Source organism: Trachurus trachurus (assembly GCF_905171665.1).
Source record: "Trachurus trachurus genome assembly, chromosome: 24".
Taxonomy (NCBI): domain Eukaryota; kingdom Metazoa; phylum Chordata; class Actinopteri; order Carangiformes; family Carangidae; genus Trachurus; species Trachurus trachurus.
In genome coordinates, this window is record NC_139910.1 from 24,321,682 (window position 1) to 24,393,770 (window position 72,089).

The window sequence follows — 72,089 nt, forward strand, 5'->3', positions numbered from 1 at the left end:
TATCTGTGCATGCAGGCCCAACACACACCGACTGCCCTCCTCTGTTGTAATTGACTTTGAAGTAAATGTCCTCAGGCTGCGTTATGACAAGGTTGAAACAGACATGAGCATGTATCTACGTCTGAACTTCCATTTCTGACCGTTTGGCTTAGACGGCACCATTCTCCACAAAATCGGATAATGTGTGTTGCCACAGTGCAAAGAGCAGAATTAAATCTTTACAAGTTGCTTCATCATCAATTTGAAAAGTACTTTGTTCGGCTTGTCCCTCTCCACCCTTAGTTCGAATAGTGTTGCAAAGCCAGACTTATCTCCACAGTGGTGTGTCACTGCTGGATTGGTCTGCCTGCATCTGTAATAATTCTGCTTTCTCTTGCATTTCTTTAAACCAATCACAATAAGCATCCCAGGAAGCTGCAAAACAACATGGCACTGTCTGTAAAAGAAACGACTAATTTGCTGCAAAGAACAGATGCACGTCAGATGTGTGATTGCATGATCAAAGTCTTGATTAGAACTTGACATTTTCAGTGCGTGGGTGTTCAGCACAGAGGTTGTTGTTGTTTCCTGTATCTGAGGTGTTTTTGAAAACACTATCAGTCACAGGAACTGGAATGAGAGGACAATGGCATTGGAAATACAGTAGGTGCCCACTGACAGGGTTACACCTACAGTACAGCCTATGCAATGAGTCAGACTAGGAGATGACAAGAGATTAAAGAGGAATCTCCATCCACTATTGACTCAACTTATCTTAACTTTAACTTTCAGTATTTTTGAGTAGCTGAAGCGAAACCTGCAGACTAGTACAGACAGCCCGACCCAACGCTGTGCTGCACGCATATGGCATGGACTGCACCACTCACCTGAAAACTATGCTGCTGTTTTTCCTCTAGCATTTCTGAAAGGGATAGTTCAACATTTTGGCAAATTCACCTATTGCCATAATCCCTATAGTCATAGGGATAGGTTCATTATCTTTAATTATCGGTGCATGTTGTTTTGAGATATGCGAGGCAGAGGTGCGAGCTGCTCAGTGAACACAATTGAGGAAACGGTGCAGGTCCCCTGTCCCTCATCAAACTCATCAAATACACAATCCAACAACTCCAAAACGCTGTCATGGAGAAGTTGTGACCTGAACATTCCCCACGCTATGAAACAATCATGTATAATTATGTAACATTACGACACATGAAGCAAATACTCTGAACTACTTACACTTTTGAAATCACTCCGCCCCGCAGCAATGTCTGTAATGTAGTTCCAGCTGCATTTGCCTCTAAAACAACTCTGTCTCGTAATGCTACATTATTATTTCATAGCGTGGTGAATGTGCAGGTCACAACTTGTCCACCAGAGCGTTGTGGAGTTGTTGGATTGTGTATTTGATGAGTTTTGAGGGACAGGGGACCTGTTACCGTTCATCTCCATTGTGTTCACTGAGCAGCTCGCGTCTCTGCCCCGCGGATCTGAAAACAACATGCACCGATTAAAGGTAACGAACCTACTCCTATGACTATAGGGATTATGGCAATAGGCGTTATTGCCAAAATGTAGAACTATCCCTTTAAATTGCAGCAGCAGCTTCCTCTCACTCTCCTTTCCTCTCCTGGCTCCGTGGGCCCCTGCAGCGTTACAGAGCGTGACGCCTATGGCAGTCAAGGGAGTCGTAGCTATGCTGCTCAATTAAATACAACTCTCAGAGTGGAGAACACTCATGGCCACACACACACACACACACACTCTGACGGGATGCTAACATTGATTCTACCATCACAAGATGTACACATACTGTATACAGGATACTCTGTAGGTGAACACACACTCATATGTGGATGGTGATGGATGGTCAAAGCCATAGACATAAACACGCTCCTTCACATGGACACACACACAAACAGTTTGTGCTTGTGCTGGTGAAAGCCCACTGGATTTATCTGTTGGCGCTCTGAGGCTCAGCGTGTGTGGGATCCAAACACAGTAGAATTATGAGAGATTAGGTCAAAGGTCAAGGCCAGAAACACAATACAGTGTGTATTGCATGCGAGTGTGTTGGCGTATCGGAGGAGTGATGAAACGGTCTCGTCAGGGAGGGCGCTCTGCACGCATCATCAGGCGTGTGATGGAAGGTGTTCACGAGGAATTTAGATTAGCACTGAGAGAAAACAAATGAGAGGAGGGAGGGGTGGGGGGAGGAGGAGGAGGGGGCTGTAAGGTGACCTGAGAAACATCAATTCTTTTTCAGTTTCTGGTCCTGAGCAGCGGGAAGTTTGTGTTTAGCTTCTGACTGGTGGTGAACACACTACATCGGTCTGTCTGTAGGTCTGTCTGTACTGTAAATGAAAGCCAGGTAACACCTGAACCGGAGTCTGGACGGCTCCAGAATCCAGATTATACTCAAGTTCACATTACCTTGGGCCTATCTGAAAAGCATGATGGGGTTAAATGTGTGTGTGACCTTTGAATTATTGCGAGACATTGCAAATGTTTGTTTATGAGTGGTGCATCTGGTTCTCTGTGTGTTTGGGTCTGGCTTTATAGTCTTGTGTTTATTTTCTTGATTTAATTCATGTTGAATGCCAGCATTGAGTAGGTTTTCCAGAGGTATTTCCAGATTGTTCTGAAGCCGCTGTTGATACTAAATTTAGTTGTAATAAAATTCTTGCAAGCTGTCTGTGCTCAATATTATTATTTTTTCTGCTTTTGTTCTCTTAGAAATTTCTGTTCTTCTGTTTGCTTTTGGGAGGGAAAAATGTCTTCAAATCTGTCCTGTCTCTCTTGAAAAACTTTGAAAAAGTTATCACCTAAAATCATAACAATGACATCACCTCTGTGCAGCAGCCAGTGATGAAAACCTTTCTATTATTTTGACCTCTGCAGTCCGCACACCATTGTCGCAGTGCACACACAAAAGCTACAAGTGAATAGGGGTGAATTTTAGGCTCCATAAGAAATCCAGCAACAATACAAACACAGAAAGAGACATATTTTCATTACATGTTAAATATACATCCAAGACAAGTCATATGTGAATTCATGTTTGAAAAGATGGTGGGAATGTGTGAGAGAGAGACGGAGTCAGAGAGACCGTGACTCTTTTGGGTGAGTAGCGTTAATAACGCGTCACCAGAACCACCAGGTCATGACCTCTACTCACTCCCTTTTATTTCAATTTACAGGATCTGTGTGTGTGTGTGCATGCGTGTGTGTGCGTGTGTGGACTGAGATGGAGTGTGAATGGTGTTTATTTGGTCATGGGTCTAAACCGGATGGAAAGGTGTGGTTAATAGCAGCAGAGGGAGATGATATCACGAACATACACACACATGCATGTGCGACCATCAGTAGTACGGTCTTACTGGGAGACGAGCTCATGCTACATTAGTGTCCGAATGCCGTGTCCTTCCTGTAGTGGCCTAGTCGTGGGAACGGATCAGGATCATACGAGGCGGCTGACAGGCCGGCGCTGACAGGAGACTTATTTCAATGATGCCTGTCGAGGCACTCTTGACTTTTTATTCTTTTTTGTCTTTTTGTACCCTCCTGGGTTGTTCACATCTTTGCCTGATGGAAGAGAAAACATTTGTTTATGTGATGGTGTTTTTGTCACCATCTAGCAGACAGGACACCTTCTAGCAGGACACCTGTCTGTTACAGGAGGCTCCTCCTTTAGACCATCAGCTAAGATGTGTCTTTCCACAGCGAAGAAACAAGTGTTGGCACCAGCCCCGCTAACAGCAAGACCTTGTCTGCCTGGCTGGATGCCTTGCTTTTATTGGCCACGTGGACGGTCACCACAGCACGCAAAGGTCAAAGTTCAGCTACATCTACAGATGGATGGATGGATGGATGGATGGATGGATGGTGTGCTGCAGCAAACTGTTGTGGTGCAACCGATTAGAAATAGCATCTAGTCTGAAAGCCCCATTAGTCTGTTGGTGTGATTCTGATGATAGTGTTTGATACTAAAGCTGTACTAAAGGTCACAATTAACTATAAATGAAGCACTGTGCTGCTGCAGGGATTCACTGTTCTACAAATCATATTCTCTAGACATAACAGGATGGAACCTAAAAAAACACATCATCGTTTCTGAACGCTCTCTCTCTGCAGGAGTGGTCTGTGGCTTGACAAAAGCTTTAGCCTCAACCTTACTTATTCCAATCTTAAAACAGATTAATCTAAGAAATTTAGAAAAGTCCTTTTGACAATTGCTAAGAAATGTATAGCAATAAAGTAGAAATCTGACACCCCTTAAAATGTGGCTTGGTGAAATCAATAGCTGTGTGCCGCTAGAGAAAATAACTTATTGGATGCAGAAAAGACGTAAGACCTTTTACAAAATATGGCAACCATTTTTTCATTTATATGGGAAATCTACCAGCACACCAGGTAGACTAATATTTTTGGAGCTTGACTTGGTATGAACTATGAATAGTGATGCTACCCCATGTCTCTCTCAGTATCTTCGATTATACTGTATAATGTACTGTTTTTTTGTTATTTATTTATTTATTTTTCATTTCATTTTTACTTTGCCACCTTGTGGACATTGAATTTTCCCCCTGATTTAATTATGTTGTGTCAGTTTGTAACTGTATCTTTTTTCTTGAAAAAAAATCAAAAATCAAATATTCAAAAACAAAACAAAACAGTTTCAGCCTCATTGTCGCTATCAGAAAATGAAAAGACAGGCTGACATGGGCCAGGGCCAGGAATATTTGATAGAAACAGGAATTAATACTGGCTATGCTTTCCATCACAGGAGACGGCTCATTGGGATTAAAGGAAGTTTGATGTTGAATTCAGGACGTTTGTTCTCGACCGGTGAGTAAACAGCTCTTACTGCTAATGTAGGAATAAGAAATCTTAAAAACAGTGTTAAATGTCTCACTGTTTTATCAACCAATGTGTGTGTGTATGTATAAGTATATGGGTGTAGGTTGAAAAGCCTAAACTTTTGGTCAATTTAAACTTCGTTCCCAGCTTTTCTTGTAAATTTTGGTTTCTGTTTTAACACAATAAATACAGCTTTCATGTAGTATAACTGAACAAAAGCTGTTCGTCTGACCTGACAGTTACCTCTGCTGCCCAGATGACACATACTGTACATCCCCTATTATAACAGAGAGGTACGTTTTCGTCAGCAGCAGTTTAATATGCCCTGATCGTAACACAACTGGCATCGCACAGACAGCCTCGACTATAAACAAACACACAAACACGGGCCGCATACGTGTCCAAACAGAGCACAAGCAGAAACCAACAGTGACCAGTGGTTACAGATGAAACAGATGAAGCTTCCTCTACCAGCCGCTCTCATCTATCCCCCCCCCCCCCCCCCCCCCCCCCGCCTCCGTGAAGATCCCGACTGGGATAGTCTCGCCTCACTGCAGGTGTAAGTGTAAGCTCGGGTGTGACCGAGGGGAAGCCGGGGAGAGGCTGAGAGAGAGACCTAGAGAGCCGAGCCGACCAAAGCGGAGAAAGAGAGAGAGATGTGTGAGCAGATTAGACCTGCCCTTGGCGCCTGTCTGTGGTTCCAGTGAACTGATGTGTCACCCGGATCCTGAGGGTGCTGACAGCAGCGCTGGGGAAAAGAGGTTGTTGATGCTACTTGCAGCTATTTTGCTCCTTTTATGATCCGGGAAGCTTTGTCTGTGTTTTGTCCTCACAGGAACAGATAGGGAAAGTGCAGCTGGGTCTTCACACTAAGAGTGGACATTTTCTTCACTCTGTATCATCATAAGACACAGTGTGGATCCATGCCTGGTGTTAGCATCAATACAGCATTCAGACTTCTGTACCATTCATTCATTCAACTTTTATTTTAAAGGAGACATATTATGTCCCTTTTCCACAAATTAAAATAGTTCCCAGGTGTCTTAAAGACATGTCTGTGACATGCTTCGGTCAAAATACCGATCAAACATCACAGCTCTTCTCATCCATTCAAAACAGCCCTGTTCAGAACAGCTGGTTTCAGTGCCTGTCCCTTTAAATGCAAATGAACCACTGCTTGCCCCACCCTGCCCCTTCTACCAGTACCAGGTAGGGGTGGTATTATGCAAATTTTAAAACTAGTTACATCATTGTCAGACAATTGAAGGAACAGTTCATAAAACCACATGGATTTCAACATAGGGAGCCTGAAAATTACAGATTTTTTGTGAATTCTCACATTTTAGGGGCTGAAAGGCAAACCAAAGACCCAAAGAGCCTTCAAAAAGTGATATTTCGATAATATGTCCCCTTTAACTGTGGAATACATTGAGATAGAACCCTCATGATTTCCAAAGATACCAAACGAAACCATCATGCTGCATATCAAATAGCACAAACAGAATTGTCATCTGTGAGCATCTCTGCTAAGACGCTAAAAAATCCTGATTACATAGGAAAACTATGAATGTATGTATTGCTGATATTCCAACTATATGGAAGAGTCTGATAGGATGCTGAGAAGCCCGAGGATGGAATCTCATTTTGTCAATAAATTAAGAATCACTGCAATTTCCTTGAGGTACATGGTTTTATACAGAGCAGTGCAGGAGGACAGCACAGACTCGTCTTCTGTCCAAATGACCCTTACTGTGATAAAGACATGGAGGGACGGTGGAGACGGAGGACACAGTGACTGTCTCTGGTCTCTGTGCTGATTGTTACACCATGTTAATGTCTTGATTCCTCTTCAGCTGACAGCTCTGAGATGGGATGCCGTGTTGGGACTTTGTCTGTGTGTGTAAATGGTTTGAGTGACAGATGTGACAGTATCTGGAGAACTCCTGTGTCAACATTCCCAAACTGCCCCTCTCTCCCTCCCCCATGTGTGTCAACCCCTTTCCTCTCATCAGGCATGGCAAATGTGCACGTGAATGTGCAAGTGTAAAGGTGTATGTGTGCATCTGTGTCAGAGTCTGTGTGCGTTCCTAAGTGACACACACATGGTTTTCCCATATCTGTTTTACAGCCTTTTGCTGTATAACCCTGACCAGTGTCTAACCATCTGTCCTGCTCTCTGGATGCTTGTAATAACTAGTTACCCCCCTCTCTGCCCTCCCCCACCCCAGACCCTTCCCCCTGTCCTCACAAGTGATCCCTAAAGAAACTTAGTTCAGCCACAGGACGACAAAATTCATCAGCAGAAATGTGTAAGAAAGGACTTTTTGATGGACAGGTTGTGTGACTGAGGTGAGATTTAAAGTGTGAGGCTGAATATCAGACACTCACACACTCACGTGTTTGGAGGCAGTTTATTTCACTTCATTCACGCCTTCACACACCTGCGTGGCAGACACAGATACACAAACACAAAGATACACACTACGTCCTGTATACTACACTATGTACTGTATGCTCTCCATACAGTAACACAGAGAGGCATTCACAACCACGCAGTTTTCAAAATGACACAGTTGGGAGAAACCGCAGCTGTTGGGAGGTACCTTAGTCTCTGAAGAGATAAAGAACGTACATACACACTAACACACATACACACACACACACACACGCATGAACTTGAAACATTTCAAAGTGGGCAAGCCTCCACAGCAGAACATAGGAAACATTGTCCTTTGAACAACAGCTTCAGTGTGAAGTGTAAACCGGTTATTAGCTTTGATTTAATGGTAATACATAATACTAATTTATATAACACTGATTTAACAGAATGCTGCAGCACCAGCTCTAAAGACACACACACACACACACACACACAGGAGCAGTAGAGGTGTGAACAGGATGGGAGTTAGCATATGTCACGTAAATCTATAGATAAACGCAGTAACTTAAGCTGACTGTGTAAAAAGTCTGAATATTGGTACTATTTACTACAGCCTATTAAAAATCATAGCATGGAGAGGTGTTGCGTGGTGACCTCCTAAATAGAGTATCTGGTTCCGTGCAACTGTTTGGTAGCTGGGTGTCATGTTGCATCGTCTGAACCCTGCCCAGGATACTTTACATACTGTACTGTATGTGTTTGCGTGTGGCTGTGATTCTAAACAGCTGTGTGTATCTTTACATATGAATGTGTGTTATTCTGAGGCGAAGCGTCACCGGGTGTGAGGAGCAATTTGAAACGGGGACATCTGAAACTTTGCTCAGGATGTTAAACAGGCTTAGTGGATCTTTGTGAAGCAAACCTGATGACAAAGTTTACGGCGTGTGCCAACAAGCTGTTGTGGCTTCAAAAGCCAGTTGTTTTAGCAATTCTGAGAAATTTCACAGGTGTAATCCAATTCTGTGGTTCATTAATCTGGATGCTGTGAACTGTTTGGTTAAGTCATCTGCAGGTGCACCAAGGCGCCATGGAATGTATGTTCTAAACTACTAATTAGGTGTTAGAGATGTAAAATGTCGAATTAAAGCAGAAGTAAGTGATATATTTGTGTTAATATAAGTCTTAAATAGTTATATCTTCCGACAGCAATCACTTACATAGAGTGTTTGGACTGAAACACGGGTCTGTCAGTCACTCTGCTCTGCTCTGAGCCGAGGAGAAAACATTTATCGTATCCTACAGTTTTTATCCAATGAGGAGAGAGAACGGCATGCAGGGCTGTGTGTGCAGCCAAGGGACGCCGTGAATGTGGTGACGTAGGGACGAGGACTGTTATGGTGCGTTCAAGGAAACTCGTAACTCGTGTTTTTCCGATCTGTCGTACCAGTTCGATCTGGTATGAGTTCACGGGTCGGAAGTTATGAGTGGCCGTTATAGTGACTTTCACCGGTAAAACAGGTCGGAAAAACACGAGTGGGTTGCCTGGAACGCTACAAAATCGTAAGTTGTGACTTGAAGCTGTAATTTACGGTTTCAAAAGCCTGCCTGGAACGCAGCATTAGCCAAAACGACCGGATCGCTTACTTCTGCTTTAATGTTGAGACAATTTAAAGGGATAGCAGTAGGTTTGTTACCTTTGTTTGATGGTGCAAGCTATTTTTAGAACGGTGGAGCAGAGCCGCAAGCTGCTCAGAGCTACGCTACGGAGGCTAATGGAATTTCTTGTTTCCCTCATCAAACTCATCAAATACACAATCCAACAACTCCAAAACGCTCTGGTGGACAAGTTGTGACCTGCACATTCACCACGCTATGAGATAATAATGGAACATTACGAGACAGAGTTGTTTTTGAGGCAAATGCAGGGACTGCTTGCCAAAAAAACTGCCCTCGATAGAAACTCGCATCAGTGGTTTTGCATGAATTTACCTTGAAAACAACTCTGTAGGTAACAAACCTACACCTAAAACTATAGGGATTATGGCAATGAGCCAATTGGCAAAATGTTGAACTATCCCTTTAAGAATGTTATAATGGATCTTTATCAGGTAGGTCTTAACCATTAGGACACCATTAGGGTGACTCACTAAATATTAAGTCACATTTTATTTGTTTACTTTTTTTACCCACGGGTATCCAGTGGAAGCTGACTGCTCATACTAGTCTGCATATATGCATGTGGCTCGTTTCCGCATTTCAGTGTTGATGTTTTTATCGGTTTCAAACTCCTGTGGAAATCCAACCTCTACTTCCTCTCTGAAAACCCCACAGTCAAAATACACTTGTTTAGGCTTCAAAGGGGATTACACAGGGGTTTGCCGGGTCCAGAGGAGTGTTAGCGGACGGGTCAAGGTGGAAGGTGTCTGCAAAACTTTGCAGAAGAGGAAGTTAAGAAGCAAGATTTAGAAGGTGGGATTGGTTTTGGATATGAAAATGGATTTTGCAGGTTTAGGAGTAAAAAAAAAAAAAAAAAAAGCTCTCAGAAAATTCTCAGTCTTTGCCATTTTGTATTTGAGAAGGAAAATGAAAACAGAACAGGGTTTCTACTGAACTCTAACCAAATGAAGGAAGGGTGGAAAGAAAGTATAAATATAGCAGTGAGCGGGTGTTGTAGTGTGGGTGAGTAGCTGCTGCTCCAGTGTGAGCGGTGTGCTGTGGGGTTAATTAGGCGTATCAGGGACTAATCCCTCTCCAGGGTCATCTGCTGGGGTCGCGCCTAAAAAGAGAAAGGTCACAGCAACATCCGGCTCAACGCATTAATGATGGGTTCATACTGTAGAGCTGTGTGTGTGTGTGTGGGTTAGAGCGAGGGGATCGTGTCTGTTACGTGTTAGCATTTTAAAGGTTCTGCTTCGTACTGTAGCTAGTTTCCTTACAACTTGAAATCAGACACCAATAGCTGCTAAGTGTCTGCTGTGTGTGTGTGTGTGTGTGTGTGTGTGTGTGTGTGTGTGTGTGTGTGTGTGTGTGTGTGTGTGTGTGTGTGTGTGTGTCAGTATGTCAGTGTGTGCTATTTGCTCAGGCCAAACGGCAGCAGATGGAGCGGTATTGATCACGGAACTCTGATCACTACTATTGATCAGTAATTACAGTGTGAAGGCTTTACTGTAGAGGGAACAAACACGCTGCAGGAGCTACTGTAGCCCACAGGGGACAGGCTGCTATGTGCGAGTACAGCAGTGTGTGTGACTGTTGAGCAAGGACAGGGATTAACAACACACACACACACGGAAACCAGACACATCCACAAGTTGCATTCATTTCACTGACTGAAACACAGACACATCAGTCATTAAATCTCTTGCATCAAGCGATGACGGTTCAGAGAGTGTGAATTTGTCAGCACTGTGATGTGTTCAGTCAGTGTATAGTGTAAATAGGCAAGACCTCCGCCCACAGAATAGAAGAAACTGAAGGAAAATCTCATCTGGTCAATTTGGTACTGTCTTTCTAACACAACAGAATTGATCATATATTTAATCCCATTTTCAGACAGCAGGCAGCACCACTCCTTCGATAGCTCAGTTGGTAGAGCGGAGGACTGTAGTGTGGCTATAAATAGAAATCCTTAGGTCGCTGGTTCGAATCCGGCTCGAAGGACGTGACATTTTCCACAGCAGAGAAGATAATGGCAGGGTTTCACACCGATCCTGTCCGCAGTACGACACAGACAATGATTTTCCTTAAAGCACATTCTCAGGTCTTAACTGTTCACACACAGAGCAACACAACACACACCTGTACTACATGAATCAAACAACAGCTAACACCCCTCCTGATACCTGTCAGGGCTTTTGTAGCGCTGACATTTATCTGAGAGTGTCGCTCTTCTTCCTTCTCTGAACGTCTTGTGTCTGCTGATCTATTTTTATGAACATGTGACAGTCCTGGTTGTGTGACACTGTGGTGCAAGACCCTGACTTCTATATTGTGTTACATCTACTTTTCATCACCTACATGAACGGCTCAACTCCTAAATAGAAAAGGCTCTATTTTTAGTTTTTATGACACCATTATTTGTGTCACCAGCAGGATTGCCTTTGTCAGAAGTCTGCCCTGTGTAAAGGGAACCAGCAGAAAAAAATTAAAGGCAAAATATGAAGCTGATGCTGCAAATCTGTCTCAAAGGCGAACTATTTAATTACATTATTATTTATTATTATTACTTATAACAGTATGTTTTTTTTTGTTTTTTGAAGATGCCATTCTTAAAAACATGATTAATTGGATCATCATTTTACAGGCCATATTCAGTTGTATATGTCATAGTTTTATGATTTCAGTGAATACCATTGTTGTGATGAAATGGGTCATTGGCCTTTGTCACTATGGCGACTGTGACATGGCAGAAAGAGTGCAACCATAACTAATCTGCCCACTGTAATAAAGGGTTGTGTTGTCATTGTGGCTTCCTATTAACAAGCTGTTCAGTCTCATAGAAACACAAGGCAGCAGTGTGCTGAGATGCATTTGTGGGAAACTGTAGAAGCAAACTTCGACGTTCGTCACTGTCACATAAAGTCGTGTTTGAAGAAGATCGATCCAGCTGAAAACTGACGCACTGCACAGTCTGTGTTAAATATAAATGCCGACAGCAGCGCCAACACCGTAAATTTATTTCACATTAGAATAAAGTGAGGTGAAGTCAGCCTTTGAAGATGGATTATGATTGTTTGGAAATACACCCTCTGGTGCTTTTATGTCATAAATAAAAGAGGCAGTAAGGAAGTGATGATGTGATTTGATATATGACGAAATGCAGAATGCAGAGCTGGATATGGCAAATTTTCTGTCGACCAAGGCCAGGTACTGATTAAACAATGACTGTTTTGGATTTAAGTACTGAAATATATCATCTTTCAAAAATGATCCTTTGTTCTTTTTCCCTTAAGTCCAGTTTCTAACCTGCCTTGTCTCCGGTGTAGAGCAGGAGCTGCGTAAATGTTTTCTTTACTTCCCCCTCATTTAACTCTGTCCCTTATTATTTAGACTATTCTCACTGGTTGTAATTTGTAATTGGTTAAACACAGGGCCTGTGTTGTGATTGGCTGCAGTGACGCCTGCGTGTGGTTGGCTGGGAGCCAGTGTGATTGACAGCTCTACCTGGGTGGTAGGAGGCAGTGACAGCTCTGTCGCTGTGGAAACAAACACAGCAAGCTGACTAGCCAATCGGAGTTGAGTGAGAGCCCCGGGGATTCATCGAACACATGCTGAAGATTTCCTCAAGACCAAAACACATATAAACACACACACACATATATATTCTTCTATGTGCCATACTGCTTTGTCGGATATACGAGTGTATATGTGTTCAAGTTTATTTGTGCGCATGTGCGTGCGCATGTGTGTGTTAACGTGTGTTGAGTTAATGTGTGTGTTCTCCCCCGTGCGGTGTGGTCTTCTTTCGACACCGACTCTGGGTCGTTGACGTGGTTGTCATGGGAGAGTGCTCAGTAGACCTCCACGCACACACACACATGAAACACACGCACATTCACACGTAGACACACACCAGGGGACAGGGGTCAGCTTGTATTAAAAAACCAAATAAACGGAGCTTTCCGCACCACCAACCCACCGCAGACAAGACAAGCAGACGGGGAAGGAGAGCGCGACAGGAGGAAATGTGTGGATGTGTGGAGGAGGGGGAGGGGGGGCTGGAGGAGGGGGATATATGTCTTTCACTGGTTGGAGCAGCAGGTTGGTTTAGGAGTTTGGGTGACTTTGTCTCGCTTGGAGGACACGGGGTCAACCCCACCTGTGCCAGTGACGGACTCTCAACTCAGTTCCTGGACAACTCCAGCAGCAGCATCTTGTAATTTAGCCGACCTTTGACCCTGTAGTCGGACAGTGGCGGCCCAAGCACATTGAGAGATCCTGATATATTAGAGGATCTAAGTCTGTCAGTAGGCCGCCTGCCATGTTGGCTGCAGCACGCCGCTGCTCATCCCTCAGCTGTCCCACTCGTCTCATCGCTCCGTAAAAGGCACGACCTTGGATCTGATGTGTGTTTTATAGTGTCGCTTTGTGTGTGTTTTACCCTTCATGTACAGCAGTGTGAGTGCTCTCTGCCTCAGTGTGTGTATTACACCAGAATGTGTATGTTTAATTCTTATATTTTGGTTTTTAAATCTCTGTAATTGTAGTCCTGTTTTCGAGCTCTTTCCACCTCTCTGCTTTCTTTCTCCACCCTGATCAGTCATCTTGTTCCCTTCCTGTCTCTTGTTCCATCACTTTCTCCTTTCTCCTTCTGTCTATTTATCTTTCTTTCCTGTTGTTTTCCTTGCTTTATCACATCTCCTTTCCACTTCTCTGCCTTTATTCCCCTCTCTGTTTATTTCATTCTTTCTCTCTCTGTTTATGTCTCCTTCTCCCCTGCCTGGCTTTTTTTTCTCTGCCTTTCTTTCTCTCCGTCTCTTTCTCTCCCTCTCCGGCCATCATAAATCGCTCTCTTGTTGGCTGTTGAAGTGTGAGGAATGGCAGATCTGATGGTTTCTCACAGCTGTTGCAGGCTTTCCCAGGTTCACCTCACCACGCTGCCCTCTGTGGTCCTGGCTTTCAGACCTGCAGGCAAAATATACAGAACATGAATAGGCTTTTAAATATTTGAACTGCTTTGATGTGTGCTTGATTTATCTTGCCGATTAGTCCAACAAGTGAGCACATCTCATGCAGAAATAAGCTAAATCAGGTGAGGCGTCTAGAAACATTTAAATTACAGCTAACCTAATCTCTTTTTATCACAGGATTATTGTATACACAAGCACAATCATGCAATAAACATCAGTGCAGACTAAAGTCAGAGTACCTCAGGTCAGTTTTATGATATGGCTCAAATGTGATGTCATCAATTAACATTTTATGGTTTTCTGGGATGTCCTTTCTCAAATGAAAGTTAGATAAAGGGATGGCGCCACATTTGCTTGGAGTCAGATGATCTTAGCTCCTGGCTGACAATGGGCTGAACCTGGCTCTGTCCTAAAGTAATGTTATTTACAAAAGATAACCTAAAGTTCAACTGTGTCAGTTAAGACATTATATTTCATTTATTTTATTTGTTTAAGATGAAAATATAAAAGTTAGAAGTTGTAGTGTTAGAGGAGGTTATCTGTGGCGATGTTTTCATGACTGTAGCCTGTGACTGTCTGAAGTCTCCACTTGCTGCCTGTCGACTTCATGGGAAAGACAAGACCTAAAGTTATTTTTAAGTTATATTTTATTTTATTACTTAAAACCTGCACATATGTGCCTTTTTATCCAGACTTATGTTTGTTTTATATCTCGTCTTTAGGCCTTTTCTGTTGAATTTTGTTACTGTTGAAAGGTGCTATATAAACTTGCCTTGCCAAAAGCGTCCGCCTGCCAATGTTACACTGTTTGACCCGACTCAACATGTGTGAAACAGGCTGCAGGTGTCATGTTTGGACTCTGTTAATGGAGATGATATTCACACATACACATAACGTAGCTTCGTCTTTGACTCGGAGGAAAATGTCACGGCTATAATCAGCCATGTTGTTGTATTTATGAGCTCTGCCTCACATGCATTGTTTCCCCTAATGTGCTACAACGTTAGCAGGTAAACATGGGCCGGTGTCGGTCTGTAAATGTTGACTCACTGAATCCCCCCTCGCACCTCGTGCCTGGGAGTGTGACAGCTCTGTTGTCGTATGAAGACGCAGTGTCCTGTGTCAGCACAGTCTCGCAGCACATTGCCAAATATCCCCTTGCCATTCCCCACCTCTCAGCAGACCTCCTACCCCCACTGACACACACACACACACAGCATGGCCACACCACGTACACACTACAGAACACACTATTATCTAACACCCGGCATGTGACCTGTCCATTGCCATTTTACAGTGTGAACAGGTCAAACACGCTGTCCTCCAAACTGTTCTAGACTTTTCGGACCTTTGTAAAGAGAGAATCAGAAACATTAAAGCAGCCTCGCAGTGTGATTGGCTCCTCGCTTTGGCCTGTTCAGCAGTTCTCCTGTGGCTCTGCCAGATGTCACTCAAGACACAGCAAGACAGCGACAGAGGAGAGAGGGGATCAGATCATTATTATCACCTACAGGGATAAACAACTTTCTACCTCCCTCTTTCTCACCCCATCCTTCTTCCCCGCTCCCTCCCTCCCCACTTTCACTCCCTCGGTGCTCCCTCGCCCTTCCTCCTCCATCTCTCATCTTTCCTTGCGACTCCCCTCCTCTCGCTCCTCCCTCTCAGCTCGCCCCCATCGAGTGAATAGTGATCATGTCTGGCGTTTCATCGGCTCTTTGCACTTCTCTCCTCTATTAAGATTGATGGACTGCTAGTCTATAAATGAGCATGCTAAGGCTTGGACAGGGCCACGGTCAGGCAAGGGCTACATCTACACAAACACATATGGACATGCACACGCACTTCTCCTATTAGCAGCAGAATGTGGGAGCTGGGGCCCGGGGAAGGGGCACTATTTTTGTTACATGGAAGCATACACACACAGAAGATATACACATACAAACACACTCACACATACATAGGCATGACCCTGTCAGTCACCTCCAGCAGTGTCTGCTGTGGATCAGGACCCAGCCCACCATTATATCATCTACTGAAATCAGATTGAATTTCAGCAATGAAAGCTAAGCTAAGCTAGTGTGCAGAAACACTCTGGTATTTTTAATTTCATAGCAGAGAGCATCTGCTGCGTTTAATGTGTGCAAGATGCATATTAAATGTTCTGTGCGCAAAACAGTGTACTCCCAAAAGTGTGTATAAAGTGTGCAGAGGGCCTGAAAAAAAAATCTCATTTAAAAAAAAAAAAAAAATCAAGACTTGAATTGATGACCATCATGTGACACCTCCACACACATGGAGATTGTTCACTAAATTGGTGACAGGCTCTGTGCGCTCAAATCAAGAGCCTATAACACAAAGTCACATGTCCCAAAATTCATGGTCTGAATGAAGGGTCCTGGGTGACACTTCCTGTCTAACCTGACCAAGGGAAGCTTATCATAATCTTAACAAAGTTTAAGTATTACCGCTAATATGCTAGCATTAAAAGAAATGGATGAGGCACAGCGGTCTGTGGCTAGCCCTGTCACTACACTAGATATAGACTTTGCCATCAGCTGTTTCTGCAAAACCAATGTTTGTCTTCATATCTAAAGTTCACTTTTTAAAATTTTTTTCTCAAAGTAAAAATGGAAAGATTGTGGTTACGGTAAATAAGATAAAAGATGAACATCTGCATGAGTCAGAGGCAATTAACAGCCAACCACCAACCAGACCAACACACATCATTCTTAATTAGAAAATATCCTTGTACAGACCACTGGATTGAACTGAATGACATGGTCCTGAACAAGCTTATCTTTCAGGTCTGGCCTTCAATTGTTAACACTGTTGTCACTTACACCTGGAACAGAACCAACTCGCTTTGACTTGAGCACTTTAAATAAAAATGAACTCTCTGCGGTGAAGCTGCTGTAATAAAGTTTTGTCGGAGCTGCTCAGTAGCAGAAGGAATTCTCTTCATGCCTCTATGTCCCTGTTGTTCAGTTTAAGGTCACAGTGGTTACATTTCACAAATTAAAGTTGAGCTTTACACCATTATAAAAGTACTATATATTGTTTGTGCGTTTCAGTTTGTTTTTTCTGTATTTTCTTTGGTTACACTGCGTAGCAGGTGCTTGGGTCAAGTGCTCATTTAAGTTTCTAAAAAGTCTCTCAGCCCTTAAAACTGTCTGCCTAAGGCAGCTGTGAATAACTGTCCTGCATTGGGTTGTGTGTTGGCCAGAGGGCTCATGAGGGCCAAAGCCTCAGATCACATGGTTAAAGACCTGATAGACATTTACAAGACACTGCAGAGCCTCTCCTTTCTTTTTGGCTCGACACTCAGTCTATCAGATCTTCTAAGTGTCTGACATAAGCACACAGTGTCACATATTCACCGTACTGTATACTGTATGCGTGTGTTCACATTAATGTGTATGTGCTTGTGTTTTGTGTAACACTGCAGTCATTGGAGGTGCTTGTCCACTTTGTTGACATGGAAAGATTACAGGAAAATATTGTGTCATAATTATTTCTCAACAACCTGCTCATAGATCAGAGTTCACGGTGTGTCTAATAGGAGGTACTGAGAAACATGCCCTGCGGAGCGGACCATAAATTACTCTCGTGTGGGCAGATTTGATGACAAAGATTTAAGGGCCGTAAAGGACACCCTGAGCCTCAGATTCTTGCAACTGTCATCAAATACCCACTGGGCCATTAACAGGTCACGCAGCCGTGGCTGAGCTGAGCCTGCAACATCATCAGCACACCCACCAGCTGAAGCCCCCTGCAGCACAGGTGCACTTCCTGGAACTGCAGCCAGCAAGGACAGGAGAGCTTCTTTGTCCCAGCATTAAGGATTAAGTCCTCTCCTGGATGTTCATTTTTATCATTTTTATTATGTGAAACAATCTCCATGTTTTAAAGGGACTACGAGGACTTTCGGAAAGCGAAGTGTTTTCACAGTACATTTCCCATGAGCCTCTGCGCACGGTGAAATTCTAGGACCGGCGCAAGACGGACGAAAGCAAAAGCATACCGTCGTAGTTATTCCCATGACCTGCCGGGCAGCGTCCGGGAAACCAGGAAACTAGGAAATGCTGGGCGAGTCGACCACTAAATAATTATATCAAAATAACTATAAAGACAAAATGATATACAGTATTTATCGAAAATGGAGCCATTAACAAGTGTGGGTAACGTAGATTCATCCACATTAATATGAGACTCTTTTATAACCAAAAGCAAACTTCTTGGGGTCTATTTAAGCTTATTATAGGGTTGTCCTCTTTGGAAAACCTTTGGAAGTTCCTGTTTGACTAAAAACTAAAGGCCTTTTCTTTATTTCACGATAAGTTTGTCTAAACCACCATTTGTAATTCTAATGGGCTGCTCATCAGAAACAAACAGTCCTCTCTTTTTTTTTGCCTCTGACAGTTGCAGGTTTCTTTGCCAAACCTTATTCAGTGCTCCAGGGAACTTTCTTGTCACTGCCCAACATGACCTCACCTGTGGACTCCCCAGTTTTTATGCTCGGTCACGTACAGCGGGCCATAACTGCCCTCTGAGCGCACTCAACCACGTGGTCTCGTCGTCGGCCCCTATGCTAATGCTCACTTCAATCACACAGGACGCTAAAACCGCATAACTGGCCTCTATGCAAATGTTAACTTTGTGATGAGTGCTCAGGGTTGCCAGTTCCCTAAGGGAAGGAAGGGGGCGGGTGCAGAGGAAAGATATGGTAAATAGGTTTATTCCACTTTCGCCAAGACTCACAGGATTCAGTTTGAGAATGCCACAGACCATCATACTGTACATGGGAAACATTTTAAAATAATGCAAATTAGCAGTTTTCCCAACTTACTAGTATTATTCCTTATGCTTCTCATATTTACTGCAAAACACACTTGTTAAAAGATGTCTGTGATGAATATACTACTTTAGTATACAGAATCTCCTCTGTCAAGTAGTTGATGATGTGTAGCTGATGTCATGAGCCGAACTGTAACTGTTTGTGTAAACAAACTGAGACTAGAAAGGGCAGAAATGCCTCTGCTTGTAATATTCAACACCAAGCAACAACTGGAAAATGTAATACTTCATGTTGTAACAATGCAATAGGGCAATGCCCTCCAGTGCATGTTCATGTGTTGTGGGAGTGTTGTCATGCAGCTCTGATCTAGAAGCTGAGAAGGTCCAGGAGACCCAGAATAGCCTCTCTTCCTTATTCTCTCTAATTCATCTTCCACTTTTATAGTGCATGACTGTTGGTGTGTATGAGCTGGCATGAACACACACGCATGCAGACACACTCCAGAGTGAGGACTGACACCTCTCAGCGTTGATTTGATGCCTCAGAGCTTTGGGAATATTCAGTGTCATGATGAGATTCTTTAGCAGCGATGCTGAGTGTGTATTTATGTGTGACTAATGTCAGCAGTAAATCTAAGTAGCCCACTTTAGGTAATCACAGATATAACATGTATCACTGAGACATTCAGTCAAAAAAATATAAAGTGAATATGGCATAAAATAGTTATAGAATGTGTCAAGCTAAGCAAAGCTTCTTAAAAACAAAAGAAGCTCATGCTGATCGCATTGGTAGTATTGTTCCATCGTATGTGGCTGCTTGTCTTTGACTTACACAAATTGTGTTTGCAGTGTGTTATTGGCCTTGTTGTAGTTGCCAGCAGCTGTTGCGTCATTTGTAGTATTTTTTTTGCAACTAATAAACGGCAGAATTACTCAGTCCGCACCGTGTGCGTGATTGTTCAGGTATGTATGTGGACTGGACACAGATATTTTTAGTTTTAATCCTCTTTTTTAAAATGAAAGTCAGTGTTGACTTTTTCAGTATCAATGGACAAACTTGTTTACACCAAGTCTTTGAGTCGCCAGATGTCTTGTGTTCCCCTTCACTTACAACTTTGGGATATTCATGTTTGCCAGAGGATGATTATTGATTTGCTTTAAACTCTGCTTCCTGTTTAGATTCCCTCTTGTGTCCCCCCTTGAGCAAGATTGACAACTTTATTCACAAGATATACTGTAGCAATGAAATATTCTCTCCCCAGAGGATGAACCCCACTGACCGAGGTGACCTCTGACCTTCTCTCTATCACCACCTAAGTTTCCATCTGGACATAAATTTCAAAACCAGTTGGGATGGGTTGCTCTGACCGTCACAGACATACCAGCTCCAGCACTGACAGTTATATGGTGATGCCAGTTTGGATTAGTCATTGATCTTAATAGTTTTGTCTCAATGCGCTTTTTATTTCTGTTTTAAGTTTGAATACCATCAGATTAGAATTTCCTGGAAACGTCCTGACTGACGAAGAGAACTAACCTCCCTCCTCCTTTCTCCCTTCTCCCTTCTCCCATCCTCCCCCACCGGGCGGATAGCGTGACAGTTCTGTCACGTCGGCACCTGGTCGTACACAAGTGTTAATGTCTCCACCGGACCACTGACACCATGCAGGAGTGTGTCTGTGTTAATATACGACGGTGTGTGTGTGAATGTGAGAGAGAGAGATGTTTTGTCTTTGCTCCCCAAGACTGAACTTCTTTAAAGGAAATAACAGTGTGAATGAGCCTGAGTTAGCACGCTGTGTAAACGCATATGCTTCTGTCTGCATTTGCCGTACGTGTGTGTTTCTGTGTGTGTGTGTGTGTGGTACAGATGCACCAGGCAGGGGTCCCGTCCCCTGTCACTCAGAAACAACAAGCCAATCATTCCTGGGTTCTAAAATAAGCCCCCCCACCCTCCCCTCATCCCCACCCCCACCCTCACATGTGTTCCTCTCCTTAGCACCTCTCACCTTCAGAGTGACAGGAGACAACTGAGGTGGTGTTGGTGGTGGTGGTGGTGGTGGTGGGGGGGGGGCACAGGAGCTGCTGAGGAAGTGGTTGAGAGCAGGAGAGGGTCAGCAAACTCTGACATGAATATATGGGGAAGGTGAAAAATCAGGTTGTGAGTAATTGCCCGGGAGCTGCAAAACTACATCAGCAGATCTGATTTCCAGTGGAAGGGAAATGTAAGAACAAGTGCAGCTCTACAATGTTGCACCACACATCAAAATTCATGTCATGCAACTGTGAGAATTTTAATTACAGATTGCACGCCGACAAAAAAAATAAGACTTGCATTTCAAAAAGGGAGAGGATTTAGTTTCATATTTTTAGGTTCCTTTATATGTTTGGACAGTGACAGCTAGATATCAGAGTTGAGTCTATTCCTGTTACCTTGGCATTAAACTAAGGAAACTAGCTACTGTGTGTGTCTGTTACTGTCATTTGTTCTGGGCTGGTTGTACAGTACATACCCTTCCTTTAGATAGAGCGCCCCATCCACAGTGTTCAGTGTATATTTAAAATGGCCTCAGTTCGAAGTGTTTTCCCCTTTGTACTTTGTTTACTGTGTTTGGTGTCTATTCTTAGACCCAACCGCCATTCCAGTTGTAATTTTGAAAAGCTTTTTATTGCATAGTTATAATATAAAGAAGGATCGAGCAGGTTCCAAGTTTTGTATTTTGGTGCAGCAGCTGCAGTTTTTGTGTTATATTTCATTCTTGTTTTTTTAGCTTTACCACTGACAAAGCCTCTTTAACTACCAGGTATTATAAAAGCTGTGGTGTGTCGGGCTTGTGTTATCATTTTCAAAATTCATTTTAGGCACAAGGTGCAGAAGGAATAGTTCTGACTAATCCGGAGGTTTTTCTCTGTTTTGTTTCTTGGAGACTTTGTGCTTGTTCAGGTGTTACAACAGGTTAAAAGGATAAATTGTGTGACAGCGAAGGGCTTTGTGAAAAATCTACGTTTAGCAGCCGAGTAGTGACTTAGGTCAAAGGAAGAGATCTGGATGAACTTTGAGACAGTGAGGTCACACACTTGCTGACAACTCAACCACTTGTTGCCACACACACACACACACACACATCTGCACCCTCACCCACACTTGTGTGAGTACTCACTTGTAGACCAAACTTAGAGGTGAGTTCACGTTCACACTGAAGATGATCAGACACCTTATTTGTTTCTGTGTGTGTGCATTTTGCAGAATTCTTACTCTCTATTTCCTGTGGCATGTTTCATTGCTTTAGCATCTAAAGCAGGGGTTCCCAAAGTGGGGGTTGGGACCCCCCTGGGGGTCGCGAGGCACCGACAGTGGGGTCGCAAGATGATTTCCAGAAATCAAATAAAATTTGAAAATTATAGAAATAACGAATTTTACCTGTAAAAAAAAGATTAAAAAAAATAGTAGTTCACATTAAATGTATAAATTATTGCACATGACAGCAGCAATGTTCACTCATAGTTACATGGATATTACTTGGACTTATAGTAAATAGCTATATGTAAAATCACATCCTTGTTGTAAGGCTGTTCTGTTCTTTTGTGTTGTCGTTATGCCCGTGTTCGGATACGCCTATTATTGCGTGTGCTCTGTACGCACGTCACCTCGGGGACAGTGGGGGCCGCCAGTCTATGGCACTGTTATTTTGGGGGTCGAGGGCTGAAAAGTTTGGGAACCCCTGATCTAAAGCCTCTAGGAAAGCAGTGCTTTGTTGTCTGGTGTGTGTATATGTATATGTTGCTTAGTGTCTGGTGGCTTTTTTATATGTTGCTCAGTGTTGGTTGTATTCATGTGGCTCAGTGTTGTATGTTGATCAGTGACAGAGTGGGAAGATGAATTTCCCTATGGGACAATAAAGGCATTCTATCTTCTATCTTTACACACACACACAAACACACCCACACCCACACTTACCCGCACACCACACTAACTAATTGTTGCTTCAGTAAAAATATGTAAAAGAAAAATCACACGCATACACTGGTAAGTGCATTACTACACCATTTGAACTCAGTTAAATTAGTAAGATATTTATTAGGCTACATATAAACATTGTGTCATGAATAGATATATTTCATTTGGCTCAAAGAGGTCGGAGAACACCTCGGTGTCCTCGGCCATGGGCGTGCTAATATAGCGCTTGTTTGCAAAGAAAAGCTTTCCGGTGGTTCTCAGGGTCGGCCTGACCAGAGTCTAAAGAGCAGAGACAGGTGCGTTGGGGTTTTTAAGTGTGAAGGGTCACGCGGGCCCTTTATATACACATCTCTCCTCATGACTGCTATATACAGAGCCATCATGTGCAGTTACATCTGTGTCACACAAGGAGACGTCCAAACAGCTGTATCGGGTCAACATCTGTCAAACCAGACGTGGAATATGTTGATCAGTCCATCACTTGTCACTCTCCAACAGCTTCGACCTCGTCGGGCCACAGCTGTCACAGGGATCTTCCTTTGTTTCTTGTGGTGATGATGTCACTGTGTTAATATGTTACAGGCTCCCGCTGCTGTGTGTAAAAAGTCTGTTTGTTTGTTTCAGTCTGACGTGACAAGGCCCTGCCTGTAGTGCATATTACTACGTGGATATTAGCTGCATATGTGTTAATTCCAAGTCTTAATGGAGAACACCACCAGGCATGTAATGAGAAAGAATTTAATTTTACAAAAGGAATCTAGTCAGTATATCCCTTTTTAGAAAAAGAAAGTGTAAGAGTAGTGTTCAGTAACTCCATTCAGAGTAGGCAAGATCATAGAGGCCATGCAGAATGCTGTGAGTATAATAGTTACTGCTTCATGGCCTCCTGCCAGGGGTTGAAGTGCTTGCTTTGAGTGCCTGGGCCAGCCCTGTGTCTGCCCAGGCCATATTCTGTTCACTGCGCTGCGTCGCTTCCACTCCTTAATCAAAGCCCCAGGACATTTCTTCCTGTTGTGACCTCTGCAGCTGCACATGCATAGAAAACATGTTTGAAAGACAAAAAAAAATATTCCCTTCAGGTAGAAGAGCTTTGAGTTCATGTGCTGATCTGTCACTCTTCTGTTTGTCCACAGTTCAGCTGATGATTAATTTGAAGAACTTTCTGAACCAAAGGCAACTTACACCCATTCCAGGGTGTCATTTAGTGTTCGTGACAACTCTAGACGTCCAGAGTCAAATTCAGCCCATGTGGGCAGTGACCTGCGAGCCCCCGCCTCCCACCTGGGTACCTGCCAGCCCTAAAGTCCGAGAGTCAAACAAGAAGCCCTGCTGTCCTCCGCTGAGCACACCCAGACTGTCCGTTAGAGTCCCACTGGGAGACGAGCCAAGGAAGGCACTCTGGTGATTGGCAGTGGCAGCGGCAGCCATTTTATCAGGGCTGGCGGCGAGGCGCGGTGACGGGGGGAATGTGTAACCGTACAGGCTGTAGGGCGGCGTGTGGAGGCGCAGACCCGCGTAGCCCTGCGGGGTGGGGTTGGATAGATAGCCCAGCTGAGAGGCAGGGAGAGGCAGGGAACAGAATCCTTCGCCGTCGTACGCAGACGGACCTCTGGGAGGGGGGAACGGCTCCGGGGGGTTGCCGTAACGATGGAGGGGGTGCGTAGGTCGACTGCAGGCGTAGTCAGGCGGGCTCAGAGGGCAGACCTGGAAAGGTGAGGAGCATGGGGAAGTGGAAAGCAGGTGAGATGACGCTCCGATCCCTCCATGAGCTCCCGGGACTCCTACAGGAAGAGCCAGAAAAACATCAGGCATTGGTTCAAATGCGTAAGACAAGTGCAGATGCACTAGGATCCAATAAACAAAATTAGTATCAGTTCTGATGCTGAACTCATTAAATGGCCGAGTTATAAGCAGTTTGTGTATTTATACATATTAACAATAGTTTGTGGTGCTACACAGAACAGTAAAGGTTTTTGACATGCAACAAACAGGACATAGGACAAAGATAATGGCACAGCGACAGAACAGCACTAATTCAGTTTTTACTTAGACATTAAACCGAGAAAAGGTTGCCAGATTTTTTTTTAAATCCTCTTCAGCAGACATTTCTCAAAGTGTAATACATTTCCCAGCTCTCTCAACCACATTTCAAATGTAGGAGACCTTTCAGATTTCCAAGACTGTAAAACTAGCTTTCTGGCTAACAATGTTGAAAGGGAAATAGCCTTAGCTTCACAACTACTTTTCACACTCTGGATTGGCCACCCTGAACAACACGGTGGGTTACATGGATGATTTAAGGCCTTAGTGAAAAACTCAAACAAGGAGCCCCAGAGTGATTGTAGCTTATGACATGACAGTGTTCCTTCTTCACTTTGACAAGTTGTAAGTTTGTTTTTGAAATCAGTAATTCGTATCGGCCAATGCTCTGAGACGACGTAATGGAATACTACAAAAGTTGGACTGGTGCATCACTAAAATAACATCTCATGAGAAGGGTGGAGGTGGACAAAGACTGAGTCCGACAAAGGAAACCACCTTTTGCATAACACCTCTCCCCTCAATCGTCCTTGGTTGGTAACCATGACCACGATCTTTTGGTTCCCTTCACCAAGCACCTTTGGTCCCTAACCCCTGACCGTACCTCAACCACAGCAGCTACAGATCAGGAAACAAACACCCATCTACTGTGAATGGACTGACTCTCAGTATCCAGAACACTGGTTTGAACTCTACCTTGCTTGGCCATGCCAGGGATGTCTTCAAACGTCAACGTCCGCAGAGATGGACGCCAGAACGCATAAGACTCCACCAGAGCCTCCAGACCCATCCTGTAGAACACACACAAACACACGTTAACACACATACATCAGCATTACAGGCCAATCACCACCCGGTCCCTCAGAACAGAACCTGCATTTTCTTTTTAGTCGGCGAGGCAGCTGCAGCCGCTCTCTCCCAGCATGCCTCACCGGGTCGTACATTACACTAACCACCTGGCGGCCATCTTAGTCGCCGGTTGGGGCCTCACTCGCCGTCTCCATGGAGACCACAGGTAATGAGGGGCATAAACGCCGCGTCGCGATTGGCTGCTGCCAGCCGGGTGCTCTGAGGTAATTGCTTTCACACGGCTTTTACGGGCGAATCAGGACGAAGGAGCAGGAAGCCGCAGCAAGGATTTATGAGGTGGGACTCCCCTTCCCCCCCGAAATCTGCCTCTCCCTCCTCCTCTAGGTGGGGCAGAGGGTTGCTGTGGCGGGGTAATGCAAGTGCTCTGTTACCCCTCGTTAGCGTGAGGATAAAAGTCCTCCCCCCCGCGGGGTTGTAGCCACGGTGATAATTTAGACAAGCTGCCCGGAGCGGCTCTGTGTGCACCAAAGCAGCCTATCAGAGCAGAAGTTTATTTAGCAAACTGCTTAACTCTTCCTGTAATATTTAAGGGGAGGCTTTTTTTTTCGGCCTTCCTGAGTTTAACTTTTATAGGGTCAGCTGTCAGGGTCCCTCGGTTATCCAGTTTGCCGTTCTCTACCTTCCTCCCTCTCAAATTCTCTGTCTCACACGTTCCCTCTCCTCCCCTTTCGCCGGCTCTCCCCCTTGCTCTCCCCTCCTCTCTAACGATTTCTATGAGGCCTCAGGGGAGTGGCTGTTTGGAGACTGTTGGAGTTTTACTGCTGTGTTGTTTTAATGCTGTGTTTATATATGTTTAGAAATGTGTTTATACAGATTTTCTTCAGGACACTCTTGACTTTTATTATTTTGCTGTTGATGTTTATGTTACGAGGCTGGCTGGAATCTGACGCTCCATTTAGGTTTGCAGCTGAGGTTAGATTTTTCCCTCTCAGAGCATGTGCCCGTAACTATGCAATTGTTGGAATTAATGTGCCTTTAAAGTTAGCACATTTAAATGAAAATGCATCACGGATTAATATGATGAAACCATAATAATATGTGCCACGTCTGTTCAGTTTAGTCAATTTCTCTTCTGCCATTTAGGACAGATTTAATGGGAGGCTGCTGCACATTTTCCATTAGAAAAAAATAAATAAATACATAGCTTTGCTCCCCATAAAATCAGCCTGAAATAGCCGTGACAAAAACCACAACCAAGCCAGAATATAATGCAGTCATGCATCCCACATTACCCCTAATGCACTAGATAATGTGAAAATCTCTGTGGTTGAAATGAACTCACCGGTTTCTGCCAGAATCTCTGAAGCCTTTGGCAAATGGGTTTCTGTCAATTTTCAGCCTTGTAATCTGAAAGGCAAAATAAGACTCTAATTATTTCCAAAAATTTAGTAAGTACAAAGTCCATGATAACATACTGTATGTATAATGGAAGATTTTTCCCGGCCAAAATAATTTTCCTTTTCTGTAATCTTTCAATCAGATCTATAAATAAATACATCGTTAGCCGTCGACTTTGCCAGTTGTTTTGATGTGTGCTTGTGCATTTCCTTGCACATACTGTATATGTGAATTAACGTATGTGTGTATGCATGTTGGTTAACGTCCCTGGGGCTGCCATGGGGCTGCCCAGGCTGTGGGTGGTGTTTAAGACCCAGCTCTGTGACCCACATCCAAAGGGACTTTTATAGGCATCGCCACTGTGTTTCTGACTTCAGCCATCGTGCACTGTGGGCCAGCCAATCCCAGCTAACATCCTACTTCAAAGCTCACACTGACTGGTCCAGTGCAAAAGTCCATAAAAACCGTCAGCCTCCCCCAGCTGAAGACATTGACGCTGGAAAAATCCAGAAAATATGAAACACTGAAGCGATGTAGCTTAAATGAGCAGCACCGTCATAAAAATCTGTCCGATAAACGTGGTAGAAATGGTTTAACACTCTCTAGGAAAACTGCAGGACATTTCTCTCTCTGTGATTTGCAACACACACACAGACAGACACATGGACCCACAATCAAAGAGAAATATTTCCTTAAAATAGAAAGAAGGCCAAAATTCTGGTAATGCCAAAATTAAAATCCTTCATTTGACTTTTTTTCACATCTTAAATTCCTCTTGTCTGAAATTCATAGCAGGAAACACACCAATGTGACCTGCAAAAGTGTGTTTTAAACATTTATCAGTCATCACTAACTGGCAACCACAAATGGCACAAAGCTACAAACAGCAGTATCTGTCAGCAGCGGGGTTGTCACCGTAACACCACACACTTCAGCAGATTCCGTTCATCCAGCGGCGTTGGTTTACAGTGGAAATGCAGCTGCATGGAGATGAGCTGTGTTACCTGTTGGTTCTGATACGCTGTGACGGTGGTGAACACGGTCTCTGGGAAGGCGAAGGTGCGTGTGCCTTCCCCAGCAGGGATGGCTCTCACTGGGGACAACTCCTCTCCACACTCTTTACGGATCACATGGACCCGGGGCTGGTACTTGTGCATGGAGTGAAGGATGATCTGAGCACGGAGGGAACAATTACTCTTTAGTTTTAAATCACACTAGCAACAGTCTCATGTCATTCAGTGCAGTGGCTCATTATGAACAAACACATGTGGGCAATATGCACCTGCACACAAAGAAACACAATCGTGTAGGGCCTACAATATGTTAAATTGGAGACTTAAAAAAAAAAATATTGTTCTTGTGATTTTCAAGAACATAGCACAACACTGCAGTTTTAGGTTTTTACTGTCCTGTAAAAAAAAGAAATTATGAAAATGGGCCTCAGTGATTTTAACAAAATGTTCACACCTAAATATCCAGAATCTAAAAATGTGATAATCATAACGGAGATAAAATGACATCAGAGAGGCGACAATAAGATAAGTATCCACGGTGTGGGCCTATGGCAAACATATGATAATAGAGAAATATATTTATAAAGTCTTGGTCGTGCTACTTACGTGTCCCTGGTCGTCCAGCTCGTTGTTGGTGAGTTTGAGCTTGTCGAAGCTGACCACCTGACGCATCCACGTCTCTCCTGAAGCCGGCGAGTCCGGGTGGATGTAGACTCTGGGCGGAACAGGGGAGTCCGCATTCCCCGCTACCATCCACTTGGAGCTGTGGTACACGTACCTTCACAATTCACACAGACACACGGCGGGAAGTAAATCAACACAACATCCCACACTTGTACTTCAAACATGCAGAGAGTCTGAAGTTCTGATTATATTACGCTCTGATTTGTGATGTAGCTAACTCTAAAGTTGTGATTAAAGGAGAGCCTCAGCCTATAGTTTTGTTTTTCACCAGCACCACAGATGAAAAACATTTTACCTGCCAACTCCTTTGACTTTTAATTACTCCAATTATTTACCTACAGCTATTTTTCTTTTTAACATGGAGGGTTACACAATTAAAACGTCACGACCTAAAACGGCGTACATATGTATATATCTAAGTTTTATGGCCTTCAGCTACAAACACAACTTCTAATTAGTTCCCCATCTGGCTGAAGGTGTGTTCATCACCTGCTGCTCAGCCTTTGGTTGGAATAAAAACCTGCACACTTCCTCCAAGCCGCGCGGTCGCCCGCGGCTTCAGCTGCCTGCACAAACGCATTGTATCTTTATATGTTGTATACGAGTAAGCTATTGTCACAGTGATTGAATAAAATGAAAAATATATCCTTCATATCACTGATCACTGAGCCGCGCCGCTGAAAACGTGTTTTGGACGTTTGAGATGACAGGACCACCGTGTGAAACATGCAGAGGCTGGGCTGCACTGATTATAACGCGCTGTTTTCTTCTGTGTTATAACGACATTTGTTGGTTTGACCTTCCAGGCCGGAGAGGTTAGGCATCCAAACGGCCTTTTCCAAAAGGGACGGCAAAACCGCCGTGACAAAACCCCGGTGCCAGGAGCCATTTGTGGAGAGAAAGCTGAGGTTTGCACAATTGAAAAATCTCGGGTCGTCCCAGGAGGCGCGGTGAATATGGAGCTAAATTAAGAGCAAAATGACTGTAACGTTCCTGTTTCTATAGGACGTGCGTGCGGCGGTACAGACTAACCATGCACCATGATGTTTACACACTTTGATATTCACGCCACCAATTTTCCTCTATTATAATTCATATTTATCCTACATCATGACCTGTTTTTATTTTATTTTAGCAAGGCCTATAGGGCTGCATTGCGCACGTGCATGTGCGCGTGTTTTGCGCGTCTTACCTGTATCGTTTGTTGTCCACGGGGATTATATCCATGGCAATGTAATACTGCTGGTGTGGGTCCAAACCCGAGATCTTCACTCGCATAGCGGGGAACATCCGCCTGAGAGGCAAACCAAGGAACACATGAGATCTCAGCACTGACCTGCAGTCTGCTTGGGTTTACAACACACTCATTTTTCTTACGCTGTTATAATAATAATCATAATGTAGTCGTATCAATAATGACCCAATAACAGCTCAAGAAAAATGTTAAGAGAAAATGATTTAGTGTCTAAATAAGGGAATGTTTGTGTTTGAGTTTTTTTTTTAATTATAATTTCTGCTTGCACAGCTGATTTACTTCTCCCATAATTAAAATTGCCTATTTTATTTTTCATATTTTTACGCCTATAGTTAGATTATTTTAATTTCCATCAGTAGTATGAATTACAGTACAGTTGACTTCTGTCTCCAGCAGAGTTTATGTTTGGGCATTTTTAACTCGAACATTTCCCATCTGTATGTGAACTCGGTCTTACCGTCCAGCCTTGGTGATAATCATTTCCGTGCCAATCTCGTGGAAGCGTTTCCACAGGTCTGATCCCTGCAGGTCCACGCGGGCCTCCTCTCCGGTGCCGGTGCCGGTGCCGGTTACCGGCGCCGGGCACAGAGCTGCGGGCTGCGGGCTCTCCAGCAGCGCGTCCTCGCTCTCTGCTGCACCGGAAAGAGACAATATTAACACGTTTTTAAAAAGAGACAAACTACTGTTTCTATTCAAGGCATGTTGTCCTGTGACTCAGAAAAGTTCAACACATCAGAACATTTGAAACACACACACACACACACACACACATTAGATCAGCACTAATGTCCAATAATACACTGTATAAAATAATATTTAAACGCCATTATTTCATATATAGCCTTTGAATATGACTTATTACGTGCAATTATTGCAACCGTCCGATTTCAATGACTATTTTCAGCAGCCTACGAAAATGTCACTAATTTTACTGCAGAGGTTATTTTACAGATGTTATTTCAAGCAGGTAAAAAAAAAAAAAAGCCTTTTATGTTTTAAGCATCCTGTGTTTATGTCCATGTTGAATACTGGTGCATTAAAAGCTCTGAATCTGTAGGAATATTACAGTAATATATGTCTCTATAAAGTAAGGTCACTCTGCACTTATTACTGAACATATCCACCCTCGTATATTATGATCCAGTTGAAAAATTGTCAGTTTACTATACGCTCATTACTGAGCACCAATTTATTACAAGCCGCAGTATGAACTGTATAATGATTTCCATTAGGAGTACTTGAGTTTAAATGTGTTTTAATACAGAGAGGACACTCCAGTAGTATTTATGTGTCTCATCGCTGTTGTTATTTGCCCAGTTCAGCACAGGCTTCGCCAAGTGGTGGAAATTTATGAACATTAGACACGGGCCTAACAAGCCAAACTAGCACAAAGACAAATCCTCGGCCAAGGGCATTTTAAACTTGCAGCAGAATTAAATCCTAATTTGTCAGGGCCAGTCGGTTTATGCTTTCTGCAGACCTCATAGCATCCTTACCGTGGCACTTTCCCTGCCTTTATACGCTGCTAATTGGCGTGTTTATGATTGCAACACAACTCATAAAGCGTCTCACATTAGTCACACTCACACCACTCATATTTACAAGGCCAGGGCCGTGATATGATATCACATTTCCACTGTCTGGCTCTGACCCTGCTATCATTGTTTTACTTTATAGCCCACATCTTTTGCATCTGATTACTGAAGTTTCCTGGGCAGGAAGCAGAGCATGAATAAACCTGATGCAAAGAGCAGTGCTGCCTCTTATTAACAAAGAAATATCAGCGAACAGCCAGGAGCAAGTTTACTTGTTTAACATTAAAATATATGAGGATAACACATGCTTGTGCAGGACCTGTGGCTCAAACATGAAGTCATTTACAAAAGATACTTTTAAAAGGCTTTGAAAACAGAGTTAAATGTATAACGTGACATGAGCATTATTTAAAAATTATTTCAACCTTTTGTGGATACTATAGTAATTTGATAATGCTTCCATTTCAAGGGCCTGTTTTAGACAGTCATTATTATTATTATCATCATCATCATTATTATTAGGCTATTATTACTTTTATTATCATCACTGTTGTTGTTGTGAGGTTATTGTGTTTATTTGTCATTATTTACTTACGGGATCCGTCACTTGCACATTCAGCCTCGCTTCCCCGGTCGCTGGTGCACGCTCTGTCGGCCCGCGGCCCCGGGCTGCCGGGCAAATCAGACACATCAGTTCCGTCCTCGTACCCGGGGGACACAGCATCTCCTCCGGACGTTTTGCGTCTCTTCTCCGCTCCGATCAACGCCTCCACCGAGAAGGCGTGAGCCTTGACGCTCATGGCGCACGGGGACCGCCGCTTCTCTGCCATTTGTCTCGGGCTCGGCACAGAGGAGCGAGAGGAAGGAGACGGCGTCACGAGCTTTGCAAGGAGCAGCAAGAAAAGTTCAAAACACAAGACAGTCTGAAAATAAGAGAATCCACACGGTGACAGCGCGGTGCTCTCGGTGGGACGGGTTGTCCGCCCTCCAGCCGGACAGCACAGGAAGCAGTGGGAGCCGCGAGGAGCCGGAATTCTGTCTCCGTTATCCGTGAGAGCCGTGCGGACTTTTGGAGAGTGTCAACAACCGGAGCTTAGAGGAGAGCCGGAGAAGGGGACCTGTCAATCACAGCGCACAGCAGCCAATCACGAGCAGTCACAACCCCCCGGAACTTTTCCCTGGTCCCGCCTGCTGAGGGGGCCGCTCGTGCCGCCTTATGTGGTAAAAGTGGAGCTGGAGAATGAATCATGTCCTCAGGCGAAGGAGCGCGAGGAGCATCTCCCTGTGGCATTGCGCGCATTTTCACACACCGGCCCGACATGTTTTGCATACCTGGCCATTAGTAGCTTGTTCACGGTGGACACTTGTGATCCTCATCCAGACAATAAGCATTTCTCTTATGCATGTCCTTCAGGAGAATTAGACTAAACCCCCAAATTAGTCGGTGCATGCGATCATCATCAAGCCTGTACAATGCTGACAAAATAAATGTGGGAGGCTGCTGGTGCCATATGTTCACTGACCCACTTAAAATAAAACAGTGTCACTATTTTGTGTATAGGCTAAGTTTTTTTTGTGTGTGTGTGCACTCGACAGAGATAATGAAATTTCTACATTTCTATAATCTATATTTAGACCATTATTACTTCTCCAAACCTTGTCATCAGACAATTCTCATTCCCATGTTGAGCAACTGACTGTTGCAAAAAGCAGAAACGTTCGCACACAGCAAAAGCTCTGTTTCATGACATTAGAGCAAGCTGTGCTTAATAAACAAGATACCAATAATGATAATAAAAAAAAATGATGCAGTTTGACATCAGGGCAACATCCTCGACTTCTTATTCCTCGTTTTAATGCAACAACATAAATGTTCTGTTGAAAACATAAAGTAACAAAATCACTGAAGTTGCAAATTCACTCAAATAAATTTGCACGTTAATGTAGCTTAATTTACAGTTATTAAAAAGAACAACTTTTAGGCGAGTGCAATGTTGTAACAGCCTAAACAGTATGGACATAATATGTAAATATATTAGACGTCAATTCAATAAATTAGGGTGTTGTTATTGAAATAATAAGTTATTATCATAGTCCTACAGCACTTGTGTGTTATTTTGGTGTGAACATATAGCTATAGTAGTAAATAAAGTAATATGAAATTAAAGTTTATCAAGCTGAACCCAGTTTACTTGAGTCAATTAATTAATAAACTAAATGGACAATGTGCTGTAGTCATTATTAAAACCTGATGGTGAGAAGGTCGTGAAAGTGATTTAAAATGCAGCAGATGAAGGGAACAGAGAGATGAGATGGATCCTCTCTCCACGCGCGTTAGGAAATAATCCTCCGCACTTCCAAGGCCGAGCACGCGGAGAATGTGTCGGTGTGTATGTGCGCGTGGAGGCATGAACATATGGAGGAGAGCGCGACTATAAATAAACAAGGCACTGCGCTAGTGCGTGTGTGTGCGTGCTGGTTTCAGTTGAAAGTTCTACCTGCAGCATGACAGTGCACCACCAGTAGTTTGATTAACCTGTTAATTAGTCAGTTAACTTATATTAATATTAATCCACATTAGTGCCCAATTATTTCTTGGAATCTCCTCGTGGCTTCAGTGACGTCTCCTCCGTTAATCCCTGTGTGCAGCTCGAGGCCTCTGGTGGTTTGCAGTTTAAATACACAACCCGTCGCCATCGGTTATTGCCAGAAACGCAGTGTGTATGATTGGACGTCAAGCGGAAGGCCCGCGTCCATATCCGCGTGGGTTATCAGATCAGAAGCCTCGCGTTTCCCCTCTCGTGGGAATTTAAAAATGTCACACATTTCTCTAACTCTGTGAGAATAAAAAATGTTACGCTCTCTTTAATAATGGAATTTAGTTTTGATTATATAATCACATTGTCACACCAGACTCAATCCTATGGACATATTATAAAGGACAGGTTGAGTCACAGCAGGTTGTCAACGATTTAGGTTTCTTTACACATCTGTGTATATGTGTTATACTTTTAATAAACAGCTTGTATTTTCACATAAAGTCTAATGAAATGTGACACAAGTTAAAGCATAAGCAGAATTTTTGACTTGTGTTCCGTTCAATTTTACATTGGCCATGTTTCACAAAATAAAAATTAATTACGAACAGCCTCCATGCTCCATCAGGGGAAATCAATAAAAAATAAATAAAAAAGGCATAATATTACATAGCATTTCACCATCACCATCATCATAGTCTAATATAGTAATAATTATAGTAATAATAACTAACAACAACAATGATTATAATTACTTATTTTACAGCGATACTACCATCATTATATGCTATGCAATAATTATCTATTATTTGATCAATATTCAGGTATATCGTCGCCTCTTATATTTTAGCCTTTTAGGGCTTCACTTCGGTCTCAGAGCTGTTCATTATTATAGTATTATTATTATAATAGTCCCTCAATCCTCACCTGAAAAAACAACAACAAACATTTTAGTTGCAACGATATTTGGTGCAGCTTTATTGACAGGCCTACGTGTGTATTTGAGATAAAATCACATTGTCATAAATTGACCTATATATATTTTTTGTTTTTCATTTTCCAGTTTTTCGTTAGCAGGTGCACTGGTCCTTGTATTTTAGAGATTATAACTCTATAATAATTAACATCTGTCATTTTATAAGGCTCAAACGAACAGAGCGCAGCACAATGTCCTGGATCACCGCTGCAGAGGACAGTGACAGGGAAGAAAATCAAACTGACCCACTCAAACTGTCAAACTCGTGTTGTTTACCACTGAGAGTCCACATGTCGACTCATCTATAAAAACGACCTGTAGATGCTCTCACATCTTGTTGCTTGAAACGAAATAACTTTGCGTAGACTTATGGCTAAAATGACCGCAAAGATTTCTGAGGCCCCTGGATTATAGAAGTAGTTTATCTGTAAAATACACAGGGTCGTTCAGGCCATGATTCACAGTGGCTCTAAATATAGTGGGAACCTCTCTGTCGTCGGCCATTCTGTCTAATAAGGATTTGCTTGTCTGGCAGCTCTATACATCCTAAATGTATAACCTACGCTGTTCTGCACGTAAATAATTCTCGGTCATTAAATGCGTTTTGGTAATTTATTTATTTTTCTCTTATTTATTTCAGACTGTGTGAGTAAGCCTCTCTGACACAGACTGTGTCACTTTGTGTTTAGTGCCTCAATTTGTCAGCACCTGAACCTGACTGGATCAACCTAAGCCAAACGTTAGTCTGCAGCTTTTATTCCTCTATGGAAAATTTAAGAGAGGCTATTTTTGTTCAGCGAGAGTAAATAGGTTTCCCCGCTTTTCCATTCATGAAACGTGTGCTGCTATACCAGCCTGTACCTGGCTCGAGCAGCTCTGATTTATGACCAGGTTGTGCGCGTGAACAATTAACGAATTAAAATGAACTGAAAGTTAGTTTATTTTTAAAAGATAGCCAATCCAACGAGGATGGTAATTATAATAAAAGGTTATTTTTTAATAACAGCAAAATGTTAAGAGTGTAGGGTTTAAGAGAAAAAAGTTGGGCTGTCCAATGAGACTCAGTCACGTGCGTGACTGATGGGTTACCTGGTGATGTCTCGCGGCTGTGGACGTGATTCAGCCAATCAGAGGCCAGTCCGTTCCTACAAGTGCCGTTTTAAAAAAATCCGAAGGTAGGCGTAACCCACTGCGCACTGAATAGGCTGTTTATTAAAAACCTTTGACATAATTACCTGTGAGCTTTGAAGGGACGCGGAGTAGGGTAGAAGTGGCGGGGCAGGGGAGTCTGGGTAATACATTGTTAACAGTTATTTAGCGCGTGCTAATGGGCACGTGGATCACTGCCAGGGCTTTTATGGCGGAAGTGGCATGGAGGACTGTGTGTGTGTGTGTGTGTGTGTGTGTGTGTGTGTGTGTGTGACATGGAGACTGGAAAAGAAAGGATACACACTTACATAGGCTACAATCCATTGGTTATATAGGGCTTACATAGCGGTTTGGGTGTAAGAAAATATTGATGCACTAAAATATCACAATATTTTATGACATGATTCTTTGGAGTACTGTATTGTACTATATTGAGTACTGTCAAAATTTCATCGATAGTTTACATAGTGACCGTGGGTTTGTGACTATATTTGTGTTGTATTTAAGCCTCTGGCCAATGTTAATTCATTTGTTCAGATTGCACAAGAAGTATGATGTAGGATTGTGTAGGAACAGAGAAGTACAAATATATTGTCAGAGTCTGAATGCATAATAATTTGTCAAGTTTTTACATATACGATTGAGTGTGCATAAGTTTTTCTAAAAGCTATATGATTACCAGACGTATACATATATGATACCAGACAGAAATGCAGGGCCCAGGTTCAGCCATCTGCCTCCTTCCAGGTTCAGGGGTCCCTCATCACCCCTGCAGCTCGTCCTGGGAGGCCAAGTCCCAGCCGAGAACTGCCGGATCCCCCCGTATGGCTCCACTGGGAGAGCCAGAACTTGAACTCCATGCCTATTTTGCAGTTGTGCCAGCACTGCAAAGCAAACGACTGGGCCCCTGCAAGCGTATCCTGCTTATGCTGGCCGAGAGTCACTCATCATCCAAGTGAAGTGACCCTTGCTCCCTTTCATAAAGTTAACCTTCCATTGAAAACGTGGTATTTACTGACGCGCTTGATAGAAATTGATGGATCTATGACATTTATTGAATTTTTTTACGAGCTGGTTCTGGTCTTGACGCCGTTTATTCAGGCCTCTGTGCGTCTCGGATGTTATTCAAGTTGAACTTCTGCTCTGGCTGCCATAGCTTGTCTCATACACATAAGCAGATGCGCACACACACACACTCAAACACACACACACACACACACACATACACACACAGCACGAGAGAGACACAGATGACTGAAGCTCTGAACAACTCTGAGTTACAGCAACTTCTGCACTGGCGTTGGTTTCATCCTCTTATTCACAGATGAAAAATGCATTGCTAAACTAAGCCAGTGTTACTTCATGTCACTTCACAGCCTATCACATCAATATTATAATGAGATGAAATCAAATCACATTCAGGATCATTCCTACATTACTTATTAATAAATATCTAAAAGATGAAGGGATAGGTTACACAACATTTTGTTCTTTCCATCAAGCAAAGTCAAAACTGGAGCAATGATTGGATATTGAGGAACAATTGTGATTAATCTTCTCTCAGCCTGTGTGTAATTTTAATCCATCAGGTCTAAAGTCATTCAGGCCCAATTGAGCATAGAAATAACTCTTTAAAATCAGATGTATATGTGCTATTGAGATCTAATGAGATCATGACATGAATTCAAAGGATTGAAAACGTCACTGTTATTTCATGTAGTAATATATTTTATTGTGGGGGGGGGGTTGGAAATTAATTATTCATATGGTACTAGGAGTCCTGATAGGAGACATGAGTGTTACAGGGATACAATTAATTATTCATCAGCCTCACAGGCAGGAGAAATGCATGTAAATTGTGGTATATATTGAGGTGTATGGTTAGTGATGCAGTATGTTTGAGGGGTTTTCACAATGGCAGATAGAGCATGTAGAGTCATATTGTGTATGAGACAGTGAAAGTTGTGGTCACAGGTGCAAACCCCTTTGTCTGATAATCTGCATCTGTGAGCAACCCTGTGGTGTCTTGGTTAGTCTTTATCAGTTCTCTGTTTTTATCAGCCAATTGTTCTCTATAGATGAAATGAGATGACTTATGTAGCATAATGTCTGAGTACTGAGTACAGCATTAAATGTTTCATGTTTTGTATTTCCTAAAGCTCAGCGATGTGTTGCAGTGACAAAGTTATTAAAACAGCGAGAAAGTCAGAAACTGTATTTTATTTTTTACCAATTGACATTATTTAGGTGTCCTGGGTAAAAAGCAACTAAAGCACATTGCATCCGCCTGTAACAGGAGTCACTTTCTCAATAAAAGCAATAATTGCACAATAGCATTTATGTGGAGAGCAAGATTTCTGAATGGGAAAACAACTCCATCATGAGGGGATGGGCCATGATCTCAAAATAATTCTGTAAAATGTTTTATGCAGCAAAAGAAGTAACTGACTTTAAAGCAGGTCAGGAGAAGTCAAACACTCTGCAGGACTGGCTCCAGTCATATTTACTCAAGTCAGCGGGAGACACACTTGCACATATTTCTCAGGCTGATCTAAGCTCTATTAATTTCAAAGCTGAGTCATAATTTGCAGAAATAAACTATTCATAATCTGGCACTGAACACACAATAAAACAGGTCCAGTGTGTCCAAGAGACAATCTGCTCTCATTGCCGTCTTGACGGCCTGATCATGTCATCACCTCATAGTCTGGACGGCCTACTGGTTAAAGCTGCATGAACCGGGCAGGAACTACCTGTACCCCTGAGCAAGGTGGCAAACACCCACCTGCCCCATCACCGCAAGATGCTTGGGTGAGAAGTGGCCAAATGCAAGTGCAACGTGTTTTATGCTGCTACAAAAGGAGAAAAAAAAAACATATCTCATTACCTCACTGCTTCAAAATCAGACGGAGAGGAGGGGCAGTCGCAGTAGGGAAAGAACAAGCAAGCAGGTGCTGTTTTTATGGCTTTCTCCATCTAGCGAAGAAGAGGTGAAAACATTTTCTCCTCTCATAACCCTTGAAACCACATGAAGAGTTGGTGTGAACGCTGTGTGTGTTTGTATGTGTGTGTATTAGGTCATTAGGAGGGAGTGTTGTGCGCGCAGAGGTTTTGATTACACCCTGTTCTTCACTCTCAGAGAATTCTTTAATGCATAGGTGTTGGTGTGTGTGTGTTGTGAGTGTGCGTGTGTGGGTAGTCTATCATTGCGTCTAATGACCTCTCTAGTTTCCTGTGATTAGACGCCATGATGAGCTGCTAAAAGGCACGCAGATTAGAACGATGGTTAATTAAGCTCAAAGTGCTCCAGAGTTTTTCTGTGGATGTTTCACTTCACGTACACACGAAAAACACACAGGCGAACGCGCTACAACACACACTCCCCTAACGAGTGCAAAGCTCATCACGGAAACGCCACAATTTGAAAATAACAACAATCATAAAAAACCATACAAACATCTGCAGCTCGTAACTGACGTCTCAGGCCAACCCCAGCACACGTGCCTCTTAAAACTGGAGAACAACGGTTATTTTCATCTCTTAGATGTTGGAGTTTTATTTCTTTTCTCTTTCTCTGGCTCAACTGGAACCATTTAGGCGTTTTTTAATCAAAGAACTAAGTCGTTAGAATTTGGCGGCCAAGGCGTCCGGTAAGGCCGCCTCTCCTCCCCTGCCTGAACTTCACCGTCCAGCCCAGTGCTAACTAGCATTTAGCGCATATTTAAGGAATGCTATTTTATTACTATATTTAAGGAGTGGCTGCGTTGAAGCATGCACAAAACATGCAAATGTATAAATGAAGTTTTATTGCCTTGTCACAAAAAAAAAGTTTCAGTGTTTTCATTGTTTTCTCCAGTTGCTATTTTGAAGCCTTTCTGAGAATCTAATTGGTGGTAATGACACAGTTTTAACGACGGAGAGAGAACAAACTCTGAATGAGACTCAGCTTGTGGGAAGTGTTTGTTATGCACCCTGATTCACAATCACACACACACTCGAAAATATCTCTCACAACCATGTACGCACTGTATGAATCACCATAGACCATTTGTTGTCTTTGCAACAGCTTGTAAGTGTTCACTATTTTACTGAGTCAAACATGTTTGGGTTTAAACGGCACACTTGGCGCTATTATATCACACATATTTGCACACATGCAAAGATGCCAGCATGATTGTTGATGAGTTGTCAGGACGTTTAAGGTCTGACTCATGTTCATCAAACGTGTAAAAAGTTTCACTTAATATACAGACGCAGCACAAGTGGAGGAGAAAGCTTTTACAACAGGATGAATCACGTTTGTTCAGAGCAGAGTCAAGGTTTTATAGCTACTACATCTGCCTCACTCCTCCACAGTGTTATTTCACACACAAAAATAATACCCTTTCAAACTATTCTAAAGATTTGCTTTATTTATACTGCATGAAATTCTCAATACTTCCAACAATAATCATTATTTGAATAATTTATCATATACAGATGTAGATTAATCCAAAGAATAAAACAACAATAGAGTTTAAAAAAAGAGAGACCAAATCCCAAATCACATGCTGCTGTTTTTATTGAGGGATGATGAGAGAAATAAATGTATCAGTCAGTCAATCATCCTTTATTTTTATATGCAAAGTGATTGCAAAAAGCATCATACTGTAGCATCGACTTCTTGTTTGTAACATCCAAATACTGCAAATAGTAAATGAAAACAATCCTATCCAGCTTTATATATCAGATTAGGATAACTTTGTACATTGATATCATCACAAACATGTGTCAGAAGGCACTTTAATTAACCAATGTGAGAGTTTTTTTCAAATGAAAAAAACATTTGAAAGTTAAAACAAAAGTAATTTGTTTAATAGTTTATAGAAGTGAAAAATTTCCACTGCAGTTTTACTTTTTTCACAATATTTGTAAACCGGTCTGCACTTGACTGTTTTTTTTTTTTTTCATTTGTTTGAATTCAGCCACAGTTTCATGTACTAGTCAGCATTTTCCCATTGATGATTGAAGAAGTCTTTGTACATACGCACACACAACAGTGCTCATATTTGCACACAAGTGTACGTCTGCACCTAAGATCTCTTTGTGCTTATGTACATATGAATGTATGTATGCATGTGCACATGTCTTTGTTTGTAGCTGCAGTGATACAACCTCAGGGCAAAATGTGTTTTTGATATAGAGTCTCTTCCTCTCCCGGCATGCCTCTAATACTCTCCTTCTTCCCAGGATAACAGGGTCACAGCATGGAGACCTCAACGACTCCACACCTGGAATAACACCACCCAGAATATCCGCTCCGCTCCGCCTGCATGTGAGCTGGTGAGTGTGTGTCTGTCTCTGTATGTGTGTATGTGTGTGTGTGCAGGGGAGATAGAAAAAAAAAAGTAGAGAGTGAGAGAGGCTTTATGAATGACAGAGAGAAGGAGGTCGTGTGGTGCAGTCAAGTCATCTGTCTCGCTAATTTCTTTCTCTCTTTCTCTTTCTCTCTGACACATACTCAGACACAAACCCAGCGCTCTGGTGTTTCTAGTGATGGCCTGTTTTGCAGAGGAGGAAATATGAAACACCCGAAGGCATTTGTCAGCGGTCAGTTGCATGTTCTTGCTCTTTACTTGTGTGTGTGTGTGTGTGTGTGTTCACGAGGCACATTTTAAACTCACAAAGCCCCTGTGCGTCACTCTTCCCCCTGACACACTGCTGAGGTCTGATTAATAAAAGATGAGTTTAGGGGAAGTATGACTGTTTTGATTCCCCTCTCCCTCTCTCTCTCTCTCTGCACGATGAAAAGAAAAGAAAAGACGGGATGAAAGAACGGAAGAAAATGAGAGTGGAGTGAGAAAGGGCAGGGTCCGCTCTGACCCCCAGGACGATGCTGTGAATGGGCCGTTCACCCAGAGTGAGGGATGGGTGGAGAAAGAGGGATGAGGTGAGGACAGAAAGAGAGGGAGAAATAGCAAATTCACATATCTACCACCGTTTGATGCCTGTGGTGTGCCTCTGTAACTATAGCCCTCTTTCTTTAGCTTGCTCTCGCTCTTTCCCTCCCTCTTCCAGACCTTCCTCCCTCTCTCCCTCCCCCCTCGCCCCATCACTCCCTCTTTTTTTTTATATCCCTCCCTTTGCCCTCTTCCTGCTGATCTGTGCCAACCACCATGAAACCACCGCCACATTAGAGCCTTTAACGGGCACTGCCTGGCATCCTGCTCTGTCCAAACATATTATAGCCTCGTCGCACACGCACATGCAAGTGTGCATATGCGTTTTTATACAGTTTCTCAATTCACAACTATAGGGTTTCACCATATATTCAGGGATGGGGGATATTTTTCATCCCTACAAAACTGCCACGTGTCATTGTGGCTCCAAATAAACTCCAAAGATGTTGACTGCTTCTAACAGATTGTGGATGGAGAAGGCAGCAAATAAATGGTTCGCATATACCGACAGAAAAATGATATTAAAGCTGAAGAATTTACTGGGAATATGGTTTGGACTGATGTTTATAGAGTGGAATATTATTATTACATTCCTAGTCTATTCTATACTGGTGCAGTATTATAAAACTGACCAGGGTAAAAGACTGAGCTTTGTTTTGGCTTCTGCCCATCTACCCCTCCATCATTTATCGATCCACCCATTCATCATTCAACTATTTATTAGCCCATTTGTGTGTCCATCATCCATTCATCATTCATGTAGTTTAGAGAATTAAGAGTTGTTGACTTTATTCTAACTGTGCACCAACTGAGACACTGGCAGCCCTTCACTCAAACCCTCTAATTACACCAGAAACTACACATTTGACTCAGTTGTGTGTGTGTGTGTGTGTGTGTGTGTGTGTGTGTGTGTGTGTGTGTGTGTGTGTGTGTGTGTGTGTGTGTGTGTGTGTGTGTGTGTGTGTGTGTGTGTGTGAGACCATACTCACCATCAGCTCGCCAAGTCCTGCAGGCTTTCATCTTTTACATGAACTGACCATCTGAACATTGTCTCACACTCACATACACACACACACACACACACACATATACACACATGCATCCATGGTATTTTATGATTTGTTGATGAGGCTGTCAGGCAGAGGAGGCTGCAGCTGGACGGCGCTGACCACACCTGCTGACATCACACCAGAGCACCAAGGTGATGCTTGTTTGTTTACATGTTGTCTAAGTCAGTAGAAATGGGATAACGGTCCTGAAGATTATTTGTACCACATGGAAAGACTGTGGCTAGTTAACAAGTCCAATCTTTCATTTCAGCGTCCTCTGTTTATATACTCATGCTTGTAAAAGTGTGGACCTGATCTGACCTTTGCATAGAGACACTTAGATATGAGGATATTATTAGAGCTTAAAGCTATTGTGCATAACTTCTACGTGTCTGTAAATATCTGTTTCACCCAAGCCACTACAAGAGATGATACAACGCTGTTTAAGCCGTTCGGCTCCTCTAACACCTTGCGGTATTTTTCAGTATTTGTTCTTTTTGTATTCGGTGTCTTTGGCGACATACCCACGCTGGCTCACAGGAAACGTGTTCCACTCGGTTTTACCTGACAATGAGAAGGGAGGGGGGAGGAGAGCGCTGCTAGAAGCAACATGGCGGAGAACCTAAAGAAGCGACCAAGAGGTTCAGAAGTGGATCCTACTAAAACGAAAAAGCCTTCCCGTTCGGCAGAAGGTCTGTTGGCGAAGAAAGAGAGTGACAAATGGTATCGGTGGGGAGGGGCGGGTTACACCGGGCCATACGCCATATTGAGGAGCCGGCCGTATCGTTGTAATAACGCAGAAATCCTCTAGGGGGCGATAGAAGTTACGCACTATGGCTTTAAAGCTGCACTAATCAGTATGCATGTTAATGATGGAACAAATGACTATGCTTAAAAAAAACATGTAGGCAAGACATGTAGTGATTTACCCACGGAGAATCCTGATCCAGTTCTGCAGTTCCAATGAGCACTGTGCAGTGTGGTTTTCAGCTTGTTGTTTTGGTTTTTCAGCTAGAAAACCCATCACCGAAATTTCCAGCAGCAAGTTTGTTTTTGTTGCATCTTCTCAGCAAAAGCAGTGAGACAAAATTACAGACTGGTGGACTGGACCAGTTAGAGATCTTAATGTAGCATCTCATAGCTAAGAGCCAGGTATATAATACATGAAAAGGGAATACTGGATTTACAGGAAGCCTAGATTAATCTCAACATTTAACACTTGATATTAGCTGACTAGAGAATATTACTAGTCTCTAGTAATGTTACACAGTAATTGTATTTACTATATGACAGAATTGCCACAGAAATTCCAAAATACAGTACATCCAGTTATGTGTAAAATGTATTGTAAACCATATGAATATACTAAATCTTGTAAAGACATGTTATTTCAGTCCATTGGTCTTAGTGCAGGGTGAGGTGAGGCTTCAATGTTTTTCATTATTCACAAATAAATCAAGGTTTATCAAAATGAGGTATAAAAAGTGAATTGAAAAAGAAGATTAAGCAGCAACAGGGAACAAGCACAAAGTACAAACACACACACTGCATCTTTTTAAAATGAATCATTACATGAAGCCGCAGCATTAAGGCTCAGAATCAGACGTCCTTCGCCTAAATCTGTCCTGACTGTGTGGTACTGAAATCCCAGTTTCAGAGGTTCCTAGCGCCACTGAGCCAAGAAAAAGTCCTCTGGTTAGACATGCACAGATTAGCAGCAGGCATTACTGTCAGGGGGCATCAGTGTCCATGTCCTTTGACTCTGTGGCTATGTAAACAACATTTATAGGTTTATTAAAAACACCCCTGTATTACTGGGGGTCATAGGAACAGTTAATGGTGTATGTGACAGTTTGTTTCCCTTTCATAATGGGCTCTGAGCAGAGCAGGTAATTACCACAGACAGTCTGCTGGGCTGAGCGTGTGTTTGCCCGCCTGGGAACAGGCACAGTTTTGAGTGTTGGAGCCTCAAAATATCTGGGATATTAGCGACAAAAGCACCAGTGAGTCTTCTTTACTCTTTTACACTTTTCTCCTCTCTCCTCGTCTCTTTCTGTCTGTTCATTTCTGTCCTAATCGACCTCCATCTATCTCTATTCCCCTATCTCCTCCCTCACCTTTCTCCAGTGTCAGCTTTATTAATTTATCTCTGGTCCCTTAACAGCTTGCTGCATATATTTCAAACTGTGTAGACAGGGGGGAAACAGATACTGTAATTATTTCATAAATCAAGTGTATAGTCTGCTGAGGAGTCCTGTAAATACTGTGGAGGGGTAGTCATGCCTTCTGTGGCTGTCCACAGGCCTTTGGGTCAGAAACGAGCCTGTTGAACAGATCAGTGCATAGATAGAGAGACAGATAGGCAGGGCTGATATATACTTTTTTTGCGTTGATGTAATACATTGTATTGAACTTTCCTTTGAAGCCGGGGCCATAGCAAAAGCTTTGATTTATAGCTTGGATTCTTAACTGTAGTTTACAACCTTAAATGGGTCGTGCTTCTGGTGAGTTTTAATGTGTTTTCATCAGCCTTGGCTCAGCGGCATGAAACACATTTTTTATATGGGTCTTGATTTGAAAATGTTTTGGAAACCTCGACTTTATGAAGCAGTCAACTCCAAAACTTAGCAACAGAGACCGGTCAGGATGTTTTCCTCTGTGGATTCAGTCTGCAGCAATTGTTAAACTGTATGAACTGCTGAGTGAGAAAGTCATTTGTTTTTATTGTGATGGAATATCAATAATTCATATTATCAAGAGGTACCTCAACAAAGTGTTTTAACTGTACCATAATCACAGTGTAAAAGCCAGAATCGTGATCTTTCCCCAAGATCAAGGAAGGAAAAATCCTTAAAGGGAATGGTTCACCGTTTTGTGAAAAACATCTAGACGAGAGCATCGGTGCCACATTTATGTCTGTTTAATTGGGCAATAGAACCAGGAGCCAATCAACTTAGCACAAAGACTGGAAAGAAGGAAATGACGAGCATGTCCATAGTTAACCAGCCTACAATCACTTATAGAATTCACACGCATTTAACACATTATTCTTTGTTTGTTTCATATTTATTGTTTGTTTATTGTAAAATACTGTCATTCAAGGTAATATAGTTCACCAGAATCATCCATCAACATTATGATGATGAGCTTGCATTTTCTACCGGTCCTTTAATTTGGAAAATGTTGAAAAATATTCATATGTAAAGTTTATTTTTTAAAGGAAACAGTAAAGAATGACTGACTTTAACTTTTTCTTTTTTGTAAACTAACTTTTTGCCACTTGAATGAAACTGTAATGGCCATTTGGCATTTAACTGGATCAATTTATACACATAATGTATTTACTGTAAATATATACAAAGTTAGTAGCAGGAAAATGAATAACCAGGATGCAAAGAAGGAGAAGCTACATGAGAGAGGCAGTTGTCCAAATCTTGATAATCAAGAGAAGATAGATCGTTGGAGCATATTCACTGGCTCCTTTGGAAAAGAGGTCAGATGTTATCGGCTGATCAGACGGCAGTGTGGCTGATGGCAGCAGCAGAATCTTCCTAAATACTACGAAGCGGTGAAAGGATGAAATCCAGTGAGCAATCAAAACACGGTGCAAGGGTCTGAAATGGGAAAGAGAGAAACAACTCTGTGGACACAGCAAATTTACTCCTAATAGACTATGACAGGGACCCATTTTTAGTCCCGCGGTTTTGGTTTTGAGTGTGTGAGTGTGTAGACAGTCCAGGAAAAGAGATCATTGTCTTGTGATGAAAGACGGAGCCTGCATGTGTGTGCGCGCGAGATGACCACTGTTAACCTTGGTCACATGGTTGTCGGTGGGTTTAAATTTGATATGAAGGTTTTCAACAGCTCTTTTCCTCCCTCGGCTTCTTTCTGTCATGATACGAGGGGATTTCTCAGCAAACTCTGTGGAGTTTTCTTCAAGTTTCCGTTGTTAAACAGTCTGCTCAGAATCAGGCCTGGCTCGTAGCTTTGCACTTCTTTGCCTTTTTCCTTCACATTTTTTGTCTTTTTTTTTTTGTCAACAGCCCACTTAAAGAGCAGAGTCATAAAGCATAAGAATTTTAATCAGGCTTTTAAACCATCCTCTCTTATTTGCCCTGCAAGGAAGGTTTTTACACCACCCTCCATCTCCCCTCCTCCCTCTCCTCCCCCTCCTCTCCCCCTCTCCCCCTCCATCCCTCTTTCCTCCTGCCCTCGGCTCTACACCTCCCTTTGCTTGTTGAATGCGCTCATGCATGATGGTCTGAACTTGATAGACGTTCAGAGGGCATCGGCAAGAGAGCTGTTAGCGTGTGCACGCATGCATGTGTGTGAATGATGGACGGAGTACGTGTGGTCTCCCTGATTGGGTTTCATATGTGTTTTTCACCCTTTTTCTTTTACATATTGTGTTTCTCCACACACACACACACACATGCACATATATATGTGTATAAATCTAGCTCTCAGATCTCATTCGCTTTCATCTCCAGCACTCTTTATTCTCATCTACAGCGAGGAATGTGTTAGTTTTATGTGAAATCAGTTCATATGCCAACAGGCTTGTGATGTAGATGCCAAACTATGACGACTCTTTTCAGGCTAGCTGTCAGACATTAGCTCTAGACAGATTTAAATGAATAACTGAAAAGAAGTAAAGTGCTCCACGGAGAGAGTGTGGAGGGGAGGTGGATGGAGGACAGTTTGGGTGTCTGAGCCTGTCATTGCTTAATAAAAGTTGGCTGACTTATCCTGGGAAGGGGGGATGGAAGACGGAGAGACGAGGAAGGGAGGGGCTGAGTGTGAGTGTGGGGGTGTGTAATTTAGGCAGAGGGATTTTTAATGAGGGGAGATCTCTGCAGGTAACTTCCTCTCCTCCCCCCCACCCCGCTCCCCTCGCCTCAGTCTCCCCCCATTGTGGGGGGAGAAACCCATCTGGTTGGACTAAACAGCAGATTAGCACATTAGCACTGGAGGACGGGCAGGCAGGCACCACGGGAAAGACCCAAGACCCAACATATGACATTGGCGCACATGGTGTACGACTCATTAAAGGCAGACATAAAAGTTGCACTAAATTAAAGGCAAACTCCATCCGCCTTCGTTAACAGATGGTAAAAGTTTGACTCATGATTGCAGCTTTTATACTTGGTCCACAAACATCTTAATGCAGTACACATCTGAAAATATGGCCTTTGTTTTAAAGGAGTAAGATGAGGTTAGTCTGCTCTGATGACTTTTTTGGAAATAATCCTTCAATTGGCCAACTTTGACTGAACAGTTTTATACGGCTAGTTTGAATTGGAAAATACGTTGTGAAAGAAACCTTTTCCCCCGCATGTAACGAGCTCTGGGTAGATGCAGAGTTATGACATATCCACCACTGAGACTTCTTCTACCACCACATGCTAATGAAGGTGACTTTGATTTGGTTTGTGGTGCAAATTGAAAAATACTAGAAGTCCAGTGTCTTAGGTACTGTGTTGTAAATGGAAAAGATTTGGCTGAATTTCCATTTCCATGTATTGTTTAGTGATATATAATATAGATATCAAACAACCGTATGTTATACTTAAGTATGTTAAGTTCCAACATTTTTAAAGAACGTTAACAGTCAGTGTTGGATTTTTGACGGATTGCAACCACGCTACATGTATATTCATCCTCTCCCATACTTCCCACAGTGCTATGGTCAGTGCATTGGTCCTGAACATTGGCATGATGGCTCGGTATAATTTGCAGGCAAACTGTCATAAATCAAAAAGTGCTCCAAAATAACTTTAAAAAAAAAGTAAATGTAATGTTTCAGCGGGTATTTGCTGCTGACTCTGACTTGTCAGTGTCACCTACTCTTTATTTATTGGATGTTTTTCACCTAGTTTTCAGCAGTATACAGTGTATCCTGAGGTTTTCAGGATTTTTACTTGAGGGTATGGTGCTAAGGTAAAAGTAACTCAGGAAGACTTATTATTGATATTTAATATTTGTCTTGTCTTGACCTGCAGTAATGGGACTGGAAGTTCAGCCTATTCAGTTTGGTGAGCACTGCTCTCAAACTGTGTGAGATGAAGGTGGTCTTTTGTGTTTGTGTTCATTCATTCCTTTGTTGCTGTTTCCTTGTTAAGATCTTCAAACGTATTTAATTAGATTAAAAAAGAAAACAGTTTTCCTGCTTATTTCTATCTTTTAATTAGCTTATAATAAGACATAAAAGAGCAGATTGGTTAAAACTGATTTATCTAAACCTTGACATTCATCCTCTTCCTCAGGTTTGAGGGAGGAGAAGGACTTCAGCATGTCACAGGTGTCCAGGTTCGATTTTTTTCTGGCTTCAATTTTTATGATCCCAAACCTGAGCTGTAAGAAACTACAAAGTTGCCAGGCATGACTGGGAGGGGTGCTGTGTGTGTGCACATGCATGTGTGCATGTTGCAATAAAGCGTATCCCGTTGCGAGGTGTGGAGTTAGGAGCTGCTAAAACAGCCACATCTGAGATTGCAGCTGTGTGAACACATCATCATCTGTACTCCTGGTGATAGGCAGGATCAGAAAAAAACTAGTCCCACCCTTCAAATACCTGCTAATACAGGCTCCATGTTCACTGCTCGTCAGACACAGATAAAGCTTTTCTTAGCATATTTAGTATAGTTACATAGCTATCACTCGGTTACAGAGCAGTTTAGTGTCCTTCAGCTCAGTGTTTTGGTTCAGTCCTTGAACATGACCTAACTTTTCCAAATGTCAAAGTTAGCAACTGGCTGGTGAACACAGGGCAGAGTTTAGTGGCTGATATTTGCCACAGGAGATGGTGGAAAGTAAAGCAGAGCTAAAAGGAGTGTTGAATGTTGAGAGTGAATGTCACCCTCTGTGTGCTGAATATCTACATAGATGATTGTTTGACAACACATTTGTCATATCAACCTCATTAGGCGATAACATGCCATTGTTTTTTGTTGGTTTACAGTTTTCTGTGCTGCCCTCGTGTGGCTGAAAGAAATCAGTTGTTGCAGCTTCAATGTGCTGTGAAATTAGATCTGCCCCAAACTATGTGGAATCAGTGTTCTTGGAAGAAGAGATCTTTTAGTTTGACCTGTGCATCTGTTAAACTATCCCATAACCTTATTTCATTTGAGGCAAGTCTCACATAACCATGGTTACTATCATTCATTTTATGTCTGGTTTAACAAAGTCGAGGGCTGAGTGGATTGTAGGGAAGCATCTCTTTAAAAGAGCTGTCATCACATCGTACTAGCTCTCCACATGCTAACACATCTGTGAGGAGGTGAAGCAATACTCACACACAAACACACACTGCTCCAACACTCACAAACATAGGCCCGTCTTTGTTAAGTCAGAGTACACAAGCACAGTTGTGCACCGGTTTAACAACCTAATTTTGCCTGGCCAACAAGGTGCGCTATTAACAACATAACACATGCTTAATGAATACACACAAACACACACAGGCACTCAAGTGTATGCTGTCTCAACACACAAAATATTACCTAGTTAACACAGACACAGTCAAACTCACCTACACCTAAACACACACAAACTCACATTGCCAGGCCATTTTAACACACACTAATGAAAGGGAACAGACTTTATTAGCCCTCTTTAACAGCCAACACCCTGCATACCTAATCACGTTCACACAGACACACACAGAAACACATGCACATTTTCTTTCACAAGTCAAAACAGAGATGTAACAGGCATGTAAGCTGAGATTTGAAGCTGGGAGCACCGTGAATAATCACCCACAATTCCATTTCCTGTTGGTCGAGGTGAGGGAACTCTGTGCCATCCAAGCGTCCATCTGGTTTCCGTTTCAATCCCTGGACCCCTCACTGCTCCACCAGCACTAGCAGCACTGCCATTACTACCATTACATCTCACTAATGTTCCATCATGATGTATGGGCAGCATTGTAGACCATGGAAATCAATTTAAAAGGAAAGCAAGGGGGAAAAGAAACATCCTGCATCCTTAACCCCGGTTTGGCAAACCTGAGTGCCCTGTGTGCACTTTATTGATGACAATAAACTTGCTTCAGCTTTAATACTTTTAATAATAAGTGGATTTAACTAATCCCCATTTCTTCTATTCTAATTGAATTCTGGTCTTCCCTTGACCATTTTCTATTTCTTCGTTTTCTGACTCATTTTCCCTTTAGGAATTGTTTCACTTCTATCCAGTCATGTGTTAGCTTATCTCATCCTCAGGCAGAGTCAGAGGTGCTTGTAGCCAGCTGTCAGCTGGGACAGCAGAGGGCCTGGAGGGAGGGAGGGAGGGAGGGAAGGAGGGAGGGATTGATGGAGGAAAAGTCAGGGCCCTTAAACAGCACTGATTGAATTAAAATCCACACAGAATTGAGGTCAGTTGAACATATGACTCTAATGACTAAAAATAGTTGTGTGTGGATGATACAGAAGAAAAAACACAAGGACAAATTTAGAAATTACTGATGACCATAATAATACATGATACTGCTTGATATACACCAACCATTAGCTTGCTACCCAGCTTTATCAGTCACTGCTTGTTTATTTTTCACTAACAGGTTCAGGGTTGTGAGCATATTGACATTATTCTGGATTATAATAATGCGAACGGCAAGTGAAGTAGACAGAATATCAGTTAATAAGATGTAATGCCACATTTAATTTAACCCAAAATTAGTGCAGTAATGTCTTGGTTTAATGGAATTAGGAAATGTGTCAAACTGTAACACAAAATTCATCTAGAGTCATTTACATAGAAATCATTCCAAGTCAGGGAAGGTCTTATTTTTTAAGTTACATTACAGTTTGTTTACACATCGACAGAACCAATTAACTCATGTAAACTGTTTGTCATTCTTATAAAGTATAGAGTAATTTTGTTTGAAACAAAGACTCACAGCACATCATCATTTTGGAAAACAAATTATAAGCTGAACTCATATGAACATAAGACATAAAACAGTGTGTTGGGGTGTGTGTGTGTGTGTGTGTGTAGTATACAGGGGTTTGTGTGCATGGGAATGGAGTTCACATTGCAAAGTGGTCACGGCATCACGGCGGGGAGAGCTGGCAGCGCCTTTACTGTCCAAATTAAAACAGCAGAAATCACCACAACAATTGAGAACAGATTTTCACCAAGGTGCCTTAATGACATTGTCAACCCTAAAAGTACACAAACACACATAAACACATGCTCACACACGCACACGCTCCAAAATGCAACACACTCACAAACGCTAATGATCTACTGAGCAAAAGCTTTGGGGCTATCTCATCAGTGAACAGGTTGTAATTTATAACATATTCACTCTGAGGTTTGAGTGTGTGTGTGGGTATACGTATATATATGTGTGTGTGTGTGTGTGTGTGTGTGTGTCTAGTAGGCATCAGAAAACACACACCCGCTGTTCCAGTCTGTTTCCTCCCCATAAAAAGCAACACTTAGCACTTCATTCTCAAGCACTTCTGACAACATTATACAGGTTAGTTTAAGAGAAGAGAGGAGAAAAACAAAGCCAGAGAGAGGGAACAGGGAGGAAGAATGATGGAGGAAAAAAAAAACGGAAGCCTGGTCACTCAGCTGGGAATATTCAGAGAATTGTTTTTAACGAGTTAAATAAATTCTCCCACAAATGAGGTGAGGGAAAGAGAGAGGGGCCGAGTGAGGTGGAGAGAGCTAGAGAGTGAGAGAGAAAGAGGGAGGTGAAACTGAAGTGAGCGTTTGGCGTGGTGTTGGGAATATTTTACAAGCTGCATTAATGGCTGTTCTTAAAACACTGCTATTAAGAGATGGCCATAATGTTGTATATCATGGGCGATTATGTTCACACACACAGGCTTACACAGCTAAACGCTCTCTCATTACACACTCACACAGACACGCACAAGCCAAAGCAATTAAATGTGTGCTGGTCCAACACCTTTTAATGTTTTGGACCAGCCTGTAAATAACAGCTTCCTCCTGCCCAAACAAACGGCACCTCTTCCTCTCAAGCACGCACAATATGGCCATTCACGCTGTCCCGCTTCAGCTGATTGTGGAGCTGATTCCTGGGTTTGAAAATATTGCATTCACAGACGGCAGCTGATAACACAAGCCAAGTCAAGTTGTGTTGGTCCCGTTCAATGTGGCTGTGTTCTGGCACCGAAAGACCTCAGATGTGAAGCCCATGTGTAGCTGCCAGAGTCAGCTCGGTTTTGGGGGCTGTGGGCTGCCAGTTTGGGCTGAGAACTGGCCCCAGTAAGCAGAAATCAGGCTAGCTTTGGTTCGGGATCACCACTCATAATTGGTCCAGTGTACTTACTTTTATGCTTTAACTACTGATTCAGGCCATTTTTTAGGCAGCCTGAAAAATCATTAGTACATCATCAGCACATTTTATCCCATAATGAATAAAGATTTTTAGATAATTTAAGATAATTGTGAAGCATTTCGGGAAATACAACATGTTATTTGCTATATTACACAAAATGAAACTGAGCTCATCATGTTCAGCCTGAAAAAAATAAAATAAAACACAGCCCTCTCATTCAAAGGAACCAGGAACCATCAGTGCAGCAGGGGTGCCAGGCAGGAGGCTCCACTGAACACAGGGTTGGTTGTCCATTTGAAAATTTGATCAGTGGTCAACTCTGATCAAAGCATGTATTCCTGACAGATTACTTAGTATGAATAAAGCAATTTCTAGGATCTTTACAGTGAAAGGTAAAATACTTGCTTGTTTAAAAAACTGGCTGAGCCATGTTTTGATGTAGATGAGCATTAATCTGTTGATTAAACTGGACTTGGTCCTGGCTCATATTCCATTGTATCAACAATGTGAGTTTTCTCTGCCCCTGAATGTGGGTTCTTGCAGGAAGTGGGTGGTGCTGGTGTTAATGGTCGCTGGTCAAGAGCTGCAGCCATCATTGCAGTCACAAGACAAGAGGTTAGAACATGACTGATCAGGGCTGTTTGTTCATCCTCTCATGTTGATATGAAGGCAGATTGGATGATACACTGACTCAACACTGACTCACTTTTGCAGAGTAGTGTTATTAGACCGTAGGCTAGCAGAGGTTAGCTGCTAAGCAAGCTAACTGAAAATTCAGAGAATAGAAGCAAATGAGAGGGGAGCGTACCTATGTTCCCTGTTTTTCCCAAAAAGGATCCGATGTTCCTGGTCGCAATACATACTGGGGAACATAGGACCCTTTTTCAAAAAAGGGTCCTATGGACTCTCTATCTGGCCTGTCTAGCCTCTACCTGGTCTTTTTACTAAACTTAACCAACTCCTTTCTTTATTGCCTAAGTCCACTTCTCACTCAAAGTCACAACTCAACTTCTCTCTCAAGAATAAGTAGAAATCTGCAAAGTCACAACTCCGCTTCCTGGCTTGGGACCAAAAATTGCATGTTCCCCGGGTCCTTTTAGGGAAAAGGAACATAGGACCCTTTTTTAGGAAAAGGGTCCTATGTTCACATACAAATCAAATCAAATCAAATCAACTTTATTTATATGGCACTTTTCATACGTTGCAGTAACACGAAGGGCCTCACAGAGGATAAAAACAAAACAAAACAAAACAATACAAAACACCGTGAAAACCCCAAACCTCCCACCCCCACAAATATACACACAGATACACAATTACATACACACTCACGCACATACATACTGTAGACATACGGACAGACATACATACTGTACCCACACACACAAACATACACACACCCACACACATACTGTACACTATCTGTCGCTGAGGAGACATGGCTGGGCACCGAGATCTGAGGTGAGTACAAAGCAGGGAACATAGGACCCGGCCCGTGGAACATAGGGATGACCCCAATGGGAGTTAACATTGGTGTTGTTTTCCTCCACACGTCTGAACACAATAAAGTGTGATGCTGGACTTGCAACTTTTTTTCTAGACGGTAAATAAACAGCTGTTAATGTGAACAGTGGCTCTGTAACAACCATGAATATATAGCCTACAGCCCCCTGTGCTGTTTTAAGAGCTGTGTTCAGTCCTATTTTCCGCTAAGATGTACGTGCTATTCCACACATAGGCTTGTCTGTGTGAAGTTAGCCTAGCATAAGATAAAGTCTGGAAACAAGGGAAAACTCTGAGGCATGCCAACAAAGCTACAAAGTTTTAAAACCTCCCTACCAACACCTCACTAATCAACGCAGTGCATTTTGAACAACAGTTTGTGTGCACGTAGCTCTTAGTCTGGTTTCCTGGCTCTGACGACAGGACTCCAGGAAGTCACAGCTTCCCTGTTGATGCTGTCGACCAAGAAATTGTTACAGGGGATAAACACAAAGGTTTTTACATTTCTGTTTGTGTGAGGATCAAACAACAAAGGTGCTAATTGTTAGCTTTACAGGCGTCAGAGGTGTGCATTTTTTAACCAGAGCCAGACTGTTTTCCCTCCTCCGCTAAACTAGTCCAATCACTTCCTGGCTCCAGGTCCGTATTTAGTGGCTCCAACAGCTAAACAATGAGTGATAGTGTTACTTCTCATCTCACAAAGAGACAAAACAAATAATGTGTGAAATATTCCTTTAAATAGGCATCCATTTATCAGGCGATTAAAAAAAAACACTAATCAAGAATATATTTCCTCATGTGTGTTGCCCATGGACACAGCTAATCCCATTACAACAGATGTTGTTTTATTAATCCCTGCTCTCTGTGGAAGGTCATTAAAAATTTTCACAAATACCAGCTGTCAATCGTGCTGCGGTTTATATATGCAGCTTTAAAAGGATGGAATGAAAACAAAATAATAACAGCAGCAAATAATCATGTGGGTATGTGTTTTCCATCTCCTTAGAAATGAACGTTTCATTATGCTTTTAAGATTTTTGAAAATTAAATTTGAAAATCCAGTGCACCCCTACCTCGCTGAAAGTGGGCCAGCAATGCTGTGTTCACAGTTAAAAGGCAAAGTAGGCTATAGCAACATCTGCAACACCTCTGCATGATTTCCTCCTGCACTCACCTCTCAAAATGCTTTATTTAACTGGCAGAGGAATCAGTGGAAAAGGATCTGATTGTATTTCTAAGTTATAATCCATGAATCATGCGTATATGAGAACAGAAGGGTTGGAAATATTAAGACATCAGATGGTATGGAGCTGAATATTTTCTTTGTTATTCTAGGCGCCAGGGCTTGCTCCTGGAGGAAGTGGCGGGCATTGTGGTCAGCAGTTGAGTACAGTATGGAATAGACCCAGTGTGTGTGTATGTGTGTGTTTGTGTGTCCTGAGTGGTGATGGGAGGTGTGGCTATCAGTCTGTCAGGCTTCTTTCTCCCTGTCGTCCCGCTCCTCCTCTCCTTCCTTCGCTTTCCTCAGCGCTGCAGTCTCAAAAATCTCCAATTAAAGTAATAAACCACAAATCCCATCCAGCTCCAAAGCACACACTCTCACACACTCGCACACATTTCCCCCAGCAAACACAAACATTCAGCACACACATCTGTGCACACAGGTAAAGCGCATATACACAAAACACACACATACACACACACACACACACCCTCAGTTCCTGCCCCCGTCTTCCCGCCTGCCCTGGTTAAATATCCTGGTTATTAAAGAGAAATGTGCTGCAGATTTCTGAGGCTCTGTGTGCGATACATCTGGCCTGGGCCTTCAGGAAACGACTGGTTCACTTCACTCTTGTCATCACCTTCCAACACGTTTCTTTCACGTTTCAATTTGGGAGCAGTGCAGCAGGCAGCCCCAGCACACACACACACTCAAGTGCACACATGCACACAAGCACACACATTAATGCACATCTGCACACAGACACACACGGTCCACATTAGTGACAGTGGGAGTGCACTTTTTGCTGCTGCAATGCTCCGTTTTCAGCCTCTCAGCTCAGAGGGGTGGGCTCTTTTCATCCCTCTCTTGCTGTATTTCTTTCTCAGACCTCTCCCTCTCTCTCCCCCCTTTCTCTCCTTCTCCCTCTCTCTTTCTCTCTCTCTCCTTTTTTCTTTGTCTCTCTCCTGTCAGTGTTTTGTTGACAGTAGAAAACCTCTAAACCACCCGTGACACAAACTCCCATTTCAGGCTTGGTCAGGATTGTGTGGGATTAGCAGAGTGTGATGGACTGAGGCTCTGGGAAAGACATTTTACTATGGATGTGTGTGTGTGCGGGTGTGTGTTTGTGGGTGTGTGTGTCCATGTGGTGTTAAACTGCAGCACTCTACACACAGCGAGCCTCGAGGCAGCACAAAAGGACTTAACAACAAGTGAAACTTCAAACAAAAAACCAACCTCTAGTCAAGAGACAGCATTAAATAAGATGGACAGTTTGTCATTACAGTGTTCAGTTTCACTGTTATTCCTGATGCAAATTAAACTTTACAGTCTGAAGAAATATATACACAGAAATAAAAAAAAATGTCTTTTGGACTAGGTGTTGCTCTTTTGCATTTGATATGTTGGAAAACTGATGCTGCAGATAAGTCTATCTGACACTTCAACACTTAAATATCTGCACACTAGCTTTGTGTAGATGTGAGTTAAGGATTCCAGGCAACCTTAAATCAAAGCATGCTACCAATGTTATTTAAATTTTTTGCCCTTTCTTCATTTCAGTTTTTCTTGGCACATAACCTTTTCGCAAAATACACTTCCCCTGCCTGTTCAGAGAGGTAACTCAACACCGTTTCTGGTTAAATTCAGTGCCGAAGCAACCTGATCTCACTGAAACGTTTCTGTGGGCAGCTCAGAGTTTGGTCTGCAGTCTGCTTCTAATGGGATGTGATGTGGAAGATGCACGGCTTCGGCTCTGACAGAGAGCAGCTAGTTGTTTGTCTGTTTAGAAGCCATGCGGACCGTGTCTAATCAGCCTCACTGGGGCAGAGACCACAGAACATGAAAGGTTTAAACCACAGCAACATGCTGGCGCTGACTGATGACACGCTAAGCACGCCGCGCTGCACTGACTGATGAAGACACAGTGAAGTGACGGCGGCTTTCGCTGGCAGATGATGACACAACAAGGACGCCGTGGCCACGGATGAAGTCGTCAGCGATTGACAGCCAGTCCTCCCCCGTCCTCTGCCCCTTTCATAATAAGACAGCTATAGATGAGTGATGATCAAGGAGATGACAATGACAAAACCATCATCCAGGATCCAGCAGCATCCTTTTTTATTACCAATTTTTGTTTTCTTCTGCATGATAAATTATTATTATTTTTTTTTTATTGTGTAATACCAGTGGCAAACATAAAGACATGACATAGCACAAGACGGAAAGACATGACACAGCAACACAGCAAGCAAGTAAATGGATTGAGATAAATTGTGATAAGGAGCAAAACAAGAAAAAAAGGGAGAAAAAACCCAATTAATATTGATTAATCAAGCATTATCTGTTGATTTCTCCACTTATTGATTCTCCTCCTAGTCCGTCCCTGCATCATCTGAGCTGTTTGTTCCACCACCAGTTACTTTGTCATGACGTGACTCACTTGCCCTCAAACTGCATTGTTGACTTCAGCTAATTATTTCCTACTTTTCCCCAAATCCTTTTTGACAACAACAGCCCTTACACAATGAGTGCTAACACATTACACACTTGTTTCCCTCGGCTGTGGGTTCTGTGTGGACGTGGTGAGGCTGAGGTCTTGTAAAGCAAAAAGAGGAAGACTCAACAGTTTGAGAAAACGCCATGATTTCCCTGAATTTAGGGTTCCTCAAAGACACGTCAACCCCCTCTTGGTTCGTCTGCCGATTAATTCTTTCCTTTAGTTGAGCTGTTGGACTGAAGAGCGGTGTCCTTGCATCAGGCGCTTATGTCCACTGGAGGGCAGACAGGGACAGCAGCTCTGGAAACCCCAACAGAGGTGGTGGACACCAGTATGAAACACTCTACACAATGGTTGAAAACCAGCTCAGTGGTTTTCAACATGAGCTTCCTGGACAACACCTGCAGGATCTCCACTGATCAAAAGTTTCCTTATTTCTTAAACCAGTTTTATTTATTTTCTTTCAGCACATTTAGCTTCTGAGACTTGATCAAGAACTCTCACTAGATACACAAATCATTTTTAAAAAATCATCTGACAAATCACAAACAAATATCAATCAACAAATTTTCCTGCTGAGATAGTATAATTATTATTCCAAATAAATATATTTAAAGATCAGACACATGTTATAATTTGCATATATACTGTGAATAATTGCTTACACACATGAATTTTCAGCTTGTAAATAACGAAATGTTGCAACATTCAGATTATAAAAACAGCCGTGATAATTTGGATAAATGTCTGTTGCACATTTCCCTCCTGTCAATATGGACACAGTTTTAAAATGTATCATTTTACACATGTTATACAATTTACTGCCTAGTTTGCATACAGAGGTTTGTTATGACAGACGACACTACCTTGTCACTTGATTGACAGTTTTGTGTCTTCACTCCCACAGTATTTCATGTCAGTAGGTTCAGACTATAGTTTGTCTTCATGTCTTGCCATGATAAAAATGAGCAGATTGAGTAATACTGATCAAAGTGTTAAACTGCTGACAGATGAACAGAAAGGTCGTGACAGAAGATCTGCTAACAAACTACAAGACAACAAAAAGAAAACAATGAGTTCCCATGAACTTGTTCAGTTATTGATCATTATTCCCTGTCATGTCTCTTTCTGTGCAGTGTTGATTTTTAAACAGTCACCAGTCTTTTTAATTCAGACCGAAAACAAAATGAAAGACAGATCAAATCCTGGAGCAACACTTTGAATAGCTGGGAAACAGTCGGGGAGCTCTGCATGAAACAATAGTTGGGTGGATACATATTTTGAAAATATGCATTTCCATTTTTCTTACAACAAACCCCAGATGTATACATTAAAACATTTAAACAAGGGAAAAGAAAAAGCCAACTTTAGAGTGTCAGTGTTGCCCAAGAGTTATAACTGCCATTAAACTCTCTAACAGACTACAGAGCATGACTGGGAGGTACATCATGCTGTGGCACTGAAGATCTTATTTTAAGATTTAGTTTTGTGCCTTTTTTTGTATAAAGAGTAGACGGAGAAATAAAAAGAGCAGGAGATGGAGAGAGTGAGAGATGGTGAGAGGGTGGGGGTCGACTGTGTCTGTTCTGCTGTGGTTTGGGGGAGTTATTTGGTGTTAAAATATGCCTTAATGGTTGCTGGGGATCCATTTATTACAGGCAGGAAGCAGAAGGGGGTTTCTCTTCTCATTTAATGTGACCGCCGAGAAGCTCGCCAAGTCCTACAGGCAAGCCAGCATTCCAGTGCACCAACGCAACACACACACACACACACACATACATACACATACACACACCTATGCGTACACATATACTCACAATGAGACAATTAAGTAAATTAAGCTAGAATACGCATATACAGTAGATGCAAAGACAGAAAGATACACACAACGCAGTCCTTTCAGAAAAAAGCTGTGTGTATGCATAAACACACGCACACACACACACAAATAGACTGTGGTCTCTGGCAGAGAGAATGACCTTTTCTGAACCATGAAAGCACACACATTAACACACACACATACACGCACACAGAGAAAAAAAAGCCTCTGCAAAACATTTAAGCAGTACGGAGGTTATATAAAAAACCTCCTGAGGTCTTATTAATTCACATTTGTTTTGCAGTTGTGAAGCTCGGTTTCTCTCCTTCTCACTCATCCTGTCTTTCTGCGTGGCCGTTAGTCTTTCCCTCGCTTCCTGCGACTGGAGTGCCACACAGTCACACTTTCCTCCTCTCTTCCCTTTACTTCTTTCTTCCTCTGCATCTGTCCAGCGCCGAGCCAGATACAGCTTGACACCCTTCCCCGGCATTAGGGAGGGTGTGTTAACACCTCCTCCCACACACACGCCAAGGCCTTAAGACTCGTTTATGAAGTGTAGGCCTCCTGGCGTACGAACACACATACACACATGAAGAAGAAGGCAGAGATTAAGATGTGAGATTGTGAAGGAAAATTAATGATTTTTTAAAGGGGTTTTTGGTTGGTGTTTTCACAGTACTTTGGATTGTACTGATGTGAAACCACTAATTGTAGACTGGTTCTGTGTTATGCGGCTCATTTCAGAATATTCTGGAAAAACTGTTGACACCAATGTACTGAATGGGTGTTTCCAGTATTTATGCGTCTTTTTTCATTAAGTCTAAGACAGTTTGGATCCGTGTCGGTCGATGTCGCTGATTGCATCCCATAAAGAGTCTGTAAAGTGTTGGCTTGTTCGTCCGGAGGGAGAAAAACAGTCGACTAAGTGCTTTGATTGTGATTACACCAACTTTAACGGCTCATGACTGCTCTGCTGCAGCTGTGCCTTTTCTCTTTCTCTGAATGCTAAATCAAGTTATACAGTATCAACATGTTTAAATGAAATAAAGTAACTCTAGAAGCTTCACTTGGCTACTACGGCCGCTCAGTTAAAGGTTGTGTAAGGTTTGTGTGTGCGTGTGTGTGTGAGGGTATTGGGTTACATGGCGGATATAAGGCTCTATCCCTCCTTTCATCAGCTGAGTGAGGAAGAATCGAGCAGCAACACACTGCAATCTGACCCTGACGTGCACACACACACACACACACACACACACACCTATACACACTTTGATACACACAGTAGCAGAAAAGCAGACATAGTTCAGTGCCGGCCATCGCTCATCAGTACAAAACCTCACTGCTGCTTTCCACTGATCACTGTCATAACACATGGCTCTGCGGCTGTGATACCTCTTGCCAGTGTTATATCAGTAAGTCAATATAACTCTAACTCCACTTTGGTTTTTGCTTGAAACGATGAGTGTTATCATATAAACTCATCGTTCAAGTAAAAATGTAAAAACCGTAACCGGCTTTCCTGGTCTGAAGCAGGAGAAGTCTGCCCTGCTGACCGCTTGTTACAGAAGATACTGAATCCCCACCAGCTGCAGGCTGCTGATCTGTCATTGACCCTGACCTCTGACCTCTGACCTTTGACCTCTCTTAGCCCAACAACAGATAATTACCTTTTAGAGGTGAACAATGTCCTTGGTAGGTCTAATGGTGATAATAATACATAACTTTTTAGTACTATGATCTTAATGGAATAAGACAGTGAAACCAATCCAGGACTGATATAAATAATGTAAATACAGATCAACGTCACTAAGGAGTTCTACTAAATTCTTGAGAAGCACACAAGCAGTTATGTAATTTAAAGGAAAAGTTTGGGGAAACACTTTGTAGCCTACTGGGATATTAAGTTACACTGAGCTGAGGGTTATCTTAAGGTCTATCATCAAGACTGTTTTTATTTCAATTAATTACACAGACAAGATGTGATGTTTTACTCAGTGAGGTTTAGAGGTGCTGGTCAGTGGTTTTGACACTTGAGTAGCTGTTTCTCCTTTTCCAGTCAGACTAAACAGAATAGATGTGAGAGTGAAATCAGTCTTTACACCTTAAGACCCTAAGATTTTTGTTTGCATTCAGCTCACTCTTCATTCTGATCAGTTCCTGATGCTGCCTCCACTATGCGTTGTTATAGGGATAGAGCATCTTTTTCTTTTTCTTATGCTCTCAGAGTCCTTTAAATACTGTTTAGCAGACACAGTGAGCTGCAACATGGCTTTTACTCACTGTCTGTCCTGCTGCTCCACCATAAAGGCCTGTTTGATGTAGTGCTGTCCTCCCGGTTAGAGTGACAGGTGATAACAGGCATTTGATAATTGACATGATTATTGTCTTGGTGTGCAATATGAATTGTTGGTCTTTGTTATTGCTTTTCTAAACTATAGTCAGTCAGTTTAAATTGCCAACAAGATCCTGGAGAGAGGTTTTAGTTTTTCAGTTTATTACAGTTATACATTTTATTGCCTGAATAATTAAAAGATGCTTTCACCTTATCGTTTTTGGTTACTGAGTGTAGCATGATGGGCAGAAAAAGCATTTTTCACAGTCTAAAACAGAATCTACAACACATTAAAGTTAGCAAAAAGTGAAGGGATCGTTCTAAAACCACTTTATATAACAGGGCTGGTTCGGATTGTTTGGTCTCCTTCGCAGAAAGAAAAAAGGGGTTAAAGAGGTGAGATTTTCAGAGTCAAAGCCATATTCTCTTCCACTTACCTGTCCTCATCTATGTGTCACAGATCTGATCTGTCAGTGAAGAAAATGACCCGATGGTGTCGGATAGAAACTGAATTAGACAGAAATATGATTTAGCAATTGAAATGGAAGCCCAGGAAGTGAAGTAAGAGAGTGTGAATGGTTACTGTGTAACTGCGAGTATCAGTGTGTAGTGTGTGCAAAGGGGGGAGGGGGGTAATTACGGTGTAGAATGTCCTCCTCATCAGTGGAGCTGACCTAAGAACACAACGGTTAATCATCCACCACCCAGCAGAGAGAGACAGAGTGAGAGAAGGAGGGAGAGGCGCTGCTGGCTTGACAGAGACACTTCATGCACCTGTGCTCGCCACAAGGTGAAATAAACCCACAGGAAAAGAGGAATCATCTGTCAGACAGTGTGGGATAAAGGAAATACTCACTGAGAGTAAGAGGACAAAAGAAATCTGTTGGCCTGGACTCACACCTGCAACCGGAGGAGGACTTGGACCCTGGCTCGGTTTTTATACCTTCAAGTCAACCAAGCGATTGTGTTTGTGTTCATCGGGGTGTGTTAGCATGTGTGTTCTACAAGGGCAGTCCAGTTTTTGGATTTGATTGTGAGTGTGAGAGGCAGCCACATGGGGCCCGGACCCTCTCCGGGATGCCAGCTGCTGCAGTGAAGCCCAGTCCGGAGGACATGGTGGCGGAGGGAGGGGGCGAAGGAGTGTCCCAGTGGGAAGCCTCGACCCTGGACCGAGAGAGGCTGCCTCTCCCCTCTCTGAAGGTCCCCAGGGAGCTGCTGCGGAGCTTCCCTCACTCCAAACGGGTGGGATCCTACCTGGTGGGGAAAATGATCAATAAGGGCTCGTTTGCCAAAGTGATGGAGGGGCTGCACATCGGCACGGGAGAAAAGGTCAGTGCTTTGTCCCTGACACCAGAGCTAGACAGAGGAGACATGACGTGACACGGCTCAGACTGGAGGCGACACACCGACGAAGGAAAAGATCACACACCAGATTATGATTACATGGTCACAACCTGCACCATGTACACCTGTAACTGATATTTATAGTGAATTGAGTTTGAGGAAGGCTGTGACCTGTTATTACTTTTGTTATGTGTAAAACATCTGAGTCACAATGACCTGCATTTAACATGTACCCATGACTCTGAAAGGGATTTTATTGTTTATAAAGAAACTGCTAATTTATACACCACAAGTTACAAATACGCAAATACAACTTGTTCATGTTGAGAGCAGGAATACACAGTGTTTCCTTCATGCTGTCCTTTGTTTACTTTTTTTTACTGTTATTTAAAATGATAATAATATATGATTTAGTATATGATATTTTTGCCTGACACTGATGCTGTGTTGTGTGCGTGTGCATGTGTGTGTGAAGACTGTATGTGGGTAAATGTATGTGTAACTTCCTTTCATCACCCGGCTCATGTGCACCTGACCTGGTTGCCATAGCAGTGACCAAACTCCTCTCCAAGGGTGTTTGCACCTCTTAACCCCTGTTACCCTCTGCAGCTGCCAGACCTGTAGTGGTCAGGTCTGCTAATATATAATATATATAAACACGCACACCGTTTGGGAGTCTTTTATTTTTAAATTTTATGAAATGGAGTAATATGAAATGGAAATAAACCAAGTTCATTCCCCCAACACATGTGATATAAGCCGTATCATTTTCACCAAGGCCAAATAATTGTTTTCCTTCATCTGTTTGCTTCCCTCCTTGTCTCTGTGCTCACATAAAGCTGTTCTCATTGACATGTTTTTCTGTTCCTGTTGTCAACAAAACACGCACAAAATCGTCACTGAAATGTGGCCAATTAAGACGACATATTATCCACCAGGATAAATGTTAATGATCTCATGCTCATGGGTGGTACTGGTGACTCAGCTTATATTTGTCCTAAAAGGTTATTAAATGTATCGGAAAAGGCGTTAAGTTGGCAACACTGCCTGTTTGTTATCATTTTGTAAGAGCATGGGACCAATGGGGAAGCTCCAACACTTGTCCAGTGGACTAGTGGCAGTAACATTCAAGTTCATAGGAACGGCCCTGCTGTTGCAAGTGATTAAGAAATACTTCCTTAATGACTATTGTGGAAGCCCCCATGGGTAATCCTCTGAAGCCACAACCATAGGACATCTATCATTAGTAGAGAACGGCGGGTAGACGTTCATCCAAGAGGAGCGCAGGCAGCAGCCATTACCCTCACCATTACCTTCTCCATTCTCTAGTGAATGTCTGGTTCTGTTTATGTGAACTGGTCGCCTGCCAAATTTGTAAGAAGAGCAAAGGGTGTTCTCAAAACATCATTAAAGCTATTGTATGTTTATGTGCCTATTTCTTTGTATGCGTGTGTTTAGGTGGCCATTAAGGTGATTGACAAGAAAAAAGCACGGCAGGACTCGTACGTGCTGAAGAACATGAAGAGAGAGCCTCGCATTCATCAGATGGTCCGACATCCTCACATCGTGGTTCTGCTGGAGGTAAACGCCTTACAGCACTACACCTGCTCATATCAGAGAAGTAGCCTATATTGTGTGAAGTTAGAATAAGCTCTTCCCATAGCATTCCTAATGAATGACTGTTTGTGTGTCAGACTCTGGAGACGGAGAACAGCTACTACATGGCCATGGAGCTCTGTGCTGGAGGAGACCTGATGGACCGGATCTGTGAGAGGAAGAGGCTGGAGGAGAGGGAGGTGCGGCGCTACACCCGACAGATCCTGTCTGCAGTGGAGCACCTGCACAAACATGGCATTGTACACAGGTAAGTCTACACAACCGCACACTCACACACACAGGAGGAGCAGAGATGCAATGTGCAGCACATGTACATGTATTAAGAGATGTCAAAGGCTCTCTATGAGGCAGATGTCTCATGCTTTAATGTATCTAGTCTCTCTATTGTCAGCACTTTGGTTGAGGCTTGGTAAGCAATTTAAAGTACAGAAAAAAACAAAGTAGACACACATATCACACCAACGAGGGCAGATGCTGAGTACAAACAATAAGCAAACTGAAAAAACAACAACTTTTTTTCAGTAAGCAATTTAAAGTACCATTAAAATGATTTGTAAATCAGTATACTGTACATGTAGAATTCTGTCCATTTTGTTCCATGTCTGTACCATTGGAATACCAAATAATCAACAAAGAATTGCCATTAAAACTTCTCAAATGTGATGCCTAGACAGCACTTCCCTCTCCCTCGCACTTTTCTTAACTGCCGATATACCGTTTTCAGTTTTCCTACACACAAGTGCATCTATATCATGCACTGTATTGCACTTCAGTTCAGCTGACTGAATCAGTGAGAGCAAAACTGCACTACTGTATATTTACTTCACTTTATAATAGAGTGCTGAAACATTTCAGTGGTCGTCTTTTTAACACGTTCTTTTGGTCTGGCCCCATGCACTGCCCATGTCTGCTGGTGTGCTACTGGTCCCGGCTGACTCTGCACTGGCAGCGTGTTAATCCAAATATACTGCTGGTAGCACACATCTGTACATGACTACCTCACACAGCCACACATCAAATAACCCAAACCAACCCTTTAAGTATCGTTCAAAAGAGTTTTTGGATGAAAGCTTTAGATGAAAATATCAACGTCAAAAGGTCTTAATTATATTTATATATTGTCATTTTATATACTCCTTATAGTATGATGGTATGATGGCATCTCCTGCATATAAAAATAACTAAGCTTACTGGATTTACCTGTAGTGGAGATCACCTGTAGACACAATGAGTGACATGAGCAGGTGATGTTGACTCTGTCTTATGTTTATTTGTTTATTTGTTTATTTATAGGATTTATAGGATCCCCATTAGCTATTCTTCCTGGGGTCCCCAATGCAATTTTAAAAAGAACATAGTACATACTCACATTCATCGCTGTTACAGATCACTGTAACACCTCGTCACCATATACACAAACAGCAAACAGTCTAATCTAAAATATATTATTAGGTACAAAGATACATCATACATCACATTACAGTACCACAACAGTTCAACCCACAAATAAATTCCTATAATTAATTATTATACATATTTCTTACTTTAATTTATTTAAATAGTCTTTTACTAACTTTATTGAAATGTGTTTTGAGTTAATATTTTTTGATATTATTAGGTAATGTGTTCCATCCTATAATGGCTCTGTATATTACAGTATGTTAAAAAAAAAAAAATCAGTGATCAGGCAAATCAGAGAGTACAAATAACTGAAGCCTTCAAACTCCCACAAACAGTAGCTGTTTGTTGCAGAGCGGATGTTATGGTTAGACTTGTAGATTCACACATATAAACACAAGTGTTAGCACACAGCACACAGAGTAGTTTGCAGGGCATTAACAGTTTTCAGAGGAGGAAACACTGCAAGAAGGGCACAGTGCAGCGTGGGAGTCAGTCAAGGGTGTTATTTTAGTGGCATTTTAGTGTGGGTAGGCATTAGAGTCTCAATACTGACACTCACACACACTCGCACACACTTTTGCTGCAGCCACACACAACATCCACAGCTCTGGGCTTTGGTTTAAGACCTTGGCTCCTCTGAAGGTGGGAATGTGATTACCAGGCAATGACCTCATCATCCTGCGCCGGCGCCATGATTCACACATCATCACAACATCATGGACTTCCTCTCTAATGAAGTCCCTCAACGATGTAGCGCTCAACCCTTCAATAGCACCTCTCTCAGTGTCACACACACACACACACCCACGTCCTCACACACATAGAGACACTCACGGTCGCTCAAACACACACACACACACACTCTACCACAGTCCCACACAGAGATGATTAAACTGGAAATAAATGGAAAATTTGCACTTAAACGCACCTCCTGCCACCCACATTCAGTAGGTTTACCGCATACATTTTCTCCTTTATGACAATGTCTGCTCTCGCTCCGTCTCGCTCCATCTGTCTTTGAACTTTCCTGAGGTTGTGTGAGCGGTGTTCCCTGGATTTTTGGGACCTGGAGTGTCTGTTGGTTAGATGAACGCAGATGAAAGGAACATGGCCGATTCCCAGGCTGTAGTTTATAGGGGATCTCTCGCTCGCTCTCATGACCGCAGATTTTCATTTAGCTCAGTAGTTTTAGTGCAGGCCGTGTGGCTGGTGGTGAGGCAGGGGTGCTTTCAGGGGACTGAGGCAAGTTTTCCAGGTGATCGTAGAGATATTATTCTGGTAAAGGATTGCAAGTAAGTCTTAGTTGACTTGGAAATCTTGATGGGTGGAGGGTTAAAGGAGTCCAAAGCAAACTAATCCCCCAAATTACAACTACTAAATGTACCCCCAAATATTTTTCAACAGTATTTTTAATGCTTGAGCTTTACCCAAACCCAAATTTAGCTTGGGTTTTCCTTTGCTTTTGTGGGTCTCGTCTGGTCCCATCTCATCTGGTTGTCCATAAATACATAGAAAAGCTTGGTAAGGCCAAAGAGTGTCTGTCAAGTAAATTACTTCAAAACACTCATGTCTAGGGAAAAAGTAATTGAAGAAATTCCTTTAGGATTAAGGACAAAGCTCATGAAAATACTACGGTGAACCACACTTGGGTTTTTTTGCCCCTCTTCTTTTCCTCTGTAGAGATTTGAAGATTGAAAACTTCCTTCTGGACGAGCATAACAACATAAAGATTGTAGGTATGTTGACATTTCTGTTTTGTCATGTGACATTTGAACTAATAGTGTGTGGATGCACAATGCTGGACAGATGATTGCAGAACAGTAGCCGGCGTCCAGTGCATCTGTAAATGTTGCGGTAACGGGAAGCCATTGGAAAAATGATGATGTTTCACACAGACTTTGGCCTGAGTAACACTCTGAAGGCTGAGTCGCTGTCTCTGGAGCTTCTCAACACCCAGTGTGGAAGTCCTGCCTACGCCGCCCCCGAGCTGCTCGCCCACAGGAAGTATGGACCCAAAGTGGACGTCTGGTCCGTGTACGTGAGAAACTGTCATTGTGTCTGTTGAAGCCACGTCATGGTTCCATCAGTACTCTTTTCTGTGGTATTGTGTGTTGATAATGTTGTGTTTGTGTTTGTACACATTTTCCTTGTATGTGTGTATGTGTGGGTGCAGAGGTGTGAGCATGTTCGCCATGCTGACGGGGACTCTGCCCTTTACTGTTGAGCCTTTCAACATCAAACAGCTGCATCAGAAGATGGTCAACGGAGAGATCAGCAGCATCCCAAATGACGTCAGCAAAGGTAACTTCAAACAAAGATTATGTGACTGTTATACACTTTAAAATCCATGAATCCATAGAGCTGGAGCTGAGAGAATTTGCTTTGCTCAGAGGGTTTCACCAGTATTTGCGAGAGAAAAGAAAAGCTCTTTGAACCAGTTATACTGTATGCTTTTCTATCCTGCCCCAACGAATAACCAATTGCGAAAAAATAAGTAAACCACAGAAGAGCAACACTGACACTGAATGACTTCCCTCTTATAATTTGAATTTCCATTTAGAAAAGTTCCAGTCTCAGGTCAGCATGGGCACCCTGAGTTGTGTTCAGGTGAAATCTAGATGTGAAATCCTGAATCATACTTAAAGAACTTTGTTGTAAATGTTAGAAGTTCCTCATTAACTGAGGATTCAGACGTCCATCCACAGAGCTACAGGAAACATTTTCACTTCACCTTAGTGTCTCTGTTTCTCTCTGCTTTATTTTAGTCTCTCTCTCACACGTACTCACTCCGTTACACTGTCATGGCGTCGTGTCACCGCAAACATACATGGCTCCTGTTACTGTAGGGAAAACCAGCCCGGCCCTGATGCTTTCAAACTGTGACTAGATCAGATGAGTGGCTGTATCACTGCCACAGATTGCTATCTGAGACGTCCACATTAACTTTGAGACTTCATTATGCCTCAAGACGGAACAGTTTTTTTTTTCACCACCCTTTTAAACCTTCAACACAATAGACAACTTCAACTTGGCCAAACCCACTATAACTGCTGCATTGTTACAAACTTAATTTGTTTTCTCTTTCACGTTATTATCAGTTTATTTCCATTGTGTATGCATTTCCTGTTGAGCATTGTTTTGAAAAATCTTCAAATGGTGCTTTGAGTCTATCGATAACAAACAAACTGAGTTAACCCCTGCAGAGACGAGCTGCTTTGGTGTCAGCGCTACTGTAATAGCAGCCATCTGATTGGAGCTGTCTTGGCTCATATGTCTGTGAATGTGGCAGCCATTCTTTTCTGAAGCTACCAGACTGTGGATCTTATCAGGAGTCCCCATCTGGAGTCAAACTATCAACCCCGCTTGGGTGTCGTAGGCTGACAGGCTAAATTGGTTCTCGTCAAGGGGAAATCCTGCCTCTCTCCATTCTGTCGTCTCCGCTACAGTTTCAGCGAAGACACAATGAGTGGCAGCAGTCTGGCAGCCCGGGTTAGCTGTGTAACGCGGGTTCCTTCGGTTTGGTCCATTTGGCTGGGCATGAGTACAGTAGTACAAACCCATTGATTTGCTTGGTTGGTGGTCTGAACCTTACCTACACAAAACACTCACCCAAAACTGCTTCCATGAGCAGGTCTGAGTCCTGTTTGACCATCTGTGTGAGTGGAGCTGAATATGAAGCATGCTGATCTAAGTGCAGTTCACTTACCACAAGCCCATCCAAGCAAATTTAAGTGACCAACAAGATGGTTGTTGACCAGCAGTTGCTTTCCTCCAGAATACCAACTCTGGCCGTGCGGTCTTGACTAATGTTCATGTCTGCAACCAAAGCTGAACGCTAGCATTTAACTTGTGGGTGGTGGTGAGGGTGGAGCACAGTCTCCACCATCTTTCAAGAAAAATATCTGGCTCTCTAGCTGCCAAACGCTCCACTATGTTCACCAGCTAATCACTAACTCTGTCCATCCAGTAACCGGTGCTGGGCGCATCAGCCTGCTGCGGCTTTCTTAGAGCTTTTCTCTCTGAAAACAGCTGCTTGCTGTTGACAAAACAGTCCAGAGAAACTCGACTAGAACAGCTAAGTAACGGGATTGAAAACCAAAATGAGCTGAGAGACCCTAAAACACAGAGCTGAGGGGAACAGGAGTGTGGGATAATTCTGTGTGGGATTGTCTCATACACACAACGTATGATCACACCACAGAGCTGTTTAGTCAGATGAGTGATTTTTTTAACGTTTATTTATTATTTTTATTCATTTATTATTTAGTCTGGAATTAATGCTAGAGACGACATGCAATAAGTAACTTTCCAATAAACTCTGTTTTTTATATTGTTGTAAACTTGAAACCTGAATTTGTAATTCTGAAGATTAGGAAAACAAATGTCACCTCCCTCCATCCTGTAAATACTCTATCCAGCTGTGCTCGTGTTGCAGGCGCTGTGTCGTTTGTGTTGTCGCTCCTGGAGCCAGACCCAGCCAAGAGACCCAGTGTCAGAGCAGCGATGGAGGAAAGATGGATCAACGAGGGATATGCCAAGAAACCACTACTCACACTCTATCATAAAAACAGGTAGAGATCAACTGTGTGACAACACTGACACACAAAAACAATTGATATAAAAAAAACAATATGTTTTGCGGAATTCACCAGTTTTAAATACAGTGAAAAGTTATATCATATATTTTCTAAATATATGAAACATAAAATGTTGTCTCAATTATTCTTGTAGGACTCTATCGGTATCAACAATGTGTAAATCCCTTCTATATGCTCACATTTGTTTTTTAATAAGTGACTCTATATTTGTAATGTACGTATTAATTACACTGTGAGACACAAAGTCTCCTCTGGGAAGGTTTTGCAGTAAACATTACAATGTGGGCAAAAGAACCAAGAGGGAAATCACTGCAAGTTTTCTAGCAAAATGAAAATTTTTGTGGTCAGTAGAGTAACAGCTTTGTGTATTATAGCATGACTAAAAGGCTTTTATCACTTTACGCAGTGTGGAAATGCAATCATGTATGGCTCCTCCTGGCAATAATGTGTTTT

The 72,089-nt window shown here is 42.6% G+C and overlaps 2 protein-coding genes across 2 annotated transcripts in view; one reads left to right on the plus strand and one right to left on the minus strand.

The window, feature by feature from the left end:
• Positions 1-23,145: 23,145 nt before the first annotated feature.
• tbx18 (T-box transcription factor 18) lies at positions 23,146-32,168 on the minus strand (the record flags this gene model as incomplete). Its single annotated transcript, XM_084000483.1, has 8 exons — positions 23,146-24,384; positions 25,340-25,434; positions 26,796-26,860; positions 27,856-28,023; positions 28,471-28,642; positions 29,741-29,842; positions 30,261-30,435; positions 31,934-32,168. The coding sequence occupies 8 exons, from the start codon at positions 32,166-32,168 to the stop codon at positions 23,843-23,845; spliced, it is 1,554 nt and encodes a 517-aa protein (XP_083856609.1). The 3' UTR covers positions 23,146-23,842.
• Positions 32,169-63,753: 31,585 nt separating this feature from the next.
• Positions 63,754-72,089, plus strand: part of LOC311007264 (uncharacterized protein) — a gene marked incomplete at both ends in the record, with an annotated part of 13,831 nt that continues 5,495 nt past the window's right edge. The window contains 7 exons of the mRNA XM_084000381.1: positions 63,754-64,005; positions 65,479-65,601; positions 65,715-65,884; positions 68,719-68,774; positions 68,934-69,072; positions 69,212-69,339; positions 71,474-71,609. Of these exons, the coding sequence (XP_083856507.1) occupies positions 63,754-64,005; positions 65,479-65,601; positions 65,715-65,884; positions 68,719-68,774; positions 68,934-69,072; positions 69,212-69,339; positions 71,474-71,609 (1,004 nt within the window). The remainder of the gene's footprint in view (positions 64,006-65,478; positions 65,602-65,714; positions 65,885-68,718; positions 68,775-68,933; positions 69,073-69,211; positions 69,340-71,473; positions 71,610-72,089) is intronic.